Here is a 72,089-nt window from a genome sequence, read left to right on the forward strand (position 1 = left end):
TATTATGATGATGCCTAAACCCTAAACCCTAATCCTGATACTTCAAAGAGATTGTCTGTTTTGTACATGAAGTGCATCCAGTTTTTGTTGTAACCCTCTCTACTTTTTTGCACATGCTATGTGGGTGAAATGATGATGCCATGCCAACTTTCAACCTTTTCAGAGTTCATTTGAAATACTTTCCAATTTCAGGGTCATTTAGCTCAACCAAATTAGTAAATGCATGAAAAGTAACAAATGAAGTATGAAAGGGTTGAAAATTGATGAGGTGGCTTTGAATGGTGCATTTTGAACACACAAAAATTCTGCAGCTCAAATAAGTTCAAAAAAATGAAATCCCTTTGTAACAGATGAGTTTTCATCCGAAACCCTGATAATTCAAAAGAGGTTGTCCATTTTTGTACACGAATTGCATCCAGTTTTGTCCGCAACCCTCTCAACTTTTTAGCACATGCTATGTGGGTGAAACGATGATACCATGCCAATTTTCAACCTCTTCAGAGTTCATCTGAAGTGATTTTCAATTTCAGGGTCATTTAGCTCAAAGAATGAACTAATATAAAAAAGAATGATCTGGAAAACTTTTATGAAACTCTAATAGCAAAAATAATAAACTAAAAGAATGAACTAGAAAACTTTAATGAAACTCTAGTAGAAAAAAGAATGAACTAGAAAACTTTATGAAACTCTAATAGCAAAAGGAATCAACTAAAAAGTTTTATAAACCTCTAGTATTGTTAAGACTAAAATTATACAAAACTTATGCAACTAAAAAATGGCTCCTCCCACCCCCCACCACCGACCTAAACCCTATCCACCCTCCACGCCGGCGATCTCCACGTTCAACCGTGGGGTAGGTCTTCTGATCCGCTCACTCGCTCCAGCGTCCTCCCCTCTTTCTTCTGGTTGTCATCTTCATGGCGGCGCATGCATCAATCTAGCTGTGGCTGGATTTTTCCCCCGGAATGGCCCTTTCTCAGGAGATCTGGCGCTCTTTCCGGAGGACTGTGCATCCTACGGAAAGATCTGGCCACTTCATCATGGTGGTATCTTTTGCTCGGAGTTCTTTCCGTCTGGATGAGGATAATGTTGGCCTCTCTCTTGAAGCTGCTCTTGGAGGGTATTGTTCTTCGCTCAAGGTATCTTGCCTGCGTGGCCGTGTATTCTCCTTCCATGTCTCTTGCAAGGATGTTGGGTTTTCCATCCTGCATCAACGATCCTTTGTGTGCGACCATTTTAAGTGTTTCTTTCATCTTTGGGGACGTGGGGGTCCTGATTGGGAGCAAGAGTATAAGCGTTGGCAATTAGAGTGTCAACAGGAATGGATCTTGGTTAGTCCCTCTTAGGCTAGAGCCAAGTTAGGGTTGTTAGCCAATGCAAAACCCTCCGGCCAAGTCTTCTCTCAAATCCACTATGGGTTCCAAGAAGAAACTTAGGTTTGCCACGTTCTTTAATTATGAGGCGTGCAAAGGTTATCGTTATCCTGCCTCTTCACAAGATTGTTTAACTGTTTGGGAGGCTAGGTATTTGGTTAATTCTGATGAGGAGCCTTCCTCGCCGGAGATGCACACACCCTCGCCGCCGGTGGCCATCAAATTCGGATCTTTGCCACCCTCTCCGGAGTCTCCACGTTCGGTTCCATCATCGCCCGGATCTCCTGGGATTTTCAAATTATTGTTGGGCCAAAGTTCTCGGGTTCAAATGATTTTCCTATTGATCTAGATACCGCTGGCCCACCTAGCCTTGACACCCTGGGCCCAGATACTGTCAATGCCCCAATCGACATATCTGATGATGATTCTATTGATGCTGGAACTCAGGCTGCTCATATTCCCTCCCCATAGGATATTGTTTCCGATCTGTAGAGTTTTGATGAGATGATTGAAGACCTCGCTGCCAAATTTTGGGACTGCTAACATTGTTTGGGTATGGCCCACACTTCAGCGACCTGCACCAACTTGGTCCAGTGCCGCAAGTGTTTTAGGTCTGGTCACATTAAAAAGGATTGCGTCCGCCAACCGCCCGAGTCGTCCATCTGGGTGCCCAAAGTCCCATCGCCAGGTTCCGTTTCTCGCGCCCGAACAGAGCAGCTGGCCTCTCCGCCTTCCAATCCACCGCCGCCCCCCAAAAAACCCCAATCTGCTTCTCCTCCATCGTCGTCGCCACCTCCACTGCAACCTCGTGTGGTCTCTTCGCCTGATCTCTTAATGGCGGTCTATGCTCTTGACCCGTGGCGTTTTCTTCCGGCCGGCTACGACATCATCGACGGTGGCGGAGACAGATTGCCACGCACCTACTTCACCTCCCAGCAGCCACCCTCGCGCATGCATGAGCAGTTCATGGTGGCCATTGTTGAGCCAGTGCCTCCTGCTCATATGGTGGCCATCAGGCGGGAACAAGTTCTTCACTTCATCACCCTGACCCTGCAAGTTCTGGTACGTTCTGCTCAGCCATGGGTTCGTGGAGTTGGCCTGTTTGAGATGGATGACCCAGTAGTCCGTGAATCCTTTACTTTGCACCCGTCGTTTCCTTTGGGTCTAGATGAGGAGGGAGAAGAGTTCTTTGTCAGATTTATTCCGCATGACCATGGTGAGGGGTTTCGTGCGCTGCATGGTTATCGTACAGTCTGGCTTATGTTCATTGGCATCCCCTTGGATTATCGGAACACACAGGGTCTTGCTGATGTGGTCGGAACTTTTGGCCAGTTTCATTATTGGAACCACACCGACCGTCGACGCGCCCGCTCCCTTGTCAGAGCTTCTTTTCCAGACAATGCTTTGGTTCCTCGCGATGTGGTTTTCCGAGAGTTTGCTAATTGGGGTGGTACGATTGTGTCTTGGACGTCTACATGCTACATATTATCTGCTGAGTTTGCTGAAGCCATGATTGGGTCGGACGAAGATCCGATGCCGTTGGATGGTAATCCACACCCTATGCCTGGAGAAAAACCCCCGCAACCTTTTTGGGCTGTGCCACCTTACCCAGCTTTAGGGTGGAATGCTGTCCCGCCAAACCATCAGCCACTTCAGCAAGGCTTCAATGGTTGGGAACCCAATGTTCAGCAGGATGAGGGATGGGGTGCTTGGGAAGAACAAGCTCAGAATCAGCCTGTGGATAATATTCAGGACGCCGCGCAGAATGAGGAGGAGGTTGAATAGAATTCTATGGTCATGGACGCGCCATCTTTTGGTTCCTCTGGCTCCGTGGCGCGGATGGATCAACATGGTCTCAATTTGGAGGTTCAGCAGCAATTCCACCAGCCTGTGGTCGATCCAATTCAGTTGGGAATTGTGCGTGTGGTCTACGGGCCGGTTCTGCCGCCACACATGATCTGGGAACGAACCTTCCGCATGATGTTACCTGAGATTGTTTCTGCACGGATCCCCGGCTCTCCTTCTTTGTCGGTGCTCCCGCCTTTTGTCTTGCCCAAGTGCTTTTGGCCTTGGGCGACTGAGCTGGATTTTATCATCAAGATGGCATCTGCTGGATTCTTCTCGTCTGCCCTATGCGTTCCAAGGAAAAGGTCCTCAGTTATAGTTGAGAAGCTTCAGCCGCAGTCACACACCATGTATGAACCAGAGCCGTCTAATCAGGATGTACAGCACGTTGATGAGCAGCCGCCCAGCCAGGATATTCCTTCGGGGGATTTCCAGTTCCAGGCTCAGATTCCTCCTATCCTTGGCAAACGCACATCCTGCAAATCCCACAAGGCTGTCTAGTTGGTTGCTGCAGAGCCAGATTTCTCCACTAGACGGGTAACTCGGAGCTGCGCCAAGGCGACAGGATTCAAGCCCACCTCTGCCATCTCGGTGAAGTCTTCAAGCCTTCATCGACCTCGGGCCAAGAAGCCACGCCTTCCAGTACCGGATTCGGACGACGATGGAGTTGCGCTTCCACCTCCGACGCCTATCTCTACTCTGCAGCTGCTGGGTGAGGCGCTGCAAATCCCTCTAGAAGATCTTACGGTGGCCAAGCTTATGGCGGGCCCAGAGTCTGACGATTCTACCAAGCCTTCCAATGATGATTGATCTTATTTATTTAGGATGGGGGAGGGTTTAGAGACCTCGGTTCTTTTGGGTCGTTTTTATCATAGACTTATGTGTTTTAGGTTTATCTGTGGTTTGGCTGAATTTTGTCAAGCTCTGCTTCTCATTCTATTATGCAGTTATGAGTTTACTAGGCTTTTATTCTTGTGTTCATGGATCATACGTCTTATCGTAATTGGCGAGTTCTGTGCTGGAATGTGCACGGGCTGAACTCTGAGGACAGGCAAAGAGATGTTAGGTCTAAAATTGAGGAGAGCAAATGTTCTATCATCTGCCTGCAGGAAACTAAGGTTGAGCATTTTGATATGCGCTCAATACGTGCTTTTTGCCCGCGTAGATTTGATCATTTTGCCTTTTCCCCTTCTGTGGGAGCGTCAGGTGGTCTCCTGGTTATTTGGAATTCCGCAGTTTTTAGTGGCACTCTGGTTGAGGTACAACGCTTTGGCCTCGTTATTTCTTTCAAGTCTGTGCACAGTTCTGAAAACCTGGACTTTGGTGTTTGTCTATGGCCCGTGCCAAGGGCCTCAACGGGATGAGTTTGTTCAGTGGTTGTATAACCTTCCTATACCTGTGGATCTAAACTGGCTCCTACTTGGGGATTTCAACTTTATCCGTTTGTTGGACAATAGGAATAGGCCTGGGGGAGATGTTAATGAAATTTTTTGTTCAATGAGATCATCGGCCACCTTGGTTTGCTTGAGTTACCACTGAAAGGCAGAGCCTACACCTGGTCTAACATGCAGGAGCAGCCTCTCCTAGAGCAATTGGACTGGTTTTTCACTACTGCAGACTGGATATCTGCCTATCTGAATACAGTAGTTTTTCCTTTGGCTAAAACCTCCTCTGATCATGTGCCTTGTGTTGTGTCAATTGATACCATTATCCCAAAGTCGAAGATCTTCCGCTTTGAGAATTTTTGGGTGCAAATGCCAGGTTTCTTTGATTGTGTTAGGACCTCTTGCGAGGAGCCCGTTGCTGTGGGTTTATCTGCACCTGCCACTTTGTCTGTTGAATTCAAGAGGTTGAGATTTGCACTCAAGAAGTGGAGCACTAATCTTTCCTCCTTAAAAGGGTTGGCCACTGAGGAACTTAGACCCCTAACCAGACCTGAGTTTAACTTCAGAAAAATCGTCAAGCTTCAGTATGAACGCATTCTAAAACTGCACCATATATACTGGAAGCAGAGGTGCACTATTAGATATATCATGGTGGGGGATGAAAATTCCAAGCTCTTTCATGCTATGGCCTCGGAGAGGCTTAGACGTAACTCAATCTCCTCACTGCAGAGAGAGGATGGTTCTTCTGTCAGTGATCATGACCAAATGGCAGGAATTTTATGGAACTCCTTTAAGTCTAGAATGGGCCAAGCGCAGGGTATCTCCATGGGTTTTGATCTCTCCTGTCTGATTGCCCCTGTCTTGGGGATTGATGATTTGGATGGTCCCTTTTCTGATGAGGAGATTTCTGTGGTGCTTAAAGATCTGCCCACTGATCAGGCACCTGGGCCTGACGGTTTTAATGGTATGTTTGTCAAAAAATGTTAGACTATTATTGAGGAAGATTTCAGACAGTTAGTTAAGGACTTTTTTGAGGGGAGGATTAGCTTGCAGAACATCAATTCCTCCTTCATCACCCTCATTCCCAAAATGTTGGCGCCAATGGGTCCTAATGATTTCCGGCCTATTTCCTTAACTAACACCTGCCTCAAATTCCTTACTAAATTGCTGGCTAATCGATTACAGAAGGTAATCCTCAAGTGCATACACAAGAACCAATATGGATTTCTGAAGCATCGGTCTATTCAGGATTTCTTGGCCTGGGCGTTCCAGTACATATATCAGTGCAAGCAATCAAAGAAGCCAATCATTCTCTTAAAGTTGGATTTTGCTAAGGCCTTTGATACTGTTGAGCATGAGGCTATTCTGGCCCTTCTTAGTGCCAAAGGTTTTCCCCCTAAATGGATTGGTTGGGTCAAGGAAATTTTATCCTCTGGTGACTCTCAGGTACTACTAAATGGCATCCCCGGCAATCACTTTATGTGTAAGCGTGGGGTTAGGCAAGGGTACCCTTTTTCTCCGTTGCTTTTTGTTTTGGCAGCAGACTTGTTACAGTCTGTTGTCAACAAGATGCTGCTTGATGGTATTGTCTCTCTGCCGATTGAATGCAATGACAAGGATTTTCCAATAATCCATTACACTGATGATACAATCTTGTTGCTTCCTGCCGATGAAGCCCAGTTAGTAGCCCTCGGGGACATGTTACATGTTTTTGCTGAATCTACTGGTCTCAGAGTTAACTTTGCTAAATCCATGATGGTACCTATTAATGTCCCTGAAGCTGATGCCCTTCGGCTCTCTCAGGTCTTTCAGTGTACTCTAGGATCTTTGCCCTACACCTATCTTGGTCTCCCTTTGGGAACGACAAAACCCACGATCATTGATCTGATGCCTTTGGTGGATTCACTTGAGAGGCGCTTGACTGCAAGTTCAGCTATGTTAAACCAAGGTTGCAGGCTCCAGTTGCTGAGATCGGTTCTTTCTTCCATGCCTATATATTTCCTCTGCTCCCTATAAATTCCACCTGGCATCATCAAGCAATTAGAACGGACCATGCGCCATTGTCTTTGGAGAGGGAACTCCGATACACCGAGGCAATCCCTTGCTGCATGGGATATGGTTTGCAGACCTAAGGAAAAAGGGGGATTGGGGGTCATCAATTTGCAGCTTCAGAACCAAGGGCTCCTCATTGAACACCTACATAAATTCTACAATAAAGCTGATATACCCTGGGTATCCTTGTTCTGGGATTCATACTATGATGGAGTTGTCCCTCATGCCACTATACTATGTGGCTCTTTTTGGTGGAAGGATATTTTTAAGTTAGCTGATAATTACAGAGCTGTTGCCTCTATTTCAGTTAACAAAGGGGACTCGGTTCTGGTCTGGTCTGATGCTTGGAATTTGGGTGGTTCTTCGATGCCTTTGAGACAAAGATTGCCCCGATTGTTCTCTTTTGCTATGGATGATAAGATTTCAGTGGCAGATTTCCTTGACAGTCAAGATAGGGCCTCCTTTTTTCAGCTGCCTATTTCCCAACCTCCTGGGTGAACAATTTGGCTAGGGACCCGTTGGCTAATGATGTTTGGTCTTGGGTGGGATGCACAGGAGCTTACACGTCAAAGAGCTACTATACCATCATGCATTCTCATATGGCCACCATTCAGCCTTGCAAATCGTTATGGAGCAGTCGATGCATGCTGAAAATCAATGTTTTTGCTTGGCTCCTATTCTTTGATAGACTCAACACCAAGGACCTACTAGTGAGGAGGCATTGGCGGGCTGGGGATGCAGATAATCTTTGTGTGTTGTGCCACCAGCATATATATGAGGATCATCAACACCTGTTCTTCTCCTGCAACTTCAGTACAAGAATCTGGACCTATCTGCAGATTAACTGGTCTGGTGGCTCTAATGTGCATCAATGCATTTCTTTGGACAGGCAACGATTTGCTCAAAGCTTCTTTTTTGAGGTGGTGTTCACAGCAGCTTGGAACATTTGGATTCTTCGGAATAGAAGGACTTTCAGAGGGGAACGACCTACGTTTAGTGCATGGCGTTGTAAATTTGTACATGATTTAACTTTGCTTTCCCATAGAGTTAAGGCTCATGTCAGACCCCTCCTTCTAACCTAGTTGGATGGGTTACCTTGAGTCTTCCTTTGTATAGGTAGGTATCGGTAAGTTTGCCTCCCCTGGCCTTCTTTTTTGTTTCTTCCTGTATATAGTTAACTTGTATTGGACTATTGTTTTTCTTTGGAATAAAAGACTGTGGGGCTGTGCCTTGCAGTAGTTAGTCAAAAAAAATTTATCAAAGTATTTTCTGTTCAAAACATTATAAGCAACAAGAATTTTCATAAGGAACTTTTTTGTTAGAAACTTTAATAGTAAAAGTAATTATCAAAAATATTTCTTTTGTTAGAGACTAAAATAGCGAAGACTGTGTTTGAATATATAATAAAACACAGTAATATTAAATAGCAGGAAAAAGAATCACTCCAGAATCTATTTTTATAGTAAAGTTAATCACAAACTAGTGATTCAAACAAATTTTAAAGAATTCAAATTTAAACTATTCAAATTGGAAAATTAATGGCACTAACAGAAAGTGTATAATTTTTATTACCTAAAACCAAAAAGAATAACTGAAAAACTAGTAAGTATTTTGCTGTAAGTAGAAAAAATAAAAATAAATAAAACAAAAAAGATAACAAAAAACTGGAAAACAATTAAAAAAATGCCGCCTACTAGGCCACCACGGCCTTCATACCACTAGAAACCCGCTAGTTGGGCCAGGATGCAGGCCCGCAGTAGGCCCAGTAGGCCCGCAGGCACAGAGAGTGGATTTAGGCCCGTAAGCCTGCAGTAGAGAGGAGCTCGAAGTGGTCGGCTCGGCAGGGCTTATAAACTACTCCGAGCCCCTCTCGCCTAGCGAGGTGGGACTAAACATCCCCCGAACTGCGGCAGTTCCAGTACACGACCTTTGGTCCCGGTTGGTGGCACCAACCGGGATGAAAGGGTGCCTTTGGGCCCGGTTCGTAGCACCAACCTGGACCAATGCCCCCCTTTAGTCACGGTTGGTGGCACCAATCGGGACCAAAGGCCTCTACTTCCCGCCCTTTGGGATGTTGAAAAGAGACCTTTGGTCCCGGTTGGTGGCACCAACCGGGACTAAAGGGGGGCATTGGTCCAGGTTGGTGCCATGAACCAGGACCAATGCTTCGTGTATATAAAAGCAGGACTTGTGAAAATTTTCAGTTTCATCGCAGTTTCCCCGCGCCCCGACACCGCCCGCTGCTCGTCGTTGTCGCCGCCGCCGTCGCCGCGCCCTGCCCCATTGCCGCCGCCGTCGCCTAGCGAGGTGGGACTAAACATCCCCCGAACTGCGGCAGTTCCAGTACACGACCTTTGGTCCCGGTTGGTGGCACCAACCGGGATGAAAGGGTGCCTTTGGGCCCGGTTCGTAGCACCAACCGGGACCAATGCCCCCCTTTAGTCACGGTTGGTGGCACAAATCGGGACCAAAGGCCTCTACTTCCCGCCCTTTGGGATGTTGAAAAGAGACCTTTGGTCCTGGTTGGTGGCACCAACCGGGACTAAAGGGGGGCATTGGTCCAGGTTGGTGCCATGAACCAGGACGCAGTTCCAGTACACGACCTTTGGTCCCGGTTGGTGGCACCAACCGGGATGAAAGGGTGCCTTTGGGCCCGGTTCGTAGCACCAACCGGGACCAATGCCCCCCTTTAGTCACGGTTGGTGGCACCAATCGGGACCAAAGGCCTCTACTTCCCGCCCTTTGGGATGTTGAAAAGAGACCTTTGGTCCCGGTTGGTGGCACCAACCGGGACTAAAGGGGGGCATTGGTCCAGGTTGGTGCCATGAACCAGGACCAATGCTTCGTGTATATAAAAGCAAGACTTGTGAAAATTTTCAGTTTCATCGCAGTTTCCCCGCGCCCTGACACCGCCCGCTGCTCGTCGTTGTCGCCGCCGCCGTCGCCGCGCCCTGCCCCATTGCCGCCGCCGTCGCCGCGCCCTGCCCCATCACCGCCCGCTCCTCGTCGTCGTCGCCGTTGCCATCGCCGACGCCTCCGCGACCTCGCCGTCACCGACAGCCTCCCCGACCTCTCCATCGCCTCCCCGCGCCGACCCCTGCCCTACTCCGCGCGTGCCGCCTCTGCCACAGGCTGGCCCTGATCTCGCCGTCGCCACTGCCGCCAGTGAGCCCCCGCGCCCCTGCTCTGCCCCCCCCCCCCCCCCCCGCCCGCCGTGGACGTGGCCGCCGTGGCCCCCGCATATATGTTATTTTTCTGCGTATGTATGATTTATTTTGCATATATGTTGATGTATGTTGATGTAATGTTGATGTATGGATATATATGTATGCGTATATGATGATTTTTTGTTCAGGGTCATATATGGTGTTTTTTCTGCATATATATATATATATATGATCATATGAATTTTTTTGTTCATCTATCATATGATGTTTTTATTGTTGATAGATGATCGATCATATTTATTCATATGTATGCAAGCGAAATCGTTGTCATTAGTTGTAATGTTTAGGGTGTGGGTCGTCGAGGAAGGAAAATAAGGAAAAAGAAGAAAAGAGGAAAAAGAAAGAAGGAAGAAGAAGAAAATTAAGAAGAGGAAGAAGAAGAAAAAAAAAGAAGGAGAAGGAATAGAGGAGAAGAAGAAAAATCGATATTCTATTTCTTCTTCTTCTCCTCTATTTTTTCTTATTTTCTTCTTCGACATGAGGAGGGGGGGGGTCGATAAATAATAGAACTAGTTTATTTTTAGTAAGTGCTTAGTAGTTAAACTAGTTGATTTAATAAATCTACTTTATTTTACTATAGAAGTAGTTTATTTTTAGTAAGTACTACTTTATTTTATTTATAGTAAGTGCTTAGTAGTTGAACTAGTTGATTTAATAAAACTACTTTATTTTACTATATATAGAAGTAGTTTATCTTTAGTAAGTACTACTTTATTTTATTTATAATAAGTGCTTAGTAGTTGAACTAGTTGATTTAACAAAACTACTTTATTTTATTATGTAAGTAGTTCATTTTTAGCAAGAAAATTAATAGAACTAGTTTATTTTTTTAGTTGAAGAAATTATTCCCGTATCGACGTCGATGATGCCTATCCCGCATCCTCATTGTGGACTCGGCGGAGGAGGCCTGCTTGATCAGAGGGGCCATGTCCGAGACTGGGCTCCGCCGGGCTGGTATGGGGAGGTGCTACCTTGCGGGGGGCGTAAGTTGGTGAGGAGCCAGCCCGTCCTTGACTCGAACCTTGTTAGGTGGCGGTCGCATGGGCTAGTGACGGTGCCGAGGCTTCCAGACACCGCGGAGGTGGTACGTCACTGTGTCAGCGAGGAGGACGAGCACGTCCGTCGCTACATGGTTGCGTTGGAGGGCAGGTTCGACAATACCTGGCAGGTTTTTCAGGGATCTCACTGGAGCTATGATCCTGTGATGGTTCCTTCTCTTTGATTGTCCACCGCCCGCGCCGATACCCGTCGGGCGCTACGGTTCTAGCTAGCTGTATTAGCGATGCTATGTGTATGATATTATTCGAGGTGTATTAGTGATAATATTCGATGATGTACGGATGCAAGAGATGTTGTAGTTTTGCTTATAATTGAATGCATGAATTTGAATACTACTTTATTTTAAGATTTGGTTTTGCTTATTGAATGCTCAAATTGGAAAACTACTCCTACTTTGAATGCTAAAATGGGAGAGCACTATGCAAGGCATATGCATTTGATTAGTTGATAGCTTATAGGTTTTTTTTAGTACATATATTTAATCGTACAAGTTTACTATTTGAATTATGAACATAGAAATATCGTAATCGCACGACGAAAGTCTCCCGGGGGAGTGCGACTGGTGCCACGGTGACCGAGGTCTGTGCGACAGGCCTCACCTGGACGAAGATCGGCGCTTCAACATTAAGCTCGAGGACACCTTCGATGTTGAAACGGTACACAACGACGACAAGTGTGTTTTTTTCGTAATTAAGCATGACTTGAACTATTTCAACGTGTAATTTCCATCTTTTACAATTTGAGTAGCTTATCCCATGCCATGCAAGATGCTATGTCTTGGAGAGGATGGGTTTTGAAGACCATGAAAATTTCGAAACAAAGAAAATTCTCCTAAGGACACATCATGATGTGGATTTTGAAGTAAATCTGTATAATTCTGAGAGCGTAACCCATTTTGGTCGAAAAAATTGGGAAGAACTTTGCAAGATGTATGGTTTTTATGAGGGTATGCTTGTCACCATGGATCTTGGTGATCCTAACATCGACCAAGAAAATATGGACATTTGGGTCCTTATTGATAGACTTCCAATTCTACCACTATGTGAGTTACTCAAACATAGTTATTAACTAATTTATATTGTTCATTTCAAAATAGTTGACAGCTTATTTCCATTGACAACTTATTTTCATTGTTCAAACAATGTGCGGAACATGGTAGACAGAACCTACTACACCGATGGCTCTGAGTTAACTTATCAGGAGAAAAATCATCTGGTCGCATTTTGTATTGATCTCGAGAGTTACAATATCTATAATAAAACTCCTCCACATTATGGTTAATACATGCCACTAGTGCACGCGTTGAACTACGGTAACATCCATGGAGATGCCATGGTAATATTTTTTACTATTACGACATCCATGCATCTTTTGCATATTTTTTTTAAAAAGTGTAACTACATTGTTAACTAAGAAGTTATTATTATGTTTTTCAACAGAAAATCCCGGATGATTGTGTGCCTCATTTGATGTATCAGAATGGTCGCCTTGATGTTTTGAACATGCAGCCAGGTCATCCTACGAATCTCACCTGTCCATATCCGATTTCTAAAATAAGTGGAGACATGAAAATCACAGAATGGAAAAAATGTATGGACAGTCGTAAGGAGGTTCTTGGAAGCAAAAGGATGCGAAGCCCAAGAATTGGAGACAGGATGATCTCCATTCTCCATAATGGAGAGTCAGGGCCTATATTGTTTTATCCTATTTCTTAAAGAGGGTATTTAGGCCCTACCTTATACTGATGATCATGTGATAAGAACAATTAAGTAGGGTTGGTTCGATGACTATGAGGATGATGACCGTATGACTTGTTATTAACAACGAGTAGAAGTTGTATGATGATGATTAGTAGGACTTGTTATTATGATGATGCATGACGCGAGCATGAAGAGTTATTATATATCAGTGGGTGAAATGAACATGGATTGGATTGAAGTGAAGGAAACATGCATGTGGTGCATGTCGAAAGTAGTACTAATCCAAACTTGATCAAGTTTGGATTAGTACTACTTTCGAGATGCACCACATATATATTGCCTTCACTTCAATCTAAGCAATGTTTAGGCATAGCAGTAGCGTTGGTAAACCAAGCACGGAGATAAGAGAGGACACTTCTCTCTATTAGCTAGCTAACACCCTAAATTAACCCCCAAAACCACCCCTTAAAAAAATCTCAACTCCTGCCAATTGCAGACGCGTGAATGCCTTTTGGTCCCGGTTAGTGCCACCAACCGGGACCAAAGGCCCTCCTGCATGGGCTCGCCGCAGCGGCCACGTGGAGGCCCATCTGTCCCGGTTGGTGTAAGAACCGGGACTAAATGTGTAGGGCCTTAGTAACGACCCTTTAGTCCCGATTCGCCAACCGGGACAAATGGACCTTACGAACCGGGACAAATGGACGTTTTTCTACTAGTGTTAATGCATGATGATAAGTGGAGTAAAAGAAATAATAAACGTAACTAGTTGTACTGATTAAATGATATGTATCCCATCCACCACCATGTACAAATAGGAAATAAAACACTACATAATTAGTGCAAGATGATAATCTAAAGGTAACTAATGGCATTAACTAAATGGTATGTATTTATATCCATCATCGCATTCAGATAATATAGTAAAATGCACGTATTTCTATTGGTAGGGCCGGCACATGTCAGCTATTCTTGTTCAGCCCTTTGTTCTCCGGCCTCTTCCACCTCCCACTGAAATATATTTGAATTTAATGAATGTTTAAGGTTTTGGAGGTGATAAATTTTGAAACCATATTTTCTTGAATTTTTGGACAGTCAAAAGTTTGGAAGCTCCTCCATTAAAATTCCAAAAATTAGATGTTTTTAAAATTTGAATGTTTTTGGTTGTTATAAATCGATCGCTCCATCCTTGTTGGGTTTGTGGCCACCAACAATATTACTAATGAAGCAAATAAAGCTACTTACTTGCTAACCAAACTTTTGATACAATCCATAAATGTATATATATATATATATAATTTCATATATATCATCCATATCATCATGTCATAGCATATATATTGATTTTTCATATGTAAAAATATTGTGATAAATAGAAAAAAAGAGAATCCCTAGCTAGCTCACTTTGGCATTGTTCACGTCGATGTGGCAGGGGTGGCCGGCGGCGAGGTCGTAGATGTGTCCATCGACGAGGTTGTAGGGGTTGCCGGCGGTGAGCTTGGCGAGCCGTGTGGCAAGGAGGGTGCGACCAGCCTCGGGCGATGCCGGATCTGGCTGGCTGGCTCGCGCGGCGGTGGCTGGCAGCCGATGGGTAGGCCCGTTGGTGGAGGGGAGACCCGGCAGCGAATGAGCGATAACCTGCAACGATCGACATAATTCTGTGTGAGCGGCGGCTGGGGTTGGGCGGTTTAAATACCGCAAAGTTTGTCGAATACTTTTCATTGGGGTCTCGGCAAAAGTTGCCCACCGTCACGGGGCTGTCAGCTACAAACGGCCATGCCACGTGGCTCCTATTTGCCGGGTGTGCCTTTGACTAGGTTCTCAGCATAATATGCATAAGCCGAGTTCATTCATGTTTGCCGAGTACGTTCTGCGCGGGGCCTGGTAGTGCCTCCCATTTGCCGTGTCCTGCTGTTTGCCAAGACTCATACTCGGCTTACACAACTTTTGCCGTGATTCCGTGTTTCGGTAGTCAGCGAACAGGCAAGAGCTCGGTAACGGGCTAACGGCCATTTCCAGTAGTGTCTACTTCTAATTTACAGTAGAACACGACAATTCGTTTAGGCTTACACAGTTAATGGACAATTAATAATGATCAGCAGCAACCAAACAGAAGAAAGGGACTGTTTTGGGAGCAGAAACCATCTTCCTTGCACAAGCAATAGTAGCTCAGGAGTCGGCGACAGCAGCAACCACATTGCAATATATAGTAGTACAGCAGAGATGTCAATATAAACCACGCTCCTGAGATACAAACTTAACGTAACACACTTGGAGAATCAACAATATGGATGGATGAATTTTCGGCTGAATGAAAAGTTTACAGGCAAACCCGTAGACCTTATGAAACAAAGATAATATGTATGAATGGACGGATCCATAACAACAGATTATATGCCATATAGTTCCTACAAATAAATACATATATAGATGGAGATTGGACCAAACGAGCCCTCTTGTCAATTTGACTCAACAACTGCAGGCATGTGATCCCTCAAGTTTAATCTTTGAGAAACACAACTTCACCATCAATCACAAGATGTTCAACAAGACTACAAGAGCATCATCTCGGTTAGGAACGTATGGAATATAACCGTCTGCATCCCTTATCCTGTCCTCCGGGGTAGCAACATACTTGCGGCTGCGGGGATTAGCCGAGGCAATCCTCCTCTGTAGTTCGAGACCCAACTCATTGTCCCTTTTCCTGTTGGCGATGAAGTCTTCGTCGACCTCGAAGTAGCCCTTCTCCCGCACAGACACGATGACCTCCTGCCGGTGCAACTCGAAGTCGTCGTCCAGCTTCTTGAAAAGCTTTACACTATCAGCGTGGGCACGCTTCGTTTCCTCGATCCACTCCGGCGGGAAGAACTCTGCCAGATCGTCCAGGTAATCGGCGCTGGGGTGTTGCTCCGGCTTCAAGGCAATTATGCTCCTGATCTCGGCTTTCTACAGCCGAACCTTGCCCTTGTTTCCACCCGAAGATTGTGCTGCAGGGGCCATTGATACATCCGCACCCTGCTCGATGACGAGCTCCGCCTCCTGCAGCATATCGTCCATCGAAACCTCCTCTTCCTTGCCCGTCATTGCTTTGCTAGATACGTTAGAGCGAAAAACAAGAGCAGTCGACGAGCGATCTCTTTCGTTGCTGGTTTGGGGCGGACGACTATATAACGAACAGGGGCCCCAGCCAAGCCAAGTCTCCTACTTTGTTTAGGTTTGCTGGACTCGGAACTACACGTTGCCACGTTCCACACGGATTCGTTCTATGCACGTATGGGCACAATTTGTACACAAACTTCTGCGGCAGAATCGAGTACGATTACCGAACGATTGTTAAGGCGCCTTCTTCTTTTTCTGATGATATGATGCACTCCGTCCGTGTCGCGGGGCCACCAATCGATGAGATGCACCGACGCCGATAAGGGAGGCCCCATAGACGACGCCTACATCCTCAAGCCGGCATTGGCCTAGCTTGTGTTGGCTAGCTGATATATACCGTTATACATACCCCTGTAAACACTGTGCCAAACAAGAGGAAGCAAAAGAAAAGGTTTGACACGGGCCTTTGCCGTAAAAAAAAAGTCTTCCTGTTCGGTTCTTACGTTTGCCAATTGACGTGAGTTTTCGTCCAAGATCCATACAATAAATCAGTTGAAGCATGAAGCGATCAAGCTGCTAGTCTGTTTGTTTGAGTTAGCTTTGCACGTAGACGTACGGGGTGCTCCTGGGTGGATTTGATCTAACCAACAATCCGTATATTTCCAATGAAGAGTGAATTCTATTGACTTAAGATAAAGCATTAAGATAATACAAACACAATGTAAACAAATTCGGCCTCTCCATAGCTAGGATCCACATATAGCTAATGTAAAAGCTGGGAGGAAGCGTGTGCCTTGGGGAAGGGACACGTGTGTGTATATATGTACATACAGGTTACAAGGTTTGGTAGGACTTTCCAAACTTGATCTCCACGTTAGCTCCATATACAAGGATATAGACCAAACAGGAGAAATCCTACCTTAGTACAAGTTCCAAAACAACACACGCACACATGTTACAATATTCAGTTTAACACCTCCTTCAATCATAACTTATCTAAGTTGAGATTGCATCTGAATACCTCTAGTTGTCGAACAGAAAGTGGTTTCGTGAACCCATCCGCGACTTGTTCACCGGTGGGTATAAATCTGATATTTAATAGCTTGTTAGCTACCCTTTCACGAACGAAATGATAGTCCACCTCAATATGCTTTTTCCTAGTATGAAACATTGAATTAGCAGATAAATATGTAGCACCAAGATTGTCAAACCATAGCAAAGCAACCTTTGGATGACTGATCCCAAGTTTTGTAATCAAACTTTGTACCCATATGACCTCATCCGTGGCATTAGCTAAGGATTTATATTCTGCCTCAGTACTTGATCTAGATACAGTTGCTTGCTTGCTTGCACTCCGGGAGACAAGATTACAACCAATAAAAACAGCAAAACCGCTGGTGGATCTTCTATCATCTGGACAACCCGTCCAATCTGCATCAGAAAAGGCACTAACAAGTGTAGATTCTGATTTAACAAGTTTGAGTCCTAGAGCCACAGTATACTTGACATATCTAAGTATGCGTTTAACAACCGTCCAATGAATTGTAGTAGGAGCATGCAAGAACTGGCAAACCTTATTGACTGAAAGAGAATATGTGGCCTAGTCAAGGTGACATACTGTAATACGCCAACAATGCTCCTGTACCAAGTGGCGTAGTATCAGGTTTACAGTCCACCATACCAACACGCTTCAACACATCTATATATTTTTCTTGGGAGAGAATGACACCTTGTGACCTATGTTTAACCTCTATACCAAAAAAATAATGAAGAGATCCAAAATCTTTCAGTGCAAAATCCTGACGTAGATCTTGGAGCAGTGCATCAATAGCCTGATCTGAGGAGCTAGTTACAATGATATCATCAACATAAATGAGCATAAAGATGATAATTCCATTCTTGCAATAAAAGAACAAGGAGCTATCCGCCTTCGAGGGAGTAAAGCTAAGACCATGTAATTTGGAGCATAGCCTAGACTACCATGCATGAGGAGCTTGTTTCAGCCCGTATAGAGCTTTATCCAGTTTACATTACACACATAACCTGGATGGACAGAGTTTTCATATCCAGGAGGCTGTCTCATATAGACCTCTTCTTCCAGAACATCATGAAGAAACACATTCTGCACATCTAGTTGTCTCATAGTACAGTTTCTTGCCACGACAATAGACAAAACAATGCGAATAGTGGCATCTTTGACAACAGGGCTAAAAGTATCTTCTTAATCAACGGCATACCTCTCCTTAAAACCCTTAGCTACCAGACGTGCTTTGTACGTAGCGATTAACAGTACCATATGATTTTCTTTTGACTTTGAAAAGCTGGGGGGAAGCGTGTGCCTTGGGGCAGGGACACGTGCGTGTATATATGTAAGTACAGGTTACAAGGTTTGGTAGGACTTTCCAAACTTGATCTCCACGTTAGCTCTATACAAGGATAGAGACCAAACAGGAGAAATCCTACCGTATTACAGCTACCAAAACACACACCAATACCAACGTATGCACTAAAAAAACATGTCAGCAAATAGCAAAGTCATATAATATTAGACTGAATCTATGCATAGGCGAGACAAAAAGAAATCAAAACGATCATGGCACCACACCAACTATCTCATGGCATCGCATGGGCGACGAGTTCTTCAACAACAACACCTTCAGGAAGGGAGCCACACTCAAGTGTCGTCGTCACCGGATCAAACCACCGAAGGCTAGAATCTAAATTTTTAGAAAATCCCCTGATATTTCTTATAATCAACCCGTGGTCCTGTTTTAAGTTAGATTTTCACTTTTTTTTTAAAAAGCATGATGCTTCGGATAATCAACCCGCAGTCTAGTTTTAAGTCAGATTTTTTGAAAACCCCTTGATGCTTTCTATAATCAACTCGCAGGTCAGTTTTAAGTTAAGTTTTTGCTTTTATAGGAAACCTCATGATATGTGGGTTAATCAACCCGCATAATACTTTTTAAAAATACTAGCAAAAGGGTCCATGCGATGAAACGGTAGAAAAAAGTCATAATCTCCAATGGCCATGATCACATTTTGTTGCATGACCGAGATTGACTATCACTCTCAATTTTGTGAAATCACAAACATTTTTTCAACTCGTGAATTTGAAATCGTGAACAATTTTCAAATTCATGCACACTTTTACAAATTTTCAAACATTTTCCAAAATTAAGAATACTTATTGAATTCATGAATAATTCTCTTTGCAAAAAATTTGTAAAATTGTGAAAATTTTTTTAACAATTTTCTTGAACTGGCAAACATCTCTAGAATGGATGATTTTTTTTTGGAAATTTGTGGAAAAATTTCTGAAATTCACAAACATTCTTTTGATTTAACGATCACATTTTTTATTTAACAATCATTTTTTGAAATACATGATCATTCTTTGAATCAGCGAACATTTTAAGAATGAATAAACTATTTTTAAGTCATGGCCAGTTTCTGAACTTTTAGGATATTTTTCCATTCATGAACAATTTTTGAATTGGCGAAGTTTTGTTGAATTTCATTTATACTTTTTATGAAATGGTTGTTTAAAAATCATGTTTTTTTTATTTTCCGACCATTTGTTTTCAAAATTTTGAACCTTTTTTGAATAAGCAAACATTTTTTTTATGAACAGTAAACAGACAAACAATAATCATCCGGAGCAACAAAACAGAAGAAGAAGAAAGGGACTGTTTTGGGATCAGAAACCATGTTCATTGCACCAGCAAATAGTAGCACCTTTGTCTAAAAAAAAAGCAAATAGTAGCACAGGAGTCAGCCACAGCAGCAACCACCTGTGTTGACGGGTGATAGCTGGTCGTACAAGGCCGGCTGCTGCTGAGGTCACCGAGGAGAGGAGCTCGTCCATGGTTGATACTTTAAACCGAGTCAGCTTATGTTCCTTTAAGCCGAGTCCAGGCAAGAAAACACCTGGCAACTACGAAGCACACAACTTATAGCACCCTGTAAGCCGAGTACTACAACAAAACAGATCTCGGCTTAAAGGCAGCACGCGGTATCTACTGCAAAAAGCACTCGGCTTATAGCTCCTTGTCAGCAAAGATATCGGTCACATGTCAACAATGGAGCAGTCTATAAGCCGTGCGTCAGATGAAAGCACTAGGCTTACATTTTTTTAGAATTTTTGCACCCCAGACCATTTATGCAAATTTGGTTTAAAATAAATTTTCATAGCATTTATTTTTACTATTTATTATTATTTATTTCTCACCCAGTTTTACTGACTAGTTTTCATGGGCCTTATTTCCGATGCCCTTAATTTACCAACACTTTAATATTTTGATGTCCTTGTACTCTTCCGGCCCCCTAGCGTACCCATATTAGGATCACATGCAAAAGGTACTACTGAAAATTCACCCTAAGGAGAGTGCTTGGCTCTTCACCAAGAGCCAAAATATGGGCACTCGGCAAAGCGAACTAAGCCGAGAGGCAAACTCGGCAATAGATGTTGCGCGGCAAACACATGCATTTATTGAGACTGTGTGTGAAACATACTCAGCAGATGCTTTATATGCCAAGAGCCAAACAATGAGCCCACGGCAAAAAGGTGCCATGTAGCAAGTCCGGCAGTGGTTTACAGCTCGGTGACGGTGGCAATGCTCCCTTGAAGTGGATCACACCCCGAGGCTGGCACGTGTCATTCGATGGCCTCCTTCGAGAGCATGAGAAGTTTTAAGGTTTACGGAGCAACAAGACCTGCACTTCCTTCACAAACCCATGCGTGCCCTGTTGCTTGGCCGCTCCCCTCCACTGTGTTTGGCGGAGTCCTAGTGATCTATCCCGTCGATACCAGCCCCTCTCGTCCCCTCTCTCCTCTCCAAAACCCTCTCCAGTGGACTCGAGCTCGGTCTCCTCGCCGCCTATAAATACGGCTAGTCCCGAGCACTTCTAGCCATCCAACCCTCCCCCTCCGGTCACAAATTGAGCAGCTAGCTAGCATGGCAAGGCCGGGAAGGCCTCATGCTGCCGATCCTCACTGGAGTTGGCCGCGGATCCCCCTCGGCCGTCCACTCGCTCCAGTGTCCCTCGACCCAGTCATCCTCCTTCGTTGAGTTCGGGAGGTCCTCCTGAGCACGACAATCATCCTAGTTCGTCGGGACTCTGCCGGAATCGCCAAGTCCGACGAGCTCCGCCACCCGCCATCTTCGGAGACAACCATCCCAACGCCCTCCGACCACCTCTGCCCTCGCATTGTGCTCTACCCATTCCCCTCCTCATTGGCAGTCGTCGTGGCCTCCTCGCCGGAGAACCACCGGCGGCAGAGCCGCCATCTCTGTCCCCCCCCTCTCTCTCAAACCTAACACGGGGTCCCACCCGTTAGTCTCTCTCTCCCTTGCCCGAAGGGGTACGAGTCGAGGCGTATTCAGAGAATATGCCTTCAACGTGGCCTCCTCTGGTATTTTTAATTTTTAGTTTAAACTCATATATTTGACCCTAACTTTGACCAGCACTATTTCCTGAACTATAAGTCCAAATGACTTGATTCTTTTTACAACAGTTTTGTTATGAGCTCATATTTTTGCATGCCAAATTTGAGAATTTTCTTTGCTGTGGATATTTTCTGGTGCAATAAAAGGCTTTATGTGACATTTTCTTTTTGCACTTTAATTATTTTTCAGAAGGTTCTAATTGCCTTGAAGAGGACCAGGAGTTCTTTGACCCTCCTCTAAATTAAGGCAAGCCACATCAATCATTTGCAAGATTGGCATTGCATTCATGTAATCTGAATGATTTAACCTGTGCTACTATTCTGTCCATGCTATGTCTTTATAGTAGAATACCTGGTATCTTGTTAGTTTGTGCAATAGTACTTACTTTATATGCTCATGCTTATGTTGATGCATTCATCTTTGTTATTTGATTACATGTGCATTTCATGGCATACTATGACTCGAGTTATTTTTATTCGACTTAAACATGATGATTATTCTACTTGAACATGTTGTTGATCGAGTCATGGTGCCACCGAATCAAGGTTGTCAGAATCGCGATTTTGAATCGGATCGGAGCTTCGATGGTAGGATCGCAAATCGTAGAATCTTCACTATCAGGATCGTAGAAACGTAGATTCTAAGAACTAAAATCGTAGAATCAGAGGGCTAATCTTGGATCGTAAAGTCGTAGAATCGTATAATAGAATCGCGATTCTGACAACCTTGCACCGAATCTAGCTTCCCGGTGCAACCACGTTTGCCTTTGGGGATGCCCTAATTCGATCTATTGTCATGCCTCTCGTTGGTGCCTCCAACTAGGGAAGGTTATGTGCTTGCGCTACCCTGGCCCGATAGGCAGGCATAATCTTGTGTGCCCATAGTTGTTTGGTACCATTGTCCCCGTTCCGCTTTTGTTTTGCCACGAAGGTGGCAGATGTCTAGAGTAGCATCCGGGGCCACCCATGACTTAGCCCAAAGGGGAGTTTGTTGGAGTGGCTGGGAGAGTGTCATGCAAAAGATTGGTTTTGTAGGAGCGTCGTTGGTCCACCCGAATGGCAACACGAGGCCATGGGTTCTGTGGTGCGGGTACAATGTACTATCCTCTGCATAGTGTATAGTTTATCGATAGCCGCGTCCTCGGTTATAGACACAGTTCGTAGTAGGTCACACCGTGGGTCAACAGAAATAATTAACCTACACACCAATGACACTGTAAAGACACATGTTATGGTTGATGACCACGTGATGGTCATCGAGGTAACACCGAAAGTGATCAAGTGAGGATCACAGTGGTAAGCTAGTGACTGCGGTTACATGGTAACCAAAATGGTAAGCTGGTCCGCGTGACCATGATGAGATATCACATACACTTCATCATTGTAATTCCATGTTCATGCATTCAACCTGAGTAAATGTCTTGTTATTGTTTGTCATATTTGCTTTGCTAGCTATGAGCTTGCGAGTACATTCAAAGTACTCACCTGTTTTGTCATGCCAGGAGAAGCCGTACCAGGAGTCGAAGTTGTTTCATTCACCGCAATCTAGGCAGTGTCCCAGCAGTGTCCCTGTGACATGGAGTTCTTCTACGTCGTCATGCTGCTGCCGTGTAGCTGTATCGCTGTTATCGAGGCCCATGATCTATCTACTAAATAACGTACATAAGTGCATCAGCACCGCGTGTGCTGCTTGGGCTCGCTTCCTTATGTATCATCGAACCTATGTTGATATCAATAAAGCGGTTGTTTTCCGTAACAAGTTGTTGTGTATTGCCAGCAGACGTGATCTCTGGGCTCGCAATGCAAGTTAAATCGTTTGCTCTGAGCTGAGCTGCCACAACAGTGTTGAGTAAAACAGAGGAAGAGTGAATTAGGTATCTGTGTCCACCTCTCTGAGTGACGATAGTAACTCTTTAACACAACCTATGTTTCATTACCCTCTATTCTTATCGGAGGATGAAAACTATACTACTGTAATACATTATCCTTTGAACCCATTAGATAAATATTTCCTTTTTAATGACTTTGATGATTGTTGTGATGAATATCATGATGCACCTATATATAGTTGAAACTTATGGAGATAAATATTCTATTTGGCTTATGATGAGAATACAACTCATAATGCCACACCCACCTTTGATAGTCCTATCTTCTTTAGGAATTCTTCCAGCTAGGTGCCTTCTTAGGCAGCTTTTGTTTCCTATTGGAGAATGGGACTTAGATTCACGGGAAACCATTTTTTGGTCACATAGCATAGATCCATGTCTCATGCCATCCAATCCCACCTCTATCACCACACTAACTAGGTAGGAGAGTAGACTGTCATAGACGGATGCCAGTTCCCACCTCGTTTTTGGGGTGAGGTCGGGAGCCTGAACACTTAGGAAAAATCTCAGTTCAGTCTATCTCCAAATGCTTATGGACCCCGACAACGAAGCACGCTTAATCATCATTATTACCATCGAAATTATGGTATTATTTAACTTAGAAGAAATATGAACACCAAGAAATGAAAGTAAAGATTTAGAGGATGCTATACCTTTTGGTATACCAAGGTTGTGCTCTGCTGCTACCTCATCACCTTAGCAAGGAAGTCCACATTTGTGAGCTAGGAGTTGTCGACGGTCGAGTCAACCCTGGCAAAGGTGACATCATCAATGACCTAGTAAGGATGGTTGGCTTGGCTATGGCGATGGCTCCACGTTCTATTGAGGGGAAAGTGTGGAGGAGTAGGGGTGATCCGTAGTATAGGTGGATAGGTAGGTTGAGGTTGCCAATATATCACATCATCTACACACCTGTTACCCGATCGCCACCAATATCATCTTCTCTTGGAAAGCGTTTCTTTTTGGCTGCTTTGCACTGCAGCTTTCCAGCATCCTACCTTGCATCCCTCAAGTGTCAACCATATGCAAACACTAAATTTTTAATAGCAATGGAACCCAACACTTGCCTTGCCCTAATAACGATTCAGAGTGCAAATCACAATGCTAGCTTAAGAAAAATAATGGGGACAGTACGCAGGAAACATAAATTTCAACTGCATTTCCAATCATCCTTGCATTCATTTATAAATGTCTTTTTATTCCACACAATCACACTCTATTTTCTCTCCATGGCAATTCTTTATCCATCCATATTACCAGTTATTCTGCAGACTCTTTTTTATTGAACATAAAACCAACCAACTAGCTAGAGAGCTAAGAGCTCAATCAATAGAGCTTTTGCTTTGCCAACATTGCATAGAGCTGACTTCCAATCAGGTCAAAGCTGTAACTTATAGGGATGGTGATCTGATCTTTGTAGCTAACCCCTCATCTTCAGATCAATCACAACCACACATATGTCATCTCGGCTATGCATGCGGAAGGCAAGATTCGTGAGCTCGAACGCAGCGCGTATACACCGAACCTCTTCCTCGTGGCCAACCACTATGCCAGCATTGGAGCTCTTATCTTCTAAGCATTTCCAGGCAGCGCTGCAGGCCACCTGGTTTGACATCACATCCCACAGTCCATCACTTGCAAGGATCATGAAATCATCATCCTCCGACCTCGCAGTTATGGTAATCTCGGGCTCACATATCACTTCAGGCTTGAGGAGCGTGTGCCCTATGAGTATAGTTCATTGTTTAATGAGATTTAGTACCTTAAGCATCAATACAAATATATACTAAAGAAAAATCGACTTGCTGTAGAAATGAATAAGCTTTCCAAAAAAGTAAAATTGGAATTTATGTAATTTTCTTTTGGGGATTAATCAAGAAATCAACTCTCTTATATCCATAAAGACCAAGTAAGTACCCACTCATGAAATATTTTATCAGAAAACAACAATGTTCATATAAAGGGAACCTAAACTATCAATTTGACATCAATGGTAATGCATCAATACATTATAAAATATCCTTGCTAAAGGTAAGACTATTAATGGGTTCAAATTCACGGTTTACCAAATATGTTTGTTAAAGGCGAGACTGTTAACTGATAGCTCAATGCAGTATTTGATTAGTTAATAGGATGCAACTACAATAAATACACCAATTCACCACATATTATCACGAGTGGCCTCATCTGTATCCGCTGGTGCTATGGAAGCATTCTTTAGAAATTACGAAAGAATTGTGCCCATTGGTACATCCTGGTACCCTATGACGCGTATGTATTTAACATAATCAGGCATTCTATAATTTTATTTTTATCAATGAAGGTACTATGCTTCAATTGTTTCTTTAAAAAGTAGAATAAACCCCGCCTTCTACACCCCTTCCTTGTTAGTAAATTGCAAGGCAATGTTTTATTGGCTTTTTCCATTAGAAGGTCACACATGGACGCAAAAAAGAATTGTTTCTTTTTAATTATATTTGTCTGGTTGTTTTTTTTGTCTTTATGTAAGAAGGCTATTTTTTCCTTGTACAGTCATTTCCTGTTACACTGATGTTTCGGGAGGGATGCGAATGTGAAATACATGTGACCAAATATGATGAGCAGTGGCCTGACCTATGGGGAGAATGAAGACGGGCCCGAGCCCGAAGTTGGAGGGGATCGCGCATACCACCTATCCACGGGAGCAGCACAGGCACGGTGACCAGTGAGGAGTATCGTGGTCGCCTCCACTTCCTGCTGGAGCTCCTCCCCATGGTTGTGAATTGATGAGGAATAAAGATAAGTGGACATTGGCTGGGCACGTCTATTTCATCTACGATCGTTCCCACGTAGACAACTCAAGAGCGAACGTTTTTTTTTTCTGAAGTGGCAACTAAGCGTGCATCAATATTGGCGCAGTCGATCTAATGGCCCTAGAGTCGTTCTCTGGGAGGAGCCAGAAATCTGACGTTCCCTGCATATCATGTCTGAAAGAAAAATTGTCCTCCCTCTTCGACATATAGGCAATGCTAATGAGAACAAAAAAACGTGGTGCTTAAAAACAAAACGGCACGCCAGTAGCTTTGGTCGAATTAATGGCGAAAGGCAACATATAGGCTAATGACAATCAACAGAGACACTGACCAGTAGCAAACGAATTCAGGAAGGTGGCTTGTTTGCTAGTAAGTAGTAAGACAGCACGCATGCCAGCTGGGTGCATGGATCGGAAGGGCAATCGAGTGAGAATGTACCTAACGCGCGCGTCTTGGCAAGGATCCCCTGCACGCGAAGCACCCCGCCGTAGTTGAACACCACGCCGCCCGCCGCCGTGACACGCGCCATCTCCTCCGCTCGGTCCAGCTGCATCCACACATCAAACTAACATTTGTCTGGTCGACCAAAGGAGAGCAATACTCCTACATACACATGACGCATAAAATCTCACCCTGTGGTCCTCGGAGAGCGGGACGGCGCGGCCGGCGCGGCAGAGCACGGCGCGGGAGTCGCCGCAGTTGGCCACGATAATGCGGCCGCGGACCAAGAGCGCCACCACGGCCGTGGACCCACCGATGGTGCCGCGGGGCACCCCCGACGCCCCCAGCTCGTCAGCCCGCACGAAGCTCCGCGTCAGTGCGGCCTTCCAGGCGCGATGTTCCGCCTCTTCGTCCTGCTGGTCCTCCTTTCGGTAGGCTGCGGCTGCGCGGGCCAGCTCGTCCGCCAGGATTGCGTGCATATGGTCCCTGCACAGCGCTGACACCTGCACCACAACGCTTGAATGTGTAGAGTCCAGGTGGAGATGGCACGAGTAAGATAGAGGATCTGCGGTTAGGTTACCTCGGGGCCACCGTGGCCGTCAAAGACGGCGAAGAAGTGCATGCGCGAGCCGTCAGCCCAAGTAAAGAAGGACGGGCGCAGCGACACCTTCTCCTCCATGATCGTCCGGTAGCTCCCCAACATCCCAGCCGCCCCGTACGCCCCGCGCCACCGGGCGGCAAGTACCACGCCGGGACCCTCCCTTTCTTCGGTGACCTGGGCGGAACGGCGGCAGCGGCGGCGTACGCGGCGTTGCTGGGAACCCAAGGCACGGTCGGCTCCCCCCTCGCCGGCCGCGGGAAAGTTGTTGGCGCTGTTGCTGGCCATCACTACGGACTGGTCACGCGGAAGAGGAGCAGGTTGAGCAGGGCGCGCGGGGGTGCCGAAGCAGCAGAGCATCCCCCTAACAAGCAACCTGCCTAGAGATAGAAAGGGAAGAAACTGAAGGAGGAAGACCGAAACGGACAATCGAAAGAGCGCAGAAGAGGAGGAGGAGGACCCGGAGGAGGAAGCTCTCTCGCTCAGAAACCAAGGGGGGTTACTTGTTCGTGCTACCCTCGCGCGCCTCAGTTTACTGCCTGCTTCCTCATTTTCACCTTACTAGCAAAAGAGCCCGTGCATTGCCACGGGGTGACAATCCATCACTTGCAAGGATCATGAAATCATCATCCTCTGACCTCGTAGATATGGTAATCTCCGGCTCACATATCACTTCAGGCTTGAGGAGCGTGTGCCCTATGAGTATAGTTCATTGTTTAAAAAGATGTAATACCTTAAGCATTAATACAAATATATACTAAAGAAAAATCAACTTGTTGTGGAAATGAATAAGCTTTCCAGAAAGTAAAAATGGAATTTATGTAATTTTCTTTTGGGGATTAATCAGGAATTCGACTCTCATATATCCATCAAGACCAAGTAAGTACCCACTCATGAAAGATTTTATCAAAAAACAACAATGTCAAATAAAGGGAATCTGAACTATCAATTTGACATGAATGATAATGCAACAATACATAATAACATCCTTGCTAAAGGTAAGACTATTAATGGGTTCGAATTCATGGTTTACCAAATATGATATTTAAAGGCAAGACTATTAAAAGATAGCCCAACGCAGTATTTGATCAGATAATAGGATGCAACTACAATAAATAAACCAATTCACTACATATTGTCCTGAGTGGCCCCATCTGTTGGTGCTATGGAAGCATGATTCAAAAATTAGAAATGAGTTGTGCCCATTGGTACATCCTGGTACCATGTGATGTGTATGTATTTAACATAATCGGGCATTCTACAATTTTATTTATATCAGTGAACCTACTATGTTTCAATTGTTTCCTTAAAAAAGTAGGATAAACCCCACCTTCTACATCCCTTTCTTGGTAGTAAAATGCAAGGCAATGTTTTAATTAGCTTTTTCCATTAGAAGGTCACACATGGACGCAAAAAAGAAATGTTCCTTTTTGATTATATTTGCATGTATATGTTTTTTTTTTGTCTTTATGTAAGAAGGCCTGACCTATGGGGAAGATGAGCAGTGGCCTGACCTATGGGGAGTATGAAGACGGGCCCAAGCCTGAAGCAGAGGAGTATCGTGCTCCTGCCCACCTCCGGCAGGAGCTCCTCACCATGGTTGTGAATGGATAAGGAATAGAGATGAGTTGGCATCGGCTGGGCACGTCAATTTCATCTACAAGCGTTCCCACGTAGACAACTCAAGACCGAAAGATTTTTTTTTCTGACCTGGCAACTTAGCGTGCATCAAGATTGGTGCACTTGATCTAACGGCCCTAGAGTCGTTCTCTGGGAGGAGCCAGAAATCTGACGTTCGCTACATATCATTTCTGAAAGAAAAACTATCCTCTCTCTCTCTTCAATATATAGGCAATGCTAATGAGAACAACAAAACGTAGTGGTTAAAAACAAAATGACACGCCAGCAGCTTTGGTCGAATTAATGGCGAAAGGCAACATATAGGCTAATGACAATCAACAGAGACACTGACCAGTCGCAAACAAATTCAGGAAGGTGGCTTGTTTGCTAGTAAGTAGTAACACAACACGCATGCCAGCTGGGTGCATGGATCGGAAGGGCAATCGTGTGAGAATGTACTTAGCGCGTGCGTCTTGGCAAGCAGTGGCGGAGCCAGGAATATTTTTTAGGTGTGGCAGAGTTTGTGAGGGGAAAAAACAATGTAGTAACATATAACTATGTGACTTTCCTGCTTGCTGCCTCTCTTGACGGTGGTTGCTGCCATGCCCACCACGCTGACTAAAGATCGCGTGGTTGCTCTGTAATCGCTGCCTCTATTGCATGCCTTAGGGGTTAGCCGACTAGGGGTCGGTCGGTCGGTCGGCAGTAGGGACAAATATCACAACAAGACATACATTGTGATGAGTTTGGAGGAGTAGCTGTTGCTCCTAGTTGTATATTGTAATACCTCAAGACGATTTGAGTCCAATTAGATCTAGTTTCTTCACCGGAGAGACGGAAAGCAGTGAGGCTCTGGGTTTCGCGGAGTTGGCACTGCTCATCACACAGCTAGAGACAAGCTTGAGCGGCGGCTGCAAGGCGATTCCTGATCAACCGTGCTTGAACGAAACAGCTCCTGTATCTCCAATCAACTAGTACATTTTTTTAGCATGTCCAATCAACTGGAGTACATGTGAATTGATTTGCAATTGACTGCCAATGGTGTCCTCGTTTAGAACATGGGCTTGTGGGTCATGGGCTTATGTGATGCAAGTCACCTATTGCTTAATTCTCTCCTTCAGCGGCAGTTAGGCCTCTAATGAGGCAGAAACACGTAGGTAACACACAACTACCTGGCGAAATACATTCGAGGCCATGAGTTGCCTGCCCCCTGCGAGTATTCATCCTCCAAATTGACGAAACTGACCAAAAATCCATTGACTCAGCTCAAAGCTTCATACATACAGTATATATATACAATACTTTTGCCAAATTTTAGGTATGGCAGCTGCCAAACCTCGCCATATAGCTGGATCCGCCCCTGTTGGCAAGCATCCACTGCACGCGAAGCACCCCGCCGCCTGCCGCCGTGACACACGCCATCTCCTCCGGTCGAGTTAATTGCAAGGAGATATTACACTTGCGCACGTTGTAACGAGCCAGTACCATTGCTCGTGTATGTCACAGTTCAGTACCACTATTCGGCCTAATCGTTACAAAAAAGGTTGACAGGCGTGTAACTCTGTATTGACCATGTATCTGACTGCGCGACCCCACCTGTCAGGCGACACGCTGGCCAATTGGCCCGTGCCCGGTGCGCTGACTTGGACGAGGTCGGCGCTCAAGCTGGACGGAGCGATCAGGCTTTTCGGCCCGCTCGTGGCCCGTTCTGGACCGGACGGTCCGGTCCTGGCCCGCTGAAGAATTTGTTCGGTCCTGTTATTAAATTTCGGCCTGAAATTTTCTCAGTCCTGTCCGGTCTTTGCCCGGTCCGACCGAGCGGACCGAAGGTGCATGCCGTTCTTCTTCGTCGCGGCCACTGGCGACGCCCTGGACGTGTCCCACCTGGCGCTGTTCATGGGAATCAAGTACTCACTCACACAATTGACACAGGAACAGGGGCAAGAGGTACAAGAAGACTCAGATCACGCGCTGCCTTTTTTCCTTGTATTCAGTTAGAGAGAGAATATAAAGAACGAGAGTGCCGGCGTTCGATCCGATAATCGCAGCGCCATTCTTGACTAGCCCTTCGCTTCCGTTTCCTTTTACTAGCGACTAACGAGAGAATCCTTTAATCATGCGACCATCCCATGCTTCCGTTTCCTTTTATCAAGTCGAACAGAAAACAGAAGGAACATTCTATTCCTACGTGACTTGCTTACCAAATCTATACGTGATATCTTTGTTTGGATTGTAATAACTGCCCCACGATTTTAGGTAACAGAAGCAATCCAATTCAATTGGTACATAAGTTTACGTAAAAATCATTCTTAGGAATATATCACTACTAAAAAGAAAAAGAACGACAGAAACAGGCTCGATCCTATAATCACGGCGCCATCCCACGACTAAGGGCATGTACAATGGTGCTATCTTAGAAGTGCCACATAGGATAGATGATGGGGTGGAGGAGAGAGAAGTCATAAGAAAAGTCTTGTCTTCTCTTATTTAAGAGAAGACAAGAGATGATCTCTTATCACAATATGTCTCACCGTATTTTTAGGAATTACTAGTTATTAAAGATAAGACTAAGAAATGACCCATTGTACACGTTGTTTTTTGCCATCTCTAAATTACATGCAAGATTTAAGATAAGACTATCTTATCAACCATTGTACATGCCCTAACTTCACGTCATATTTGATCCGTTAATCACGGCAAGGCCCGCACACAAAAAATCGTGGGCTCATGCATGCCCTACAATACTTGCATGCGAGAGAAAAACTTCTAAGGAGGAAACACACGCAGTTTCATGGCTAACAATGGCGTCCGCCGGCCGGCGCCCGCCGCGTCCTGTCGCTTCCATGTGTACACTACCGCCGATCTGGACCATCGAGCGCCCTACACCTCCTCCTACGCTGTCCAGCAACCCCTCGCGCGTTGTGCCCTCATCGACGGTGACCATGGCCGATCCTCCCGGTCCAACCCGGGCAGGAGTGCAGTCGGTCCGAGCCCTGATATCAGGACCGCTCAGCTGGTCGGTCCGGTCCGGTCCGGTCCGCCGGCGGCCGGTCAAAACGGCGGCTCGGTCAGGGACCGGACCGGCCCGGACCGTGTCCACCCTGAGTCGGCGCGGTCGGTCTTAGCGGGCTCGGTCGAACCGAGTCGGATCCCACCAGACGAACCCTAGCCTTCCTTCTCCCCTTCTCCATCTCCTCTCTCCCCGTGGATGTCAGGCGATGGCTGTGGTGACCCCTGGCGGCGGCGGTGTCATGGGAGGCTACGATGACCTTCCCGGCCTTGGGAGTGATGACCACGTGGGGCTGGACTGCTCCAGGTCGTCCAACTCCACCGATGATGAGGCAGAGGAGGAGGAGGCGCCCCTGTCCTTGGAGCAATGGTTGCGGCTCACTGAGATGTGGTTGGCCAACCCAACCACAAGCCATCACTGGACTAGTGGAGCGGATGGAGTGCTGTAAATCCCTCCTTTTTCCTTCTGTCTGTTCAAATCATAGGGCTAGGGTTACTGTTCTTAAAGCACAGAAAATATTTCAATTTTGTGGTGGCTTGTAGGTTAGATGATGCTATATGGGATGTTAGGGTTCACTTTGATGCTGGGAATAATTTGCATAGGAAGATTTGCAGCTCAGATGTCACATTTCTGAACCTGTATGCACCGTTGACAGTAGTAGGATTTAATTTTAATGATGAACTATATCACATGAGAAATACAGCTGCAACAGGAGTTGAGAGAGAGCATGGACTAGATCTGATTGACACGAACATCAAATTGCAAGAACTAAAGAAGCGGTATGAGGATTCATTAGTTCTAAATTTGTTAGCGAGGGCAACAACACCTGTCAGTACAGAGTCAGGTTTTGTTAGTGAGGGTAACATCCATCAGACAACAAATGAATTAGCTGCAGTTATATATGAACCACCTGTTGTTTATGATCTCAGTGAGCCTGCTGTGCTTGCTGTTGATGATCATGGTGTAGTTTTCCAGAGTCAGTGCAGTAGCAGTAGTACAATGCATCCTACACAAGAGAGTAGAAATGTCAAGGGGAAGCTGAAAGATATGTTGGAGGAAGAGGGATTTTTAGAGGAGGGATATAGGAGTTACTCTGACTCTAAGGGTGCATATGACACCGATAACTACATTTTAGCTGAACACACAGAGATAATAGAGGGGAAGAGATTGGCAGAGAAAGAAGATGAAGATTCAGATGAAGAATCAGAAGATGAACCACCCATGCATTATGAGGGTGACACTGATGTTTGAGGAGGAGGAGGAGGTGAATGTTGCAACTGAAACTTTTGGGGAACGTAGTAATTTCAAAATTTTCCTACGCACACACACAGGATCATGGTGATGCATAGCAACGAGAGGGGAGAGTGTTGTCTAAGTACCCTTGTAGACCGTAAGCGGAAGCGTTTATCAACGCGGTTGATGTAGTCGTACACCTTCACGATCCGTCCCGATCAAGTACCGAACGTACGGCACCTCCGCGTTCAACACACGTTTAGCTCGATGACGTCCTCGCCTTCTCGATCCAGCAAGAGGGGCAAAGTAGTATATGACTTCCGACAGCACGACAGCATGGTGACGGTGTTGGTGAAGAACAATCTCCGCAGGGCTTCGCCTAAGCACTACGAAAACTATGACGGAGGATAAACTAGAGGGGACGGGGTAGCCGGCACACGGCTTGGTGTTTCTTGATGTGTCTTGGGTGCTAGCCCTACCCCTCTATTTATATGTTGAGCCTTGGGGTCGAAACTTGGAGTAAAAGCCTCCACAAAGTCGGTTTCACTCGAAAGGCAAGAGTCCTTCTCGGACTCCAGGGCCAGATGCCAGGGTTCCCGGCGTCTGGACCCAGACGCCAGGGACCCTGACGTCGGGCCTCTGGACTCCGCAAAACTTCCTTTTGCGCTTTCCAAAAACCTTGTGGGCTTTCCCCTTTGGCCCAAATAAATTGTTCTCGTACCCAAACATTTTGGGAAACATCCGGAACCCCTTCTGGTGAATTCCTGAACCCTTCTGAAGACTAAACACTATTATCCCATATATCAAACTTTATCTCCGGACCATTCCGGAGTTCCTCTTCATGTCCGTGATCTTATCCGGAACTCCGAACAACATTCGGTTACCAACATACATAACTCATAAATACTATATCGTCAACGAACGTTAAGCGTGCGGACCCTACGGGTTCGAGAACTATGTAGACATGACCGAGACATTTCTCTGGTCAATAACCAATAGCGGAACCTGGATGCCCATATTGGCTCCTACATATTCTATGAAGATCTTTATCGGTTGAACCGCATAACAACATATGTTGTTCCCTTTGTCATCGGTATGTTACTTGCCCGAGATTCGATCGTCAGTATCTCAATACCTAGTTCAATCTCGTTAACGGCAAGTCTCTTTACTCCTACCGTAACACATCATTCCACAAGTAACTCATTAGTTGCAATGCTTGCAAGGCTTAAGTGATGTGTATTACCGAGTGGGACCAGAGATACCTCTCGGACAATTGTAGTGACAAATCCTAATCTCGAAATATGCCAACCCAACAAGTAACTTCAGAGACACCTGTAGTGGAACATGTATAAGTCATGAAGAAAGCAATAGCAACAAAGTAAACGATCAAGTGCTAAGCTAACGAAATGGGTCAAGTAAATCACATCATTCTCCTAATAATGTGACCCCGTTAATCAAATGACAACTCTTTGTCTATGGTCAGGAAACATAACCATCTTTGATCAACGAGCTAGTCAAGTAGAGGCATACTATTGACAATCTGTTTGTCTATGTATTCACACATGTATCATGTTTCCGGTTAATACAATTCTAGCATGAATAATAAACATTTATCATGATATAAGGAAATAAACAATAACTTTATTATTGCCTCTAGGGCATTGATAACCCACAAGTATAGGGGATCGCAACAGTTTTCGATAAGTAAGAGTGTCGAACCCAATGAGGAGCTAAAGGCAGAACAAATATTCCCTGAAGTTCTATCGACCACCGATACAACTCTACGCACACTTGACGTTTGCTTTACCTAGAACAAGTATGAAACTAGAAGTACTTTGTAGGTGTTGTTGGATAGGTTTGCAAGATAATAAAGATTACGTAAATAAAAAGTAGGGGCTGTTATAAGTAAAGAAGCAATAAAGTAAATATAGAGAGTGTGAAAAAGTGGTGGTAGGAGTTGTGAAATTGCCCCTAAGAAATTGACTACTTTACTAGACCGATAGCAGGTATTATGTGGGAGAGGCCACTGCTAGCATGTCATCCCTGACTTGGAATTCTATGCACTTATGATTGGACTATTAGCAAGCATCCGCAACTACTAATGTTCATTAAGTTAAAACCCAACCATAGCATTAAGGTATATTGGTCCCCCTTCAATCCCGTATGCATCAATTTCTATGCTAGGTTGAAGCTTCTGTCACTCTTGCCCTCCAATACATAGTCCTATCAGCATACAACTAACCCTAGGGTGTGATCCACGCACGCAATCATATGATGGGCACCAAAGGACAGCAACATAACCACACGCAAATGAAATCAATCATAGCAATTCATCAACCACCGATAGGAGAACAAAAATCTACTCAGACATCATAGGATGGCAGCACATCATTGGATAACAATATGAAGCACAAAGCACAATGTTCAAGTAGAGGGTACAGCGGGTTGCGGGAGAGTGGAACGCTGTAGATAGAGGGGGGAAGGTGATGGAGATGTTGGTGAAGATGGCGGAGGTGTTGGTGTAGATCGCGGTGATGATGATGGCCCCCGGTGGCACTCCGGTGCCACCAGAAGCGAGGGGGAGAGAGCCCCCCTCCTTCTTCTTCTTCCTTGACCTCCTCCCTAGATGGGAGAAGGGTTTCCCCTCTGGTCCTTGGCCTCCATGGCGTGGGAGGGGCGAGAGCCCCTCCGAGATTGGATATGTCTCTCTGTTTCTCTCTGTTTCTGCGTTCCCAGATTCTACCCTTTCACCGTTTCTTATATTCCCGGAGATCCGTAACTCCGATTGGGCTGAAATTTTAACACGATCTCTATCCGGATATTAGCTTTCTTGCGGCGAAAGAAGGGTATCAACCGCCTTACGGGTGGCCCACGAGGGTCAGGGGTGCGCCCCCTGCCTCGTGGCCACCTCGGGCACCGTCTCGCGTGGATTTTTCTTCCAAAAAATCATATATATTCCAAAAAAATATCCGTCAGTTTTTATCCCGTTTGGACTCCGTTTGATATGGATATTCGGAGAAACGAAAAACATGCAACAAACAGGAACTGGCACTGGGCACTGGATCAATATGTTAGTCCCAAAAATAGTATAAAAAGTTGCCAAAAGTAGATGAAAGTTGTAGAATATTGGCATGGAACAATCAAAAATTATAGATACGACGGAGACGTATCAGGCATATTTCCTTCAGTCTCCCACATGCACTAGAGTCAATAATCTAGATTACACAGTAATGATTCTAACACCCATGGAGCCTTGGTGATGATCATGTTTTGCTCATGGAAGAGGCTTAGTCAACGGGTCTGCAACATTCAGATTCGTATGTATCATGCAAATCTCTATGTCTCCGACCTGGACTTGGTCCCGGATGGAGTTGACGCGTCTCTTGATGTGCTTGGTTCTCTTGTGAAATCTGGATTCCTTTGCCAAAGCAATTGCACCAGTATTGTCACAAAAGATTTTCATTGGTCCAGATGCACTAGGTATGACACCTAGATCGGATATGAACTCCTTCATCCAGACTCCTTCATTTGCTGCTTCCAAAGCAGCTATGTACTCCGCTTCACATGTAGATCCCGCTACAACGCTTTGTTTAGAACTGCACCAACTGATAGCTCCACCGTTTAATAAATTCATGTATCCGGTTTGCGATTTAGAATCGTCCGGATCAGTGTCAAAGCTTGCATCGACGTAACCATTTACGACGAGCTCCTTGTCACCTCCATGAACGAGAAACATATCCTTCGTCCTTTTTAGGTATTTCAGGATGTTCTTGACCACTGTCCAGTGATCCACTCCTGGATTACTCTGGTTCCTCCATGCTAAACTAATAGCAAGGCACACATCAGGTCTGGTACACAGCATTGCATACATGATAGAGCCTATGGCTGAAGCATAGGGAACATCTTTCATTTTCTCTCTATCTTCTATAGTGGTCGGGCATTGAGTCTTACTCAACTTCACACCTTGTAACACAGGCAAGAACCCTTTCTTTGCTTGATCCATTTTGAACTTCTTCAAAATTTTGTCGAGGTATGTGCTTTGTGAAAGTCCAGTTAAGCGTCTCGATCTATCTCTATAGATCTTGATGCCCAATATATAAGCAGCTTCACCGAGGTCTTTCATTGAAAAACTCTTATTCAAATATCCTATTATGCTATCCATAAATTCTATAACATTTCCAATCAACAATATGTCATGCACATATAATATTACAAATGCTACTGAGCTCCCACTCACTTTCTTGTAAATACAGCCTTCTCCAAAAGTGTGTATAATACCATATGCTTTGATCACACTACCAAAACGTTTATTCCAACTCCGAGAGGCTTGCACCAGTCCATAAATGGATCGCTGGAGCTTGCACACTTTTTTAGCTCCCTTTGGATCGACAAAACCTTCCAGTTGCATCATATACAACTCTTCGTCCAGAAATCCATTCAGGAATGCAATTTTGACATCCATTTGCCAAATTTCATAATCACAAAATGCAGAAATTGCTTACATGATCCGGACAAACTTAAGCATCGCTACGTGTGAGAAGGTCTCATCGTAGTCAATCCCTTGAACTTGTCGAAAACCTTTTGCAACAAGTCGAGCTTTATATACAGTAACATTACCATCAGCGTCAGTCTTCTTCTTGAAGATCCATTTATTCTCGATGGCTTGCCGATCAACGGACAAGTCAACCAAAGTCGACACTTTGTTCTCATATATGGATCCCATCTCAGATTTCATGGCTTCAAGCCATTTTTCGGAATCTGGGCTCACCATCGCTTCTTCATAGTTCGTAGGTTCATCATGGTCTAGCAACATAACCTCTAGAACAGGATTACCGTACCACTCTGGTGCGGATCTTACTCTAGTTGACCTATGAGGTTCAGTAACAACTTGATCTGAAGTTTCATGATCATCATCATTAACTTCCTCACTAATTGGTGTAGACATCATAGGAACCGGTTACTGTGATGAACTACTTTCCAATAAGGGAACAGGTACTGTTACCTCATCAAGTTCTACTTTCCTCCCACTCAATTCTTTCGAGAGAAACTCCTTCTCTAGAAAGGATCCATTCTTAGCAACGAATGTCTTGCCCTCGGATCTGTGATAGAAGGCGGTGTACCCAACAGTTTCCTTTGGGTATCCTATGAAGACACATTTCTCCGATTTAGGTTCGAGCTTATCAGGTTGAAGCTTTTTCACATAAGCATCGTAGCCCCAAACTTTAAGAAACGACAACTTTGGTTTCTTGCCAAACCATAGTTCATAAGGTGCCGTCTCTAAAGCATATCCCCAAAATGATAGCGGTAAATCAGTAAGAGACATCATAGATCGCACCATATCTAGTAAAGTATGATTACGACGTTCGTACACACCATTACGCTGTGGTGTTCCGGGTGGCATGAGTTGCAAAACTATTCCGCATTGTTTCAAATGTAGACCAAACTCGTAACTCAAATATTCTCCTCCATTATCAGATCGTAGAAACTTTATTTTCTTGTTACGATGATTTTCAACTTCACTTTGAAATTCTTTGAACTTTTTAAATGTTTCAGACTTATGTTTCATTAAGTAGATATAGCCATATCTGCTTAAATCATCCGTGAAGGTCAGAAAATAACGATACCCGCCGCGAGCTTCAATATTCATTGGACCACATACATCAGTATGTATGATTTCCAACAAATCAGTTGCTCACTCCATAGTTCCGGAGAACGGCGTTTTAGTCATCTTGCCCATGAGGCATGGTTCGCAAGTACCAAGTGATTCATAATCAAGTGATTCCAAAAGTCCATCAGTATGGAGTTTCTTCATGCGCTTTATACCAATATGACCCAAACAACAGTGCCACAAATAAATTGCACTATCATTATCAACTCTGCATCTTTTGGCTTCAATATTATGAATATGTGTATCACTACTATCGAGATTCATCAAAAATAGACCACTCTTCAAGGGTGCATGACCATAAAAGATATTACTCATATAAATAGAACAACCATTATTCTCGGATTTAAATGAATAACCGTCTCGCATTAAGCAAGATCCAGATATAATGTTCAAGCTCAACGTTGGCACCAAATAACAATTATTTAGGTCTCAAACTAATCCCGAAGGTAGATGTAGATCACATCAACTTTATTTAGCGTGCCGACGGCGATCACACCAACTTTGGAACCATGTCCCACGCGCATCGTCACCTCGTCCTTAGCCAGTGTTCGCTTAATCCGTAGTCCCTGTTTCGAGTTGCAAATATTAGCAACAGAACTAGTATCAAGTACCCAGGTGCTACTGCGACCTCTGGTAAGGTACACGTCAATAACATGTATATCACATATACCTTTGTTCACCTTGCCATCCTTCTTATCCGCTAAATACTTGGGGCAGTTCCGCTTCCAGTGACCAGTCTGTTTGCAGTAGAAGCAATCAGTCTTAGGCATAGGTCCAGACTTAGGTTTCTTCTCCTGAGCAACAACTTGTTTGCTGTTCTTCTTGAAGTTCCCCTTCTTCTTCCCTTTGCCCCTTTTCTTGAAACTGGCGGTCTTATTGACCATCAACACTTGATGCTCCTTTTTGATTTCTACCTCCGCAGCCTTTAGCATTGCGAAGAGCTCGGAAATTGACTTATTCATCCCTTGCATATTATAGTTCATCATGAAGCTCTTGTAGCTTGGTGTCAGTGATTGAAGAACTCTATCAATGACACAATCAACAGGAAGATTAACTCCCAGTTGAGTCAAGTGATTATGATACCCAGACATTTTGAGTATATGCTCACTGACAGAACTATTCTCCTTCATCTTGCAGCTATAGAACTTATTGGAGACTTCATATCTCTCAATCCGGGCATTTGCTTGAAATATTAACTTCAATTCCTGGAACATCTCATATGCTCCATGACGTTCAAAACGTCGTTGAAGTCCCGGTTCTATGCCGTAAAGCATGGCACACTGAACTATCGAGTAGTCATCAGCTTTGCTCTGCCAGATGTTCATAACATCTGGTGTTGCTCCTGCAGCAGGTTTGGCACTTATCGGTGCTTCCAGGACGTAATTCTTCTGTGCAGCAATGAGGATAATCCTCAAGTTACGGACCCAGTCAGTGTAATTGCTACCATCATCTTTTAACTTTGCTTTCTCAAGGAACACATTAAAATTCAACGGAATAACAACACGAGCCATCTATCTACAACAAACATAGACATGCAAAATACTATCAGGTACTAAGTTCATGATAAATTTAAGTTCAATTAATCATATTACTTAAGAACTCCCACTTAGGTAGACATCCCTCTAATCATCTAAGTGATCACGTGATCCAAATCAACTAAACCATAACCGATCATCGCGTGGAATGGAGTAGTTTTCAATGGTGAACATCACTATGTTGATCATATCTACTATATGATTCACGCTCGACCTTTCGGTCTCAGTGTTCCGAGGCCATATCTGCATATGCCAGGCTTGTCAAGTTTAACCTGAGTATTCCGCATGTGCAAAAACTGGCTTGCACCCGTTGTAGATGGACGTAGAGCTTATCACACCCGATCATCACGTGTTGTCTGGGCACGACGAACTTTGGCAACGGTGCATACTCAGGGAGAACACTTTTATCTTGAAATTTAGTGAGAGATCATCTTATAATGCTACCGTCAAACAAAGCAAAATAAGATGCATAAAATATAAACATCACATGCAATCAATATAAGTGATATGATATGGACATCATCATCTTGTGCTTGTGATCTCCATCTCAGAAGCACCGTCATGATCACCATCGTCACCGGCACGACACCTTGATCTCCATCGTAGCATCATTGTCATCTCGCCAACTATTGCTTCTACGACTATCGCTACCGCTTAGTGATAAAGTAAAGCATTACAGGGCGATTGCATTGCATACAATAAAGCGACAACCATATGGCTCCTGCCAGTTGCCGATAACTCGGTTACAAAACATGATCATCTCATACAATAAAATATAGCATCATGTCTTGACCATATCACATCACAACATGCCCTGCAAAAACAAGTTAGACGTCCTCTACTTAGTTGTTGCAAGTTTTACGTGGCTGCAACGGGCCGAGCAAGAACCGTTCTTACCTACGCATCAAAACCACAACGATAGTTCGTCAAGTTAGTGCTGTTTTAACCTTCTCAAGGACCGGGCGTAGCCACGCTCGGTTCAACTAAAGTTGGAGAAACTGACACCAGCCAACCACCTATGTGCAAAGCACGTCGATAGAACCAGTCTCGCGTAAGCGTACGCGTAATGTCGGTCCGGCCGCTTCATCCAACAATACTGCTGAACCAAAGTGTGACATGCTGGTAAGCAGTATGACTTGTATCGCCCACAACTCACTTGTGTTCTACTCGTCCATATGACATCTACGCATAAAACCCGGCTCGGATGCCACTGTTGGGGAACGTAGTAATTTCCAAATTTTCCTACGCACACACACAAGATCATGGTGATGCATAGCAACGAGAGGGGAGAGTGTTGTATATGTACCCTCATAGACCGTAAGAGGAAGCGTTTATCAACGCGGTTGATGTAGTCGTACACCTTCACGATCCGTCCCGATCAAGTACCAAACGTACGACACCTCTGCATTCAGCACACGTTCAGCTCGATGACGTCCTCGCCTTCTCGATCCAGCAAGAGGGGCGAAGTAGTAGATGAATTCCGGCAGCACGACGGCGTGGTGACGGTGTTGGTGAAGAACTATCTCCGCAGGGCTTCACCTAAGCACTACGAAACTATGACGGAGGATAAACTAGAGGGGACGGGGTTGCCGACACACGGCTTCGTGTTTCCTGATGTGTCTTGGGTGCTAGCCCTACCCCTCTATTTATATGTTGAGCCTTGGGGTCGAAACTTGGAGTAAAAGCCTCCACAAAGTCGGTTTCACTCGAAAGGCAAGAGTCCTTCTCGGACTCCAGGGCCAGACGCCCGGGTTCCCGGCGTCTGGACCCATATGCTAGGGACCTTGGCGTCTGGCCTCTAGACTCAGCAAAACTTCCTTTTGCGCTTTCCAAAAACCTTGTGGGCTTTCCCCTTTGGCCCAAATAAAGTGTTCTCGTACCCAAACATTTCGGGAAACATCCGGAACCCCTTCAGGTGAATTCTAAAACCCTTCTGAAGACTAAACAGTATTATCCCATATATCAAACTTTATCTCCGGACCATTCCGGAGTTCCTTGTCATGTCCGTGACTTATCCGGAACTCCGAACAACATTCAGTTACCAACATACATAACTCATAAATACTATATCATCAACGAACGTTAAGCGTGCGGACCCTACGGGTTCGAGAACTATGTAGACATGACCGAGACATTTCTCTGGTCAATAACCAATAGTGGAACCTGATTGCCCATATTGGCTCCTACATATTCTACGAAGATCTATATCAGTCGAACCGCATAACAACATACGTTGTTCACTTTCTCATCGGTATGTTACTTGCCCAAGATTCGATCGTCAGTATCTCAAAACCTAGTTCAATCTCGTTACCGGCAAGTCTCTTTACTCATTCCGTAAGACATCATCCCGCAACTAACTCATTAGTTGCAATGCTTGCAAGGCTTAAGTGATGTGTATTACCGAGTGGCCCAGAGATACCTCTCCGGCAATCAGAGTGACAAATCCTAATCTCAAAATACGCCAACCCAACAAGTACCTTTGGAGACACCTGTAGAGCACCTTTATAATCATCCAGTTACGTTGTGACGTTTGGTAGCACACAAAGTGTTCCTCCGGTAAACAGGAGTTGCATAATCTCATAGTCATAGGAACATGTATAAGTCATGAAGAAAGCAATAGCAACAAACTAAACGATCAAGTGCTAAGCTAACGAAATGGGTCAAGTCAATCACATCATTCTCCTAATGATGTGACCCCATTAATCAAATGACAACTCTTTGTCTATGGTCAGGAAACATAACCATCTTTGATCAACGAGCTAGTCAAGTAGAGGCATACTAGTGACACTCTGTTTGTCTATGTATTCACACATGTATCATGCTTTCGGTTAATACAATTCTAGCATGAATAATAAACATTTATCATGATATAAGAAAATAAATAATAACTTTATTATTGCCTCTAGGGCATATTTCCTTCAGAAACGAGTACTCAAACTGAAAGAGAAAAACCACCCATACAAGAACATGCAAAGAAGAGGTAGAAGCTGGAAGTCAGGAGACGCCCCACCAGTAGGTCACACTCTAGTGTGTTAGAGGAGGTGAAACCTGATTTTAATCCTTCATCTGATGAAAAAGATCATGGCTTGCTGTTTGACAGTGATGATGGACATGAGGCACCAGCATATTTTTCCTACAAAAAGGCATGAAGAGTAGGGCAAAGAAAAGGAAACCTAGGATATGGTACAATGAAAAACTTGAGCAACCACATCAGTAGTTATGTATGAACATGTGCTTCAAGAATTAGCAGAAATTCAGAGAAGCATCGTTGAGCCTACACATTACATAGTCCAGAAATTTCAGGTACCACAGAAACTCAGAAAAAAGGATCATTGCCTGTTGCAAACAAGAGCACTGTCAGTTCTTCATAGTTGCTGCCATTATCAAAGGGGGAAATACATTCGCTATCAAAAAGATGAGGTTGCAGCACACTTACCCAAGTAGTACAGAGTCATCTAGGGTTAGTGCAAAGAAGCAATATCCCAAGCTGAGGGACTATGCCCAAACTATCATGAATACAAGCTCTAGAAGTAGAGTTGTTGTTGCAACAATAACTCCAAAAGCTACAACAAAAAGACCACATCCAGGACCAAGGATTCATGCTATGTTCTTCTGCATAAATGGAGCCAGGGAGAGATTTCTGAATGCATGCAGGCCATTCATTGGTTAGTTACACGTTACTTTGCTTTATTTAGAATGTTTTGTTAATGTTCATGCCACATTTGCTTTATACATGTTTGTTGTTTTATACATGTTTGTTGTTTGCATCTAAATGTAGGTGCTGATGCATGCTTTATCAAGCTGAATACTGGTGCTCAAATCCTAGCCGTCACTGGCAGAGATGGCAATAACAACATATTTCCACTTGCATTTGCTATAGTTGGACAACAGGACACATCAAACTGGTGTTGGTTTCTGCACCAACTAAAGATATGTCTAGGAGGAGAAGTTGGTAAATTTGACCCTTACACTATCATGTTCGATAGACAGAAGGTATGCATCTCCTTGTTTATCTTTGTGCATATAAGTTATGTTGTAGATAGTAGCTTCAGTACTCCAGTAGCTTAGTGTTATATTATGTGAACAGGGGCTACTAAGTGAAGTAAATCAGGTATCTCCAAACTGCCATCAAAGATTTTGCTTTAAACACCTATATGCAAATTTCCAAAATGATGGGTTTAGGGGGGAAGATCTAAAGAAATGCATGGATAATGCCAGCTATGCTTATAACCAGCACAAGCTTAACATTGCAATGAGTGATCTGAAAAAATGAGAGTGAGGAAGCTTGGAAGTGGCTGAGTGGAATACCTAAACAACATTGGGCTAGGTATGCTTTTGACACCAAATGCAAGACAGACTTGGTTGTTAAAAGTCTGTCAGAGGTGCTCAACAAGTACATCTTAAATTTCAAGAAAAAACCTATTAGGACTAGTATTAAGGACAAGCAGATGGTGAGGTGGCATAGGAATATTGAGAGAGAGGAAAGACGGCTATGTGGAAGATCACACCCCATTATGCTGAGAAGCTAGAGGTGGAAAAGGAAAGGGCCAGGTACTACAAACCCATTCAAGCAGGTGTAAATCTATGGCAAGTGACCAGTGGGCAGCAAACACATCCAGTCAACTTGGACATGCATACATGTGGTTGTAGAAAGTGGGACCTGTCTGGCATACCATGCAACCATGATATATCTGCAATTAACAAGGGAAAAAGGTTTCTAGAGGAGTATGTTTCTATATTCTTCAAAAAACCTTTTTACATAGCATCATATGAACCTATGATATATCCTGTCCCTGGTGAACATGACTGGACAAAGACAACTGGACCAGGCATAGATCCACCTGAATTTCATGTGAAGAGAGGAAGGAAAAAAGAGAAGAGGATAAAGGGCAGGTTGGAACTTCCAAAGCCAAAGGACAGTTCTAGAATGGCAACTATAACATGTAGTAATTGTGGACTTCAAGGACACAGGTACACCAACTGCAAGGTTCAACAGAAACTAGAGCTGGCTACAAGGAAAAACAAGCATGTGGTAATCCCTTGTTAATTAGTACTATGGTTTCTATTACTATATTTTGAGTAAATACCATGTTTGACTTACTAACATGTTTCTTTTTGTTTGCAATGCACCTGCAAGATCAAGGAATGCTCATGAAGCTACTCCACCTTCAAGATCACAGCCACCATCTGCATCTGCTGCTAGATCTGCTTCTGCAAGGGCATCTAGTGCTAGATCTGCTGCTGCAAGTGGATCTGGTGCTAGATATGCAACTGCAACGAGATCTGGTGCTAGATCTTCTGTTGCAAGGGACCAAAGGCCATTCTTTGCTCCAAGATCTGCCTCTGGAGCTTCAACTTATGGTGCAATGGCATCTGATGACCCAATAAGTCATTCTGGATGGATGTCCTATGTTAATGCCAGTATGGGAGGTCAAAACTCAGTGTCATGAGGGTGCATCTGGGTTATGCTGATGGACAATATTTTGAACTATGTTATGTCTGCATCTGGGTTATGTTTCTGAACAATGTTATGCATACTCAGTTTGATGTGTACTAAGTCTGATGAGTAGCCACTATGTTTGGTATGATGTGATGAGTAATAAGTTTGTTCTGATGTGATGAGTACTAAGTTTGTTATGATGTGATGAGTTAAGTTTGTTATGATGTGATGAGTTAAGTATGATATGATGTGATGAGTTAAGTTTGATATGGTGTGATGAGTACTAAGTTTGATATGATAGGGTTTAGGGGTTCTCGACGTCGATGGACCCTAGATGAGTAACCTATAGGGTTTAGGGGTTCTCGATGTCGACGAACCCTAAATGAGTAACCTATAGGGTTTAGGGGTTCTCAACATCGACGGACCCTAGATGAGTAACCTATAGGGTTTAGGGGTTCTCGACGTCGACGGACCCTAAATGACTAACCAATAGGGTTTAGGGGTTCTCGACGTCGATGAACCCTAAATGACTAACCAATAGGGTTTAGGGGTTCTCGACGTCGACGGACCCTAAATGAGTGACCTATAGGTTTTAGGGGTTCTCGACGTTGACGGACCCTAAATGACTAACCGATAGGGTTTAGGGTTCTCGACGTCGATGGTCCCTAAATGACTAACCAATAGGGTTTAGGGGTTCTCGACGACGACATACCCTAAATGAGTAACCTATAGGGTTTAGGGGTTCTCGACGTCTATGGACCCTAAATGACTAACCAATAGGGTTTAGGTGTTCTCGACGTCGACGGACCCTAGATGACAAACCAATAGGGTTTAGGGTTTCTCGACGTCGACGAACCCTAAATGACTAACCAATAGGGTTTAGGGGTTCTCGACGTTGACGGACCCTAAATGCCTAACCAATAGGGTTTCGGGGTTCTTGATGCCGACGGACCCTAAATGACAAACCTATAGGGTTTAGGGGTTCTTGACGTTGACGAACCCTAAATGAATAACCTACAGGGTTTAGGGGTTCTCGACGTCGACGGACCATAAATGACTAACCACTATGGCTTAGGGGATTCTCGACGTCGATGGACTGTAAATGAGTAGAGTAACCACTATGACAGCAACTATGACAACAACTTAAATCATTTAAGATATCAACCAACTATGACAAGCAACTCAAATCATATAGGACAGCTTGATGCAACATAATTAATAGATTCTTACACAACATACTAGAGTTCAACTTAGGTCACAATTTAAAGCAACAACATAGTTCCAACTTAGTTCACAACTACACATCCATAGTGCACAATTACTAGTTCATAACAACACCATACTTCACAAAAGGTCAGCAAAGCAAGCATTCTTCTTCTTCATGTTGATTTGGATCTTTCTCTTGCTCTTCCTCTTCATCTACATCTTCATTCTGACAAGATGTCTAGGATCCCCTTCAATTTCTGCTTGTTCTTCTCCTCTGTCTTCAACCGTTCAGCAATCTGAATCTTTAACTCATCCCTCCGTGATGTGAGCTTCTCATGTCCCTTCTTGAGATCACCCATGTGAAGGAGTATCTGGGTGTTCTCCTGGGTGAGCTTTTCCTCAGATTTTTTGAGTTCATCAACCTGGAACTACAGGTTCCTGCTGGATGTACTAAGCACTTACTTCTTTTTTAGATGATTGAACTTCAAGTTCCGGATGACAGTGCCTTGAGATTTTGTCCAGCCAACCAAATGAGAGAAATACTCCTACATACACATGACGCACTATATCTCACGCTGTGGTCCTGGGAGAGCGGGATGGCGTGGCCGGCATGGCAGAGCACGGCGCGAGAGTCGCCGCATTTGGCCACGATGATGCGACCGCGGACCAAGAGCGCCACCATGGCCGTGGACCCACCTATGGTGCCCTGGGGCACCCCCGATGCCCGCAGCTCGTCCGCCTGCGCGAAGCTCCGTGTCAGTGTGGCCTTCCAGGCGCGATCCTCCGCCTCTACGTGCTGCTGGGTCTCCTTTCGGTAGGCTGCGGATGCGCGGGCCAGCTCGTCCGCACGGATTGCGTGCATATGGTCCCTGCACAGCGCAGACACCTGCGCTACAACGGGCAAACGTGTAGAGTCGAGGTGGAGTTGGCACGAGTAAGATAGGGGATCTGCGGTTAGGTTACCTCAGGGCCACCGTGGCCGTCAAAGACGGCGAAGAAGTGCATGCGCGAGCCGTTAACCCGAGTGAAGAAGGACGGGCGCAGCGACACCTTGTCCTCCATGATCGTCCGGTAGCTCCCCAACATCCCAGCCGCCCCATATGCCCCACCCCACCGGGCGGCAAGTACCACGCCGGGACCCTCCCTTTCTTCGGTGACCTGGGCGGAACGGCGGCAGCGGCGGCGTACGCGGCGTTGCTGGGAACCCAAGGCACGGTCGGCTCCCCCCTCGCCGGCCGCGGGAAAGTTGTTGGCGCTGTTGCTGGCCATCACTACGGACTGGTCACGCGGAAGAGGAGCAGGTTGAGCAGGGCGCGCGGGGGTGCCGAAGCAGCAGAGCATCCCCCTAACAAGCAACCTGCCTGATAGAAAGGGGAGAAACTGAAGGAGGAAGACAGAAATGGACAATTGAAAGAGCGCAGAAGAGGAGGAGGAGGACCCGGAGCAGCAGGAAGCCTCACGTTTGTGCTTGTTTGTGCTTCCCTCGCGCGCCTCACGTTTACTGGCTACTTCCTCATTTTCACCTTATTTATTCAGTGATGGAAAAAGGCTTATCTTTGTACTATTTACTACTCTTAGTTTATTGTTCACTATTGCAAGTACAGAAGATAAAGAGTCACACACACCCGCCCGCGCGGCGCACACACAGACATTTTCTTTGAATAAAAACATATAAATTTTCTACTACAGTTTTTCGTCTCTTGTTGCGGGAGAGTTTCACCTTTCTATATTTCAGGAGCTTTCATTTGCTATATATGCTGTATCAAGCCAGTTCAATTCATTGGCGTTTAGCGTGCTCTCTTAAGAGATACTAGAGGAACGCACATGCGTTGCAACGGGGCCACATTAACTTTAAGAATTCAATATTAATCATGTTAATATTACATTTAATATTCTCATACATATCAAGTGACATTAGTAATCTCTTTTACCATCAAATCCTCACACACACACTCTCTCCCTCCCTCTTCCTTACTCTCTCTCCCCCTCTCTCCCTCTCTCTCTCTAACACACACACACATATCCATCTTATTGGGTACGGGACCATAATCCATCTATTTCACACACACTCGCTATTGAATAACAATATGGATTATGTGTATTACATTTTCCACCACAACTGAGAGAATTAATTTCATGTAAATCGGCCAGCCACAGCTCCATGACAAACAATATATCTAAATTCTCAATGTTATTTTTATGTAATATGCATTATCTTTATACTATTTCTTGAATGTGTTCAAACCATTACTTGAACTTGCTACCACCAAATTGTTGAAATATGCCCTAGAGGCAATAATAAAAGGATTATTATTATATTTCCTTGTTCATGATAATTGTCTTTTATTCATGCTATAATTGTGTTATCCGGAAATCGTAATACATGTGTGAATACATAGACACCAACATGTCCCTGTTAAGCCTCTAGTTGACTAGCTCGTTGATCAACAGATAGTCATGGTTTCCTGACTATGGATATTGGATGTCATTGATAACGAGATCACATCATTAGGAGAATGATGTGATGGACAAGACCCGATCCTAAACTAAGCACAAGATCGTATAGTTCGTTTGCTAGAGTTTTTCCAATGTCAAGTATCTTTTCCTTAGACCATGAGATCGTGTAACTCCCGGATACCGTAGGAGTTACTTGGGTGTACCAAACGTCACAACGTAACTGGGTGACTATAAAGGTATACTACGGGTATCTCCGAAAGTGTCTATTGGGTTGACACGGATCAAGACTGGGATTTGTCACTCCGTATGACGGAGAGGTATCTCTGGGCCCACTCGGTAATGCATCATCATAATGAGCTCAAAGTGACCAAGTGTCTGGTCACGGGATCATGCATTACGGTACGAGTAAAGTGACTTGCCGGTAACGAGATTGAACGAGGTATTGGGATACCGACGATCGAATCTCGGGCAAGTAACGTACCGATTAACGAAGGGAATTGTATACGGGGTTGCTTGAATCCTATACATCGTGGTTCATCCGATGAGATCATCGAGGAGCATGTGGGAGCCAACATGGGTATCCAGATCCCGCTGTTGGTTATTGACCGGAGAGCCATCTCGGTCATGTCTACATGTCTCTCGAACCCGTAGGGTCTACACACTTAAGGTTCGGTGACGCTAGGGTTGTAGAGATATGAATATGCAGTAACCCGAAAGTTGTTTGGAGTCCCGTATGAGATCCCGGACGTCACAAGGAGTTCCGGAATGGTCCGGAGGTGAAGAATTATATATAGGAAGTGCAGTTTCGGCCATCGGGAGAGTTTCGGGGGTCACCGGCATTGTACCGGGACCATCGGATGGGTCCCGGGGGTCCACCGGGTGGGACCACCCATCCCGGAGGGCCCCATGGGCTGAAGTGGGGAGGGGAACCAGCCCATAGTGGGCTGGTGCGCCCCCCTTGGCCCACCCCCTGCGCCTAGGGTTGGAAACCCTAGGGTGGGGGGGGGGCACTTGCCTTGGGGGCCACTCCACCCTTGGCCGCCGCCCCCCCTAGGAGATCCCATCTCCTAGGGCTGGCGCCCCCCCTTGGGGAGCCTATATAAAGGCTGGGAGGGGCAGCCGCACCCTTGACTCTTGGCGCCTCCCTCTCCCCTGCTACACCTCTCCCTCTCGCAGTAGAACGGTGAAGCCCAGCTGCGGTGACTCCTGCATCCACCACCATGCCGTCGTGCTGCTGTATCTTCATCAACCTCTCCTCCCCCTTGCTGGATCAAGAAGGAGGAGACGTCACGCTGACCGTACGCGTGTTGAACATGGAGGTGCCGTTCGTTCGGCGCTAGGATCTCCGGTGATTTGGATAACGTCGAGTACGACTTCCTCATCCCCGTTCTTTGAACGCTTCCGCGCGTGATTTACAAAGGTATGTAGATGCAATCCGATCACTCGTTGCTAGATGAACTCCTAGATGGATCTTGGTGAAACCGTAGGAAATTTTTTGTTTTCTGCAACGTTCCCCAGCAGTGGCATCATGAGCTAGGTCTATGCGTAGTTCTTTTGCAGGAGTAGAACACAATTTGTTGTGGGCGTAGATGTTGTCAACTTTCTTGCCGCTACTAGTCTTATTTTGCTTCAACGGTATTGTGGGATGAAGCGGCCCGGACCAACCTTACACGTACGCTTACGTGAGATCGGTTCCACCGACTGACATGCACTAGTTGCATAAGGTGGCTGGCGGGTGTCTTTCTCTCCCACTTTAGTTGGAGCGGATTTGATGAAAAGGGTCCTTATGAAGGGTAAATAGAAGTTGACAAATCACGTTGTGGCTTTAACATAGGTAAGAAAACGTTCTTGCTAGAACCCTCTTGCAGCCACGTAAAACTTGCAACAACAACTAGAGGACGTCTAACTTGTTTTTGCAGCAAGTGTTCTGTGATGTGATATGGCCAAAGTTGTGATGAATGATATATATGTGATGTATGAGATCATGTTCTTGTAATAGGAATCACGACTTGCATGTCGATGAGTATGACAACCGGCAGGAGCCATAGGTGTTGTCTTTATTTTTTTGTATGGCCCGCGTGTCATTGAGAAACGCCATGTAAATTACTTTACTTTATTGCTAAACGTGTTAGCCATAGTAGTAGAAGTAATAGTTGGCGAGCAACTTCATGGAGACACGATGATGGAGATCATGATGATGGAGATCATGGTGTCATGCCGGTGACAAGATGATCATGGAGCCCCAAGATGGAGATCAAAGGAGCTATGTGATATTGGCCATATCATGTCACTATTATTATTTGATTGCATGTGATGTTTATCATGTTTTTGCATCTTGTTTACTTAGAACGACGGTAGTAAATAAGATGATCCCTCATAATAATTTCAATAAAGTGTTCCCCCTAACTGTGCACCGTTGCGACAGTTCGTTGTTTCGAAGCACCACGTGATGATCAGGTGTGATAGATTCCAACGTTCACATACAACGGGTGTAAGACAGATTTACACATGCAAACACTTAGGTTGACTTGACGAGCCTAGCATGTACAGACATGGCCTCGGAACACAGAAGACCGAAAGGTCGAGCATGAGTCGTATAGAAGATACGATCAACATGAAGATGTTCACCGATGTTGACTAGTCCGTCTCACGTGATGATCGGACACGGCCTAGTTAACTCGGATCATGTTATACTTAGATGACTGGAGGGATGTCTATCTAAGTGGGAGTTCATTGAATAATTTGATTAGATGAACTTAATTATCATGAACTTAGTCTAAAATCTTTACAACATGTATTGTAGATCAAATGGCCAACGTTGTCCTCAACTTCAACGCGTTCCTAGAGAAAACCAAGCTGAAAGACGAAGGCAGCAACTATACGGACTGGGTCGGGAACCTGAGGATCATCCTCATAGCTGCCAAGAAAGATTATGTCCTACAAGCACCGCTAGGTGAAGCACCTGTTCTCCCTGCAGAACAAGACGTTATGAACGCTTGGCAGACACGTACCGATGATTACTCCCTCGTTCAATGCGGCATGCTTTACAGCTTAGAGCCGGGGCTCCAAAAGCGTTTTGAGAGACACGGAGCATATGAGATGAGCGAAGAGCTGAAAATGGTTTTTCAAGCTCATGCCCGGGTCAAGAGATATGAAGTCTCCGACAAGTTCTTCAGCTGTAAGATGGAGGAAAACAGTTCTGTCAGTGAGCACATACTCACTATGTCTGGGTTACATAACCGCTTGACTCAGCTGGGAGTTAATCTCCCGGATGACGCGGTCATTGACAGAATCCTTCAGTCGCTTCCACCGAGCTACAAGAGCTTTGTGATGAACTTCAATATGCAGGGGATGGAAAAGACCATTCCTGAAGTATTTGCAATGCTGAAATCAGCAGAGGTAGAAGTCAAAAACGAACATCTAGTGTTGATGGTGAATAAAACCACTAAGTTCAAGAAAGGCAAGGGTAAGAAGAACTTCAAGAAGGACGGCAAGGGAGTTGCCGCGCCCGACAAGCAAGTTGCCGGGAAGAAGCCAAAGAATGGACCCAAGCCCGAGAGCGAGTGCTTTTATTGCAAGGAAAGTGGTCACTGGAAGCGGAACTGCCCCAAATACTTAGCGGACAAGAAGCCGGCAAAACGGAAGGTATATGTGATATACATGTAATTGATGTGTACCTTACCAGTACTCGTAGTAGCTCCTAGGTATTTGATACCGGTGCAGTTGCTCACATTTGTAACTCAAAGCAGGAGCTGCGGAATAAGCAGAGACTAGCGAAGGACGAGGTGACGATGCGCGTCGGGAATGGTTCCAAGGTCGATGTGATCGCCGTTGGCACGGTACCTCTACATTTACCTACGGGATTAGTTTTGAACCTCAATAATTGTTATTTAGTGCCAAGTTTGAGCATGAACATTGTATCAGGATCTCGTTTAATAGGAGATGGCTACTCATTTAAATCCGAGAATATTGGTTGTTCTATTTATATGAGAGATATGTTTTATGGTCATGCTCCGATGGTGAATGGTTTATTCTTAATGAATCGCGAGCGTAATGCTACACATATTCATAGTGTGAGTACCAAAAGATGTAAGGTTGATAATGATAGTCCTACATACTTGTGGCACTGCCGCCTTGGTCACATAGGTGTCAAACGCATAAAGAAGCTCCATGCAGATGGACTTTTAGAGTCTCTTGATTACGAATCATTTGACACGTGCGAACCATGCCTCATGGGTAAAACGACCAAGACTCCGTTCTCAGGAACAATGGAGCGAGCAACCAACTTATTGGAAATCATACATACTGATGTGTGCGGTCCAATGAGTGTTGAGGCTCGCGGTGGTTATCGTTATGTTCTCACCCTCACTGATGACTTGAGTAGATATGGGTATGTCTACTTAATGAAACACAAGTTTGAGACCTTTGAAAGGTTCAAGGAATTTCAGAGTAAGGTTGAAAATCAACGTGACAGGAAAATCAAGTTCCTGCGATCAGATCGTGGAGGAGAATACTTGAGTCACGAATTTGGCACACACTTAAGAAAATGTGGAATAGTTTCACAACTCACGCCGCCTGGAACACCTCAGCATAATGGTGTGTCCGAACGTCGTAATCGCACTCTATTAGATATGGTGCGATCTATGATGTCTCTTACCGATTTACCGCTATCATTTTGGGGCTATGCTTTAGAGACTGCCGCATTCACTTTAAATAGGGCTCCGTCGAAATCCGTTGTGACGACACCGTATGAATTATGGTTTGGGAAGAAACCTAAGCTATCGTTTCTAAAAGTTTGGGGATGCGATGCTTACGTCAAGAAACTTCAACCTGAAAAGCTCAAACCCAAGTCGGAAAAATGCATCTTCATAGGATACCTTAAAGAAACTATTGGGTATACCTTCTACCTCAGATCCGCAGGCAAGATCTTTGTTGCCAAGAATGGATCCTTTCTAGAGAAAGAGTTTCTCTCGAAAGAAGTAAGTGGGAGGAAAGTAGAACTTGATGAAGTATTACCTCTTGAACCGGAAAGTGGTGCTACTCAAGAAAATGTTCCTGAGGTGCCTGCACCGACTAGAGAGGAAGTTAATGATGATGATCATGAAACTTCAGATCAAGTTGCTACTGAACTTCGTAGGTCCACAAGGACACGTTCCGCACCAGAGTGGTACGGCAACCCTGTCTTGGAAATCATGTTGTTAGACAACGGTGAACCTTTGAACTATGAAGAAGCGATGGCGGGCCCAGATTCCAACAAATGGCTTGAAGCCATGCAATACGAGATATGATTCATGTATGAAAACAAAGTATGGACTTTGACAGACTTGCGCGATGATCGGCGAGCGATAGAAAACAAATGGATCTTTAAGAAGAAGATAGACGCGGATGGTAATGTTACCATCTATAAAGCTCGACTTGTCGCTAAGGGTTATCGGCAAGTTCAAGGGGTTGACTACGATGAGACTTTCTCTCCCGTAGCGAAGCTGAAGTCCGTCCGAATCATGTTAGCAATTGCCGCATTCTATGATTATGAGATATGGCAAATGGACGTCAAAACAGCATTCCTTAATGGTTTCCTTAAGGAAGAATTGTATATGATGCAGCCGGAAGGTTTTGTCGATCCTAAGAATGATGACAAGGTGTGCAAGCTCCAACGCTCGATTTATGGGCTGGTGCAAGCATCTCGGAGTTGGAACATTTGCTTTGATGAGATGATCAAAGCATTTGGGTTTATACAGACTTATGGAGAAGCCTGCGTTTACAAGAAAGTGAGTGGGAGCTCTGTAGCATTTCTCATATTATATGTAGATGACATACTTTTGATGGGAAATGATATAGAACTTTTGGACAGCATTAAGGCCTACTTGAATAAGAGTTTTTCAATGAAGGACCTTGGAGAAGCTGCTTATATATTAGGCATCAAGATCTATAGAGATAGATCAAGACGCGTCATAGGTCTTTCACAAAGCACATACCTTGATAACATATTGAAGAAGTTCAATATGGATCAGTCTAAGAAGGGGTTCTTGCCTGTGTTGCAAGGTGTGAAATTGAGCTCTGCTCAATGTCCGACCACGGCAGAAGATATAGAAAAGATGAGTGTCATCCCCTATGCCTCAGCCATAGGTTCTATTATGTATGCCATGCTGTGTACCAGACCTGATGTAAACCTTGCCGTAAGTTTGGTAGGTAGGTACCAAAGTAATCCCGGCAAGGAACACTGGACAGTGGTCAAGAATATCCTGAAGTACCTGAAAAGGACTAAGGAAATGTTTCTCGTTTATGGAGGTGACGAAGAGCTCGTCGTAAATGGTTACGTCGACGCTAGCTTCGACATAGATCTGGATGACTCTAAGTCACAAACCGGATACGTGTATATTTTGAATGGTGGGGCAGTAAGCTGGTGCAGTTGCAAGCAGAGCGTCGTGGCGGGATCTACATGTGAAGCGGAGTACATGGCGGCCTCGAAGGCAACACATGAAGCAATCTGGGTGAAGGAGTTCATCACCGACCTAGGAGTCATACCCAATGCGCCGGGGCCGATCAAGCTCTTCTGTGACAACACTGGAGCTATTGCACTTGCCTAGGAGCGCAGGTTTCATAAGAAGACCAGGCACATCAAGCGTCGCTTCAACTCCATTCGTGAAAATGTTCAAGATGGAGACATAGATATTTGTAAAGTACATACGGACCTGAATGTAGCAGATCCGTTGACTAAACCTCTCCCTAGAGCAAAACATGATCAACACCAGAATTCCATGGGTGTTTGATTCATCACAATGTAACTAGATTATTGACTCTAGTGCAAGTGGGAGACTGTTGGAAATATTCCCTAGAGGCAATAATAAAAGGATTATTATTATATTTCCTTGTTCATGATAATTGTCTTTTATTCATGCTATAATTGTGTTATCCGGAAATCATAATACATGTGTGAATACATAGACACCAACATGTCCCTGGTAAGCCTCTAGTTGACTAGCTCGTTGATCAACAGATAGTCATGGTTTCCTGACTATGGACATTGGATGTCATTGATAACGAGATCACATCATTAGGAGAATGATGTGATGGACAAGACCCAATCCTAAACTAAGCACAAGATCGTATAGTTCGTTTGCTAGAGTTTTTCCAATGTCAAGTATCTTTTCCTTAGACCATGAGATCGTGTAACTCCTGGATACCGTAGGAGTGCTTTGGGTGTACCAAACGTCACAACGTAACTGGGTGACTATAAAGGTATACTACGGGTATCTCCGAAAGTGTCTATTGGGTTGACACGGATCAAGACTGGGATTTGTCACTCCGTATGACGGAGAGGTATCTCTGGGCCCACTCGGTAATGCATCATCATAATGAGCTCAAAGTGACCAAGTGTCTGGTCACGGGATCATGCATTACGGTACGAGTAAAGTGACTTGCCGGTAACGAGATTGAACGAGGTATTGGGATACCTACGATCGAATCTCGGGCAAGTAACGTACCGATTGACGAAGGGAATTGTATACGGGGTTGCTTGAATCCTCGACATCGTGGTTTATCCGATGAGATCATCGAGGAGCATGTGGGAACCAACATGGGTATCCAGATCCCGCTGTTGGTTATTGACTGGAGAGCCATCTCGGTCATGTCTACATGTCTCCCGAACCCGTAGGGTCTACACACTTAAGGTTCGGTGACGCTAGGGTTGTAGAGATATGAATATGCAGTAATCCGAAAGTTGTTCGGAGTCCCGGATGAGATCCCAGACGTCACGAGGAGTTCCGGAATGGTCCGGAGGTGAAGAATTATATATAGGAAGTGCAGTTTCGGCCATCGGGAGAGTTTCGGGGGTCACCGGTATTGTACCGGGACCACCGGATGGGTCCCGGGGGTCCACCGGGTGGGACCACCCATCCCGGAGGGCCCCATGGGCTGAAGTGGGGAGGGGAACCAGCCCATAGTGGGCTGGTGCGCCCCCCTTGGCCCACCCCCTGCACCTAGGGTTGGAAACCCTAGGTTGGGAGGGCGCCCCACTTGCCTTGGGGGCCACTCCACCCTTGGCCGCCGCCCCCCCTAGGAGATCCCATCTCCTAGGGCCGGCGCCCCCCTTGGGTAGCCTATATAAAGGGGGGCGGGGGAGGGAGGGGCAGCCGCACCCTTGACTCTTGGCGCCTCCCTCTCCCCTGCTACACCTCTCCCTCTCGCAGTAGAACGGCGAAGCCCTGCTGCGGTGACTCGTGCATCCACCACCACGCCGTCGTGCTACTGGATCTTCATCAACCTCTCCTCCCCCCTTGCTGGATCAAGAAGGAGGAGACGTCACGCTGACCGTATGTGTGTTGAACACGGAGGTGCCGTCCGTTCGGCGCTAGGATCTCCGGTGATTTGGATCACGTCGAGTACGACTTCCTCATCCCCATTCTTTGAACGCTTCCGCGCGTGATCTACAAAGGTATGTAGATGCAATCCGATCACTCGTTGCTAGATGAACTCCTAGATGGATCTTGGTGAAACCGTAGGAAAATTTTTGTTTTCTACAACGTTCCCCAACACAAATGATATCTAAATTCTCTCTCTCTCTCTCTTTCTCAGACAGACACACACACACACACTCTGATATTATAGGCCCAAAAACTTTTACCAATTACCATACTGTTACTTTTGTTGTCCACAAAATACGGTGAGGTAATTCTGAGGAAATAAAATGCAGAGTTGACCAAAACCATTAACCACTATACTTGATGTACAAGATGATGAAAGTATAAGACTGATGACAGCAGCACCAAATGAAACTTCAAGAACACCACCATCCGCACAAGGATTAAAATCTATAACCATACAAACTAAACTTCAACATGACTCTCCCTCCTTAATTGCCTTCTCTAATCTTCATCTTGCCCGTGTGTTGCATCTAGTTACAGAAAGAAATAAAACATGAGCTGCTGTGACTTGCAAGGAGCATCAATGTATGTATAGACAAATTTACTTAATGTTAGTTCATAGTGGAAACATAGGAATATCAAAGCAATTGTTGAATTACCTTTGAGTCTTTAACATCCAATTAGAATGTGGTGCCTCTATAGGCGAGGTGAAGCCCTGGAATATATGACAGCCTAACCACTTTGACAGTGGGGAAAACTATAGACCGAGCCTCCTCTTTGCACACATCTTCCCATGGGAGTGGAATTATATGTCCCTCTCCCTCGCTCTGTGCTCTACTGATGCAAGACACACAAGCTAGCTAGCAATGGCCGTTTTCTGATGCCCACTGAAGCTGGATGACCTCCCCCGATTATTGCCACGTGAGATCCTAGCGAACATAGGCATTGCAGCACCGCGTCCTTAGGGCTCAGACACATGCGTCTTTGGCCATCACCTCCCCTCCACCTTGGCACACCGATACATGCGCTGTGCCATGTAGCATAATGGCCGAATGACCTCAAGCAAGCACGTCCTTCAACCACTGCCGCCACCGCGCCAATTAGGCCCACCACGCACACGCCGTGTGAGCCCCATCCAACTCAACGAGCCACTCCGCGTTCATGCATCGTCGCCGCCGCGTGCCATTCCCGGAGAGATGGCCAAGAGGAGAGAGCTGACGTAGGGTTAGGAGGAGAGGATGAATGGGTACCTCACGCCTGGCCTCTGATGCACCATAAGCACATCGTGTTGCTGCCCCTGCGCCGCTCGACTTGTCATGCCGCCACAGGAGAATATACGAGATGGGGGAGGGAATAGGGCTTCTCATGTTGGATCGTGGATCGGGAATCAGATTAGTTAATCATGGGCGAAACACAATCGGCGCATAGGACGGCGTGGTGTTGTGACATGATCCCAACATCATGTCATAGGGGTCTGGACCAACACCATGTCGCGTAGGTGATATGCCTACTATGAATTTGGTATTGGCGAGAGGTAAACGACGGTGATGTAGAGGTTAACTGTTTCCTTTGTTTGGAGATTGATCACCATTCGTGAGTTAAGCTGGGTACTAAAGAAGAATCTGTGATACGTGAATTGATTGTTGCCCTGTATGTTTGGTTTTGGTATTTGAAGATTGATTACCATCCGTTAGTTGGGTTACCAAAGAAGAAATCAATCACCATATGTGAATTCATTGTGTTGCCAAGTAAACGCTGGGTTTGTCCAGCCAGTGGGAGGGGGGCGAATAAAAAACCGATGAAACTGGGAGCTAGGATCGTTACTGCGGCGGAATTGGGAGGTGGGAGGGAGGACGAAAAAAACCAGGGGAGGTGGGTGAAGGAAATATGCCCTAGAGGAAATAATAAAGTTATTATTTATTTCCTTATATCATGATAAATGTTTATTATTCATGCTAGAATTGTATTAACCGGAAACATGATACATGTGTGAATACATAGACAAACAGAGTGTCACTAGTATGCCTCTACTTGACTAGCTCATTGATCGAAGATGGTTATGTGTCGTAACCATGGACAAAGAGTTTTCATTTCATTAATGAGATCACATCATTAGGAGAATGATGTGATTGACTTGACCCATTCCGTTAGCTTAGCACTCGATCGTTTAGTATGTTGCTATTGCTTTCTTCATGACTTATACATGTTCCTATGACTATGAGATTATGCAACTCCCGTTTACCGGAGGAACACTTTGTGTGCTACCAAACGTCAGAACATAACTGGGTGATTATAAAGGTGCTCTACAGGTGTCTCCGAAGGGACTTGTGGGGTTGGCATATTTTGATATTAGGATTTTTCACTCCGATTGTCGGAGAGGTATCTCTGGGCCCTCTCGGTAGTGCACATCACTTATGCCTTGCAAGCATTGCAACTAATGAGTTAGTTGCAGGATGATGTATTACGGAACGAGTAAAGAGACTTGTCGGTAACGAGATTGAACTAGGTATTGAGATACCGACGATCGAATCTCGGGAAAGTAACATACCGATGACAAAAGGAACAACGTATGTTGTTATGCGGTCTGACCGATAAAGATCTTCATAGAATATGTGGGAGCCAATATGAGCATCCAGCTTCCGCTATTGGTTATTGACTGGAGACGTGTCTCGGTCATGTCTACATAGTTCTCGAACCCGTAGGGTCCGCATGCTTAACGTTTCGATGACAGTTATATTATGAGTTTATATGTTTTGATGTACCGAAGGTTTTTCGGAGTCCCAGATGTGAACACCGACATGACGAGGAGTCCCGAAATGGTCGAGACATGAAGATTGATATATTGGAAGGCTATGTTTGGATATCGGAAGTGTTCCGGGTGAAATCGGGATTTTACCAGAGTACCGAGAGGTTACCGGAACCCCCCGGGAGTTTAATGGGCGATAGTGGGCCTTGTGGAGAAGAGAATAGGCGGCTAGGGCAGGGCCGTGTGCCCCACCCCCCTAGTCCGAATAGGACAAGGAGAAGGGGGGGGCAACCCCCCCTTTCCTTCCTCTCTCCCTCCTCTTTCCCCCTCCTCTCCTAGTCCAAGAAGGAAAAGGGAGGGTGTCGGTGTCAAAACCGTTGGATCTCGGGTAGGGGGTCCCGAACTGTGCGTCTAGGCCGGATGGTAACAGGAGGCAAGGGACATGAAGTTTTACCCAGGTTCGGGCCCTCTTGATGGAGGTAAAACCCTACGTCCTGCTTGATTAATATTGATGATATGGGTAGTACAAGAGTAGATCTACCACGAGATCGAGGAGGCTAAACCCTAGAAGCTAGCCTATGGTATGATTGTTGATGTGTATGTTGTCCTACGGACTAAAACCCTCTGGTTTATATAGACACCAGAGAGGGTTAGGGTTACACAAAGTCGGTTACAATGGTAGGAGATCTTCATATCCGTATCGCCAAGCTTGCCTTCCACGCCAAGGAAAGTCCATTCCGGACACGGGACGGAGTCTTCAATCTTGTATCTTCATAGTCCAGGAGTCCGGCTGAAGGTATAGTCCGGCTATCCGAACACTCCCTAATCTAGGACTCCCTCAAAGGGAGTCCTACTCCCGGTAGGAGTAGGACTCCTCCTGGCGCGCCCCCTCTAGGCCGGCCGCACCTCGCCCCTTGCTCCTTTATATACGGGGGCAGGGGGCACCCTAGAGACACAACAGTTGATCGTTTGATATTTTTAGCCATGTGCGGTGCCCCCCTCCACCATAGTCCACCTCGATAATACTGTAGCGGTGCTTAGGCAAAGCCCTGCGTCGGTAGAACATCATCATCGTCACCACGCCGTCGTGCTGAAGAAACTCTCCCTCAAAACTTGGCTGGATCGGAGTTCGAGGGAAATCATCGGGCTGAACGTGTGCTGAACTCGGAGGTGCCGTGCGTTCGGTACTTGATCGGTCGGATCGTGAAGACGTACGACTACATCAACCGTGTTGTGCTAACGCTTCCTCTTTCGGTCTACGAGGGTACGTGGACAACACTCTCCCCTCTCGTTGCTATGCATCACCATAATCTTGTGTGTGCGTAGGAATTTTTTTGAAATTACTACGTTCCCCAACAGTGGCATCCGAGCCAGGTTTTATCCGTAGATGTCATATGCACGACTAGAACACAAGTGAGTTGTGGGCGATATAAGTCATACTGCTTACCAGCATGTCATACTTTGGTTTCGCGGTATTGTTGGATGAAGCTCCCGGACCGACATTATGCGTACGCTTACGCGAGACTAGTTCTACCGACGTGCTTTGCAGACAGGTGGCTGGCAGGTGTCAGTTTCTCCAACTTTAGTTGAACCGAGTGTGGCTACGCCCGGTCCTTGCGAAGGTTAAAACAGCACCAACTTGACAAACTATCGTTGTGGTTTTGATGCGTAGGTAAGAACGGTTCTTGCTAAGCCCGTAGCAGCCACGTAAAATTTGCAACAACAAAGTAGAGGACGTCTAACTTGTTTTTGCAGTGCATGTTGTGATGTGATATTGTCAAGACATGATGCTAAATTTTATTGTATGAGATGATCATGTTTTGTAACCGAGTTATCGGCAACTAGCAGGAGCCATATGGTTGTCGCTTTATTGTATGCAATGCAATCACCCTATAATGCTTTACTTTATCACTAAGCGGTAGCGATAGTCGTAGATGCATAAGATTGGCGAGACGACAAGGATGCTACGATGGAGATCAAGGTGTCGCGCCGGTGACGATGGTGATCATGACGGTGCTTCGGAGATGGAGATCACAAGCACAAGATGATGATGGCCATATCATATCACTTATATTGATTGCATGTGATGTTTATCTTTTATGCATCTTATCTTGCTTTGATTGACCGTAGCATTATAAGATGATTCCTCACTAAATTATCAAAGTATAAGTGTTCTCCCTGAGTATGCACTGTTGCGAAAGTTCTTCGTGATGAGACACCACATGATGATCAGGTGTGATAGGCTCTATGTTCAAATACAACGGGTGCAAAACAGTTGCACACGCGGAATACTCAGGTTAAACTTGACGAGCCTAGCATATAACAGATATGGCCTCGGAACACGGAGACCGAAAGGTCGAGCGTGAATCATATAGTAGATATGATCAACATAGTGATATTCACCATTGAAACTACTCCATCTCACGTGATGATCGGACATGGTTTAGTTGATTTGGATCACGTGATCACTTAGAGGATTAGAGGGATGTCTATCTAAGTGGGAGTTCTTAAGTAATATGATTAATTGAACTTAAATTTATCATGAACTTAGTACCTGATAGTATCTTGCTTGTCTATGTTGATTGTAGATAGATGGCCGTGCTATTGTTCCGTTGAATTTTAATGCGTTCCTTGAGAAAGCAAAGTTGAAAGATGATGGTACCAATTACACGGACTGGGTCCGTAACTTGAGGATTATCCTCATTGCTGCACAGAAGAGTTACGTCCCAGAACCACCACTAGGTGTACCACCTGCGCCAGGAACTGCATGCATTGTGAATTCCTGGCAGTCACGTTTTGATGACTACTCGATAGTTCAATGTGCCATGCTTTACGGCTTAGAACCGAGACTTCAACGACGTTTTGAACATCATGGAGCATATGAGATGTTCCAAGAGTTGAAGTTAATATTTCAAGCAAATGCCCGGATTGAGAGATATGAAGTCTCCAATAAGTTCTACAGCTGCAAGATGGAGAAGAATAGTTCTGTCAGTGAGCATATACTCAAGATGTCTGGGTACTGCAGTCACTAGATTCAACTGGGAGTTAATCTTCCGTATGATAGCGTCATTGACAGAATTCTTCAATCACTAACACCAAGCTACAAGAGCTTCGTGATGAATTATAATATGCAAGGGATGGATAAGATGATTCCCGAGCTCTTCGCAATGCTAAAGGCTGCAGAGGTAGAAATCAAGAAGGAGCATCAAGTGTTGATGGTCAATAAGACCACCAGTTTCAAGAAAAAGGGCAAAGGGAAGAAGAAGGGGAACTTCAAGAAGAACAGCAAGCAAGTTGCTGCTCAGGAGAAGAAACCCAAGTCTGGACCTAAGACTGAGACTGAGTGCTTCTACTTCAAGCAGACTGGTCACTGGAAGCGGAACGGCCCCAAGTATTTGGCGGATAAGAAGGATGGCAAGGTGAACAAAGGTATATATGATATGCATGTTATTGATGTGTACCTTACTAATGCTTGCAGTAGCACCTGGGTATTTGATACTGGTTCTGTTGCTAATATTTGCAACTCAAAATAGGGGCTACGGATTAAGCGAAGATTGGCTAAGGACGAGGTGACGATGCGCGTGGGAAATGGTTCCAAAGTCGATGTGATCGCAGTCGGCAAACTACCACTACATATACCTTCGGGATTAGTATTAGACCTAAGTAATTGTTATTTGGTGCCAGCGTTAAGCATGAACATTATATCTGGATCTTGTCTGATGTGAGACGGTTGTTCATTTAAATCAGAGAATAATGATTGTTCTATTTATATGAGTAATATCTTTTATGGTCATGCACCCTTGAAGAGTGGTCTATTTTTGTTGAACCTCGATAGTAGTGACACACATATTCATAATATTGAAGCCAAAAGATGCAGAGTTGATAATGATAGTGCAACTTATTTGTGGCACTGCCGTTTAGGTCATATCGGTGTAAAGCGCATGAAGAAACTCCATACTGGTGGACTTTTGGAACCACTTGATTATGAATCGCTTGGTACATGCGAACCGTGCCTCATGGGCAAGATGACTAAAACGCCGTTCTCCGGAACTATGGAGAGAGCAACATATTTGTTGGAAATCATACATACATATGTATGTGGTCCAATGAATGTTGAGGCTCGTGGCGGACATCGTTATTTTCTCACCTTCACAGATGATTTAAGCAGATATGGGTATATCTACTTAATGAAACATAAGTCTAAAACGTTTGAAAAGTTCAAAGAATTTCAGAGTGAAGTTGAAAATCATCGTAACAAGAAAATAAAGTTTCTACAATCCGATCATGGAGGAGAATATTTGAGTTATGAGTTTGTTCTTCATTTGAAACAATGCGGAATAGTTTCGCAACTCACGCCACCCGGAACACCACAGCGTGATGGTGTGTCCGAACGTTGTAATCGTACTCTACTAGATATGGTGCGATCTATGATGTCTTTTACTGATTTACCGCTATCGTTTTGGGGTTATGCTTTAGAGACGGACGCATTCACGTTAAATAGGGCACCATCGAAATCCGTTTAGACGACGCCTTATGAACTGTGGTTTGGCAAGAAACCAAAGTTGTCGTTTCTGAATGTTTGGGGCTGCGATGCTTATGTGAAAAAACTTCAACCTGATAAGCTCGAACCCAAATCGGAGAAATGTGTCTTCATAGGATACCCAAAGGAGACTCTTGGGTACACCTTCTATCACAGATCCGAAGGCAAGACTTTTGTTGCTAAATTTGGAATCTTTCTGGAGAAGGAGTTTCTCTCGAAAGAAGTGAGTGGGAGGAAAGTAGAACTTGATGAGGTAACTATACCTGCTCCCCTATCGGAAAGTAGTTCATCGCAGAAACCGGTTTCTGCGACACCTACACCAATTAGTGAGGAAGTTAATGATGATGATCATGGACCTTCAGATCAAGTTGTTACTGAACCTCGTAGGTCAACCAGAGTAAGATCCGCACCAGAGTGGTACAGAAATCCTGTTCTGGAAGTTATGTTACGAGACCATGACAAACCTACGAACTATGAAGAAGCGATGGTGAGCCCAGATTCCGTGAAATGGCTTGAGGCCATGAAATCTGAGATGGGATCCATGTATGAGAACAAAGTATGGACTTTGGTTGACTTGCCCGTTGATCGGCAAGCAATTGAGAATAAATGGATCTTCAAGAAGAAAATTGACACTGACGGTAATGTTACTATCTATAAAGCTCGACTTGTTGCGAAAGGTTTTCGACAAGTTGAAGGGATTGATTACGATGAGACCTTCTCACCCGTAGCGATGCTTAAGTCCGTCCGAATCATGTTAGAAATTGCCGCATTTTATGATTATGAAATTTGGCAAATGGATGTCAAAACTGCATTCCTGAATGGATTTCTGGAAGAAGAGTTGTATATGATGCAACCGGAAGGTTTTGTCGATCCAAAGGGAGCTAACAAAGTGTGCAAGCTCCAGCGATCCATTTATGGACTGGTGCAAGCCTCTCGGAGTTGGAATAAACGCTTTGATACTGTGATCAAAGCATTTGGTTTTGTACAGACTTTTGGAGAAGCCTGTATTTACAAGAAAGTGAGTGGGAGATCTGTAGCATTTCTGATATTATATGTGGCTGACATATTGTTGATTGGAAATGATATAGAATTTCTGGATAGCATAAAGGGATACTTGAATAAGAGTTTTTCAATGAAAGACCTCGGTGAAGCTGCTTATATATTGGGCATCAAGATCTATAGAGATAGATCAAGACGCGTAATTGGACTTTCACAAAGCACATACCTTGACAAAATTTTGAAGAAGTTCAAAATGGATCAAGCAAAGAAAGGGTTCTTGCTTGTGTTACAAGGTGTGAAGTTGAGTAAGACTCAATGCCCGACCACTGCATAAGATAGAGAGAAAATGAAAGATGTTCCCTATGCTTCAGCTGTACGCTCTATCATGTATGCAATGCTGTGTACCAGACCTGGTGTGTGCCTTGCTATAAGTCTAGCAGGGAGGTACCAAAGTAATCCAGGAGTGGATCACTGGACAGCGGTCAAGAACATCCTGAAATACCTGAAAAGGACTAAGGATATGTTTCTTGCTTAAGGAGGTGACAAGGAGCTCATCGTAAACAGTTACGTTGATGCAAGCTTTGACACTGATCCAGACGATTCTAAATCGAAAACCATATAAATGTTTACATTGAACGGTGGGGCTGTCAGTTGGTGCAGTTCTAAACAAAGCGTTGTGGCGGGATCTACGTGTGAAGCGGAGTACATAGCTGCTTCGGAAGCAGCAAATGAAGGAATCTGGATGAAGGAGTTCATATCCGATCTAGGTGTCATACCTAGTGTATCGGGTCCAATGAAAATCTTTTGTGACAATACTGGTGCAATTGCCTTGGCGAAGGAATCCAGATTTCACAAGAGAACCAAGCACATCAAGAGACGCTTCAATTCCATCCGGGATTTATTCCAGGTGGGACCCATTGACTAAGCCTCTTCCACGAGCAAAACATGATCAGCACCAAGGCTCCATGGGTGTTAGAATCATTACTGTGTAATCTAGATTATTGACTCTAGTGCAAGTGGGAGACTCAAGGAAGTATGCCCTAGACGCAATAATAAAGTTATTATTTATTTCCTTATATCATGATAAATGTTTATTATTCTTGCTAGAATTGTATTAACCGGAAACATGATACATGTGTGAATACATAGACAAATAGAGTGTCACTAGTATGCCTCTACTTGACTAGCTCATTGATCGAAGATGGTTATGTTTCCTAACCATAGACAAAGAGTTGTCATTTGATTAATGAGATCACATCATTAGGAGAATGATGTGATTGACTTGACCCATTACGTTAGCTTAGCACTCGATCGTTTAGTTGCTCTACAGGTGTCTCCGAAGGTACTTGTTGGGTTGGCATATTTCGAGATTAGGATTTGTCACTCTGATTGTAGGAGAGGTATCTCTGGGCCCTCTCGGTAATGCACATCACTTAAGCCTTGCAAGCATTGCAACTAATGAGTTAGTTGCAGGATGATGTATTGCGGAACGAGTAAAGAGACTTGCCGGTAATGAGATTGAACTAGGTATTGAGATACCGACGATCGAATCTCGGGCAAGTAACATACCGATGACAAAAGGAACAACATATGTTGTTATGCGGTCTAACCGATAAAGATCTTCGTAGAATATGTGGGAGCCAATATGAGCATCCAGGTTCCACTATTGGTTATTGACCGGAGACGTGTGTCGGTCATGTCTACATAGCTCTCGAACCCGAAGGGCCCACACGCTTAACGTTTCGATGATAGTTATATTATGAGTTTATATGTTTTGATGTATCGAAGGTTGTTCAGAGTCCCGGATGTGACCACGGACATGACGAGGAGTCTCGAAATGGTTGAGACATGAAGATTGATGTATTAGAAGCCTATGTTTGGATACCGGAAGTGTTCCGGGTGAAATCGGGATTTTATCGGAGTACCGGGAGGTTACCGGAACCCCCCAGGAGCTTAATGGGCCATAGTGGGCCTTGTGGAGAAGAGGAGAGGCGGCTAGGGCAGGGCCGCATGCCCCTCCCCCCCTAGTCCGAATAGGACAAGGAGAAGGGGGCGGCGCCCCCCTTCCTTCCTCTCTCCCTCCTCTTTCCCCCTTCTCTCCTAGTCCAACAAGGAAAAGGGAGGGAGTCCTACTCCCGGTAGGAGTAGGACTCCTCCTGGCGCGCCCCGTCTAGGCCGGCCGCACCTCCCCCCTTGCTCCTTTATATACGGGGGCAGGGGCATCCTAGAGACACAACAATTGATCATTTGATCTTTTTAGCCGTGTGCGGTTCACCCTCCACCATAGTCCACCTCGATAATACTGTAGCGGTGCTTAGGCGAAGCCCTGCGTCGGTAGAACATCATCATCGTCACCAAGCCGTCGTGCTGACGAAACTCTCCCTCAACACTCGGCTGGATCGGAGTTCGAGGGACGTCATCGGGTTGAACGTGTGCTGAACTCAGAGGTGTCGTGCGTTTGGTACTTGATCGGTCGGATTGTGAAGATGTACGACTACATCAACCGCGTTGTGCTAACGCTTCCGCTTTCGGTCTACGAGGGTACGTGGACAACACTCTCCCCTTTCGTTGCTATGCATCACCATAATCTTGCGTGTGCGTAGGTAAATTTTTGACATTACTACGTTCCCCAACAGTGGGACGAAAATTAACCACGGAGACTATCAACTGAGACATTAGGAGTAGATATATAGCAGTTTTCTTGTTTGTTTCTTCTTCTTTTTTCCTTTATTTTCTCTCCCTTTTCTTTTCTTCTCTTTCTTTTTTTTATTTTTTCCGAGAGTGGGAACGAAGGGAAGGTGATACAATGTATATAACTAAGGTGATATATATTGCATCATTTGACGATTAAGTATGTATACAAAATAGGAACATATATATTACATCATTTTACCGATAACGGTTCCTCAGCGTTGACGTTTTTGTTTTTGAGTGAGCTTCTTTCCCTTCTTGTTCATTGAAGAATAATTGAGCTTCTCATTGTGACTTTTCCTTTTCCATGTAGTACGATCTTTCTTAGGTAATGTAGTATTGATTCCTCTTTTGGCATATACTTCATCGTCATCGTCATCTTCCCTCATTGGGTTGTTGTACTAGTCATAGTCTTCCTCGTTGGCGGCTCCATCCATTTCAATGATATTCCTTTTGCCACTCCTCACGTCAACACGGCTGGGATTGCACGGGTTGGTTATGAAGAAGCATTGTGTCACGTGCTTAGCGTGTACCAATGGCTCGTTTTTTGCGATAGCGTTCATGGTAGCGCTCTTGGCGTCGGGTATAGTCATGGTAGTGAAATACCGGTTTTCTCTTTCGAGATTATTAGCCCATCTGACATGGAACATCATCGTGTTGTGCAGTCCAGAGTAGTCAAGCTCCCAGATCTCCTCAACCCTTCCATAAAATCTCTCAATCGCGCCATTGTCACTGCCGGTCATTCATTCCATCGTCACCCCACTAGTAGAAAAAGGCCCATTTGTCCTGGTTCTAGAGGGCCATTTGTCCCAGTTCTGGAACCGGGACTAAAGGGTCGGTAATAAAGCCTACCACCTTTAGTCCCGGGACAGGTGGGGCTCCACGTGGCCGTTGCGGCGTCCCTAGACAAGAGGGCCTTTAGTCTCGGTTGGTAACACCAACCGGGACCAAAGAGCATCCATGCGTCAGCATCTCAGGAGCTGGGTTTTTTTAAAGGAGGGAGGGGGGTTTTGGAGGGTTAATTTAGGGGTTTCATATATTGTGTTAGCTGGCTAATAGAGAGAAGTGACCTCTCTTATCTCCATGCTTCGTCGACGCCAGGTACTATACGTATAGAGAGAACTCGACATGCTAGCTAGTAAGCAAATGAAGGAACCATTAAGTACACAAGATCGTCATGAACATATACAGAGAGAAGTGACCGACCTCTCCTTCTCCGAGAGATTAGTCGAACAACAAGTTTTCGTATATCTATTTGACACTGCTAGCTAGCTACATATATACAATATAAGATCTCTTACAATCCCTAACATCTGAAGTCAACTTCCACATGGTATTCTCCGGCTGGATTGATGATGTGGTCAAAAAAGAATCCCGCCAATTCCTCTTGAATTGCTCGTATATGATCTTGTGGTAGGAGTTCATCCTGCATCTGCCAGATCTAAATTGAAAAAGAGGGTCAATACATGTGTATGAATGAAACTCAACACAAATGATGGTAATAAAATTAAATTGTAAATATTTTTGCTTACACACTTCATATTGTTTTTCAGAGTAGCCCCGCTTATTAGAGGTCGTTGCGTCGTAGATGAACTCGCAAATGTAGTATCCACAGAAATCATTCCTGCCTTCCTGCCACAAGCATTTTACGAGAAATAGAGGTCAATCAAACTGATAAGCAAGCATGCTAAATGGTATTGATGAAACTCTCTAGAATCAATGGGAGATGCGCGGAACTAGGTAGTAGTACTTACTTTCGGGTGTTTAAATCGCAGCTCGGTCGGCAATCCCGGAGAAATTGCGGTGAGCTCTTTCCAAATCTTGTCAGACAAAGAAAATAATTACTTGGTATCAGTAAATGAATAAAGTTGCCGAAATGGTGCGATAATGATCGATTGAACTTACTTCTAGAGCATTCGAGTCATGTCCGCATAGTCCTCGGGATGTTTTCTTCTCGAGTCTAAGACGGTTACTTCTCCCTGCTCAATCTTAATCTCTAAGAGAATAAAGTGGTAGTTGTGCACGCATGCATAACTCATCAGTTACATTACCATAACCTTGAGTAATAAGGGAAACCGAATGTGCGCAAGACAGTAACACTCACTTGAAGTTGTAAGCAAATAGTATTTTATCTTTGTTTTGATTTCCAGCAGCGATTGTAGCAAGTTGTCCTCGGTTTCTGAGACATTGTGTTTAACCGTCCATTCATGTATGACATCTGGGTTAATGAACCCAATGTCATAGATTTGTGCTTTTCTGCATTCGACGATCTTCAATCTGCATAATATAGTGAGGATAATTATATATACATGCAATGAAAGAGCTGAGCTATATATAGATAAGTAGTACTCACAGACAGTAGCAAGCCACGAGTGATTTATCGAGGGCCTTTTGATTGTAGAACTGGAAAAACTCGTCAAAATCAATAGATAATAGTTCTTGTCCAATGAAGTCGTGGTCCTAGACTCGCTGCATGTTTTCATGTACCATTGATGGAATCTCCGCATCATCGTTGTTAGAGGAGGACTTCCGTCTTTGACGAGAGGCTTCCTGTACTAGTATTTGAATGTATCCACCTCCATTGTATCAAACACAACATCATCGCTCAGGTAATCAGCATGATTGGTACCGGGCGCCATCCCCAGAAGAATTGTGACGATATCGCTAGACACCTTAAGCGTGGGGCACGATTGGTTGGCATGTTCGCCGAGCTGCGGAATTTTCTTCCCACTTCTTCATTCTGCTAACCTTTTATCGCTTGAAGTAGTTCCCAATCGGCGCACATCTTCCAATGTCTTTTTAAGACAGCGGACATGGTTGTCATCCGGCGAAGGCGGTGGTGGTCGCTTCAGGGCATTGATAGTGCGCTTCACTTTCACCGGATCTATCTTCCCCTCCGGAGGTGGGTGTTTCATAGATCTTCGCATTTCAAAGAAGTCCCTCACTTGGGCTTCATAGATCTTCGCGTTTTCCTCCACGGTCATCTTGTATGGTAACTTCTCTAGAGGCTTGAGAGATGGACTGAATCTGTATTGCCTACCGCCTCTGGCTGTACTGCTAGACGCCGAAGCGGCGGTGTCACTCTTCCGTTGCCGCTGACGAGTAGTAGCACAAGGCGTAGTGGTCCGACGCGCCGGAGCAGCCGGAGCGGCGGCATCTGTCTTCCGTCGTTGCTGATGAGGCGAAGGATGAGGCGGGCTGCTCGGACGCGCCGGAGCAGTTGGAGAAGGAGGCGGAGTTCCCTAACTCGCCCGAGGAGGAGGCGTCCAGTTCGGAAGCTTGATGTGTCATAGACATGAACTCTTCAAAGCAAGACCCAACATGAAGTGTCAAATCCTTCCGTTACTTCATCCACCATCACAACATCATAGCCTTGTGGAATCGGATGGAAGTGAAAAGTTCCGTTGGGTTGAGGAGGTGCGACGGAGCCGACAACCACCTTGACTTTGAGGTTCTTCCATTGCGTCATAAGATGGCAATGTTGAGCCTCCGTGATAGCATCCACGGGGTAGCTAGGAGTCGTGAAGTCAACCTGCTGAACAAGCTCGGTGGAAGCCACGCTGCTTCTCCACTGAGATGGCGGTGTAGATTCTGGGGTAGCTTCGGCAGGTCGCTGGCACTCAACTAGTTCCTCTAGCTTTTGTACCCTTGCATTCAGCTTCTGAAGTTCGCTCT

At 44.9% G+C, this 72,089-nt stretch overlaps 3 protein-coding genes across 3 annotated transcripts; 1 reads left to right on the plus strand and 2 right to left on the minus strand.

The window, feature by feature from the left end:
- The first annotated feature begins 4,783 nt into the window (after window positions 1-4,783).
- LOC147957310 (uncharacterized) lies at window positions 4,784-5,590 on the plus strand. The gene has a single exon (XM_087531640.1). The coding sequence runs from the start codon at window positions 4,784-4,786 to the stop codon at window positions 5,588-5,590; it is 807 nt and encodes a 268-aa protein (XP_087387766.1).
- Window positions 5,591-24,219: 18,629 nt separating this feature from the next.
- LOC125518184 (putative protein phosphatase 2C 37) lies at window positions 24,220-27,307 on the minus strand. Its single transcript, XM_087535115.1, has 4 exons — window positions 26,889-27,307; window positions 26,500-26,811; window positions 26,306-26,414; window positions 24,220-24,800 (listed from the first exon to the last, which is right to left on the minus strand). The coding sequence occupies exons 1-4, from the start codon at window positions 27,264-27,266 to the stop codon at window positions 24,496-24,498; spliced, it is 1,104 nt and encodes a 367-aa protein (XP_087391241.1). The 5' UTR covers window positions 27,267-27,307; the 3' UTR covers window positions 24,220-24,495.
- Window positions 27,308-27,450: 143 nt separating this feature from the next.
- Window positions 27,451-47,975, minus strand: LOC125518185 (putative protein phosphatase 2C 37). Its single transcript, XM_087535116.1, has 4 exons — window positions 47,582-47,975; window positions 47,188-47,504; window positions 29,890-29,961; window positions 27,451-27,616 (listed from the first exon to the last, which is right to left on the minus strand). The coding sequence occupies exons 1-4, from the start codon at window positions 47,957-47,959 to the stop codon at window positions 27,460-27,462; spliced, it is 924 nt and encodes a 307-aa protein (XP_087391242.1). The 5' UTR covers window positions 47,960-47,975; the 3' UTR covers window positions 27,451-27,459.
- Window positions 47,976-72,089: the final 24,114 nt, after the last annotated feature.

Source organism: Triticum urartu, chromosome 7A, assembly GCF_056163025.1.
Source record: "Triticum urartu cultivar PI428250 chromosome 7A, HENAU_Tu73, whole genome shotgun sequence".
Lineage (NCBI taxonomy): Eukaryota > Viridiplantae > Streptophyta > Magnoliopsida > Poales > Poaceae > Triticum > Triticum urartu.

Coding starts and splice junctions, on each gene's coding strand:
- LOC147957310 (XM_087531640.1), top strand. CDS start 4,784: ATGCAGGAGCAGCCTCTCCTAGAGCAATTGGACTGGTTTTTCACTACT.
- LOC125518184 (XM_087535115.1), bottom strand. CDS start 27,266: ATGCTCTGCTGCTTCGGCACCCCCGCGCGCCCTGCTCAACCTGCTCCT. Junction 26,812..26,888: donor ACGGCCACGGTGGCCCCGAG/GTAACCTAACCG, acceptor GTTGTGGTGCAG/GTGTCAGCGCTGTGCAGGGA. Junction 24,801..26,305: donor TGCCAAGACGCGCGCGTTAG/GTACATTCTCAC, acceptor CTATACTCATAG/GGCACACGCTCCTCAAGCCT.
- LOC125518185 (XM_087535116.1), bottom strand. CDS start 47,959: ATGCTCTGCTGCTTCGGCACCCCCGCGCGCCCTGCTCAACCTGCTCCT. Junction 29,962..47,187: donor TCCCAGGACCACAGCGTGAG/ATATAGTGCGTC, acceptor CTTGCAATTAAC/TCGACCGGAGGAGATGGCGT. Junction 27,617..29,889: donor GTGCAGTGGATGCTTGCCAA/CAGGGGCGGATC, acceptor TTTTAAACAATG/AACTATACTCATAGGGCACA.